The following is a 60,948-nucleotide window of genomic DNA, read 5'->3' as shown; positions in this document are numbered from 1 at the left end:
ACTTTCAACACGTGATTTACCGAATATTAATATGATTAAATATTGTATTATTAAGTTTTATTTGTCGCATGGACATTTAATATATGGATCGGGAAATGATAATTGACATATTGAAATGCAAAATAATATAAAATATAACTAGTGGACCCGAAAGACATTGTCCTGTACACACGTCTTAAATTTGAAAAATTGGTCCAGCCGTTAGGGGGAGTTCACTAACATACACATGAGCAGAAGAGTTATATTATATGGACGGAATTGAGAATCTAAACCAATCTCAAATTCACTGGAACACAAATAAAAATCAAAATCGGTCCAGCAGTTTAGGAGGTGTTTACTGTCAACACACATACAGAAGAAATATATATATTAAGAAATATATAATAAATAATATATATAAAGATGTATTCTAAGTATTTAATCTTAGATCAGACATCGTATTTTAAGAGACCTTTTAAGTGTGATGTCTATGATGTATTGGACACCAAGGTCGACCTTTTCCATATCCGTTCACTATATTTGTGAATTACTTTCATTCATACACTACCTATACATAGCCAATCTCATGCTTCAAGGATAGTTGCCATGTGTTCAGTGCAGTTGCTCTTTTTGAGCCTTGATTGAGAACTACTATCGCTATTCGAATTTCGAATGTTTTTAAATCTGTTTACATCTAGCTCAGTTTGCCGCGCGCAGACCAATGCGCTTGTCGCGTGTGCACAACACAGACAATTATTACACATCGTATTACACGGTCGGTGCGCGCTTTAAAAATAATATTAATCTATAGATATGCTGTGACTGGCGACTAAAAATATATATTATAAAAAATTACATTCAAATTTGGAAGGTCGTTAAATTATTGCTGAAAATTTCCTTTGAATGCAGTGACTTGATTTCCAGTCTCAGTTTCTCTTCTTTTGAGTAAGTATACCTACCATGGATTTTTTTTACATTAATGTAGTGTGTGCTTTGATGAACAAGGGAGATATGATTACAAGTTTGGCCATTCAGTCGTATGCGCACTTCAATAGAATTAATTGGAAATGTAACAGTAGATAAAAAGCAAATTAATTACTTCCAAAAACTGTAAAGTATCAATTTCTTGATTTATTTATTAACGTGCGCTTATTCTGTACTTTTAATATATAATATACTAGCTTTTACCCCCAACTTCGTCCACCTTGAATTACTTTGGGGCTTATTTTTTATTTTTTATGATACTTTTCAAATAAATCACAATATACAAACTTCTCTTTCCTTCTGATACAGCGCCCTTGTCATTGCGGACAGTTTTTAGTATTTCTATGCGAACTTTAATGTCCTATTTCATCACCATGTAGGTCAGAAGTACAAAAAATGCTCGAACCAATGTTTATAAATTATTTCTTATCAAGTGCCTAAATCCATACAAACTGCCATACTCTATTTCAACCCCTCCATTTTTTGCAATAAAAGGAAGCCTATGTCCTATTTCAAGCTCTAGTCTATCTCTGTACTAAATTTAATCAAAATCGGTTTGGTGGTTTAGGCGTGAAAGCGTAACAAACAAATTGACATTCACATTTATAATATTAGTAGTGATTTCAGAGAGTGGATGTTTGATTAGAATTATCTGTCCGGATCTGGAAGTAAATAGTATAAGGAATTTTGGTCATGATATTTTAAGATAAAACAAGACAATTAAAATTTTTATATTTAGCAACTCCTTTGCAGGAAATAATTCTTTCTAACAACAAAATTGTTTTTTTACTATAGGTACTTTAACGTAAATATAATAAAATTAAAATAATATAAATATTGTGATGTGGTAATACAAGTCTAGTACAAAAAGCTACTCTGTGTGCAGGCCCCACAAACTCATTGTACGCTGGAAGTCATCTCCAACTGACTTTGACTTGACTTCTGTATATTCAATGACATCGCTCAAGATCTAGAACTCAATCCGATATGAACAAACAAGAGAAGCAAACTAACTGTCACATCAAATTATAAATCAATAAATACAATTGTACGAGTATCACAAATGACTAAGAATTTTAAGGCACACTATTTAATATCGATTATACATTTATTATTATTAAGGTTATTATAATAATTATAAATAAAATGAAAAACAATTTAGAAATTCGACTTATTTGAATCCTGGTAATTATTTAAATATAAGTAAGGAAAACAGAAGATAAAAAGTAAGGATAAAGTAACATTTAAATAAGACGCGTGTAATTGTAACTGTGTGTTTACATTAGTTTTTATGCGTAAAAGTTTTTTTTTAGTTTACCCGCAAGACGTTTCGACGAGTTTTACGCAAAAATTTAATGTGAATACACAGTTACACGCGTTTTAATCCTTTCAAAGTGTTTTATTTAAATGTGTAACAAAAAAAAATGTGTCGCGTTAATCAAAGAATATACAAATAAAATAACATTTTTAGCGAAAATAAAATCAACAACAATGATGAAAAAAGATAAGAAGATCTGGACGATTAATGAGTAATCATTATAAACATTGATACAATAATTCTTCGTGCGGATAATCATGAACCCACGGCCATACCACGATCACGTAAGGACGACGCAATAAGGTCGCATTTTCCTTGTTTTCTATAACCATGAATCAATTCCTGTTATACCTCGGAGCTCACGCGAAACACATGAAGGGAAACAATTAGATAACTGACGTAATATAACATTTATCGAACGTAACGGAATCTCTTACGAAAATATGTATCCGAAGTTGTTATTGTTTGGAAATTATAAGCCGGCTCTATGGCCTACTGATTCGGAAAATCTTTAAGCAAATGCGTATATCAATGACTTTGTTTGAACATACTAATTTTAAATTACTAATTAAAAGGTCGGGACACTGTAACAGAATATTTACAAATGCAACATTTCGAAAATCCAGAAATTTTTATACATTATTTTCAATTCTGGCTAATTGGGCTGGCACACACCCGGGGAACTCTCTCACTTTAAACTGGCAGAAAAGAACTGTTTAGGTTAGTACTATCCGGCAGAGTTTCATTTTGTACAATGCCTCCAGGTTCCTCAAAACAACAGTTATTTCTGAAGGGAATTCGAAGGCTATCGGGAGAATAGGCGAGAGATTTGTTTTGGCGGTGCATGCACTGATTAAAAACATATGAACGCTGGTGTCTCATGGCTATGTGCTATGCCATAAACAGGTTTTTCTGAATATCAAAGTTATGTTGCAAATCAATGGCATGCAGGCAACAGCACGGGATAGTGTGAACGAGAACCAGAACAAATTTGTTTCTGCAATCCAGACTATTCTATTCGAAATCTCGCATGGGTCGGCTTAACTTCATCATGCCTATCCCTAGAAGACACTGATGTATGCGTTCTTTGTTTAAAACGTAGGTACAATATTATTTAAAACTTTACACCCTTTGCCGTATCTCCACAATTTGAGAGTACGTACCTCACGGCTCGTATAAGAATCGATATTGATATACCTATCGAGTGACGATCAGTTCAGTGAAAATGAACAACATGAACAGATGACCTGATGACACATCATTTAGCCACGACAAGGAGTGCCTGTTCAAGAGCATGACGCGTCGACCAGTCATCACCTCCCTAGACCATATCTCAGGGAAGGAAACCCCCCCTTTTTTAATTTGAAGTGGCAAGGATCTGTTTTGATAGGTCCCATCTTCGTGGCAAGAACTTCTTTCCCTATCTTTGGGCAGTAATACGTCGTTTGGGGACTGTATAGATCACAGACATAGATCCAATTAGTTAACCCAAATCCCTTCGTCTGTATGAAAACCAAGTGTGCCCTTTTTGTGTACCTAATGAACTAACGAACCTACGTCGTTAAAAATGCCAGTGCGTCGAGCCTAACTTTTAGCCACTCACCTCATCATTAGTTGACGTTTTCAGTACATCAATAGTCGGTATTGCTTAATACTAAAGTCGGCAATGTTTAAATCATAATCTATACATATAAATAAAATTGGAGTGTCTGTTTGTAATATTGAAATAACCGTTTTTTACGACATGTATATGAATAAATATACGGTACCACCTTGGTATACAAAATAACATTTTTTTAAAAATTTTGTCTGTCTGTTTGTTCCGGCTAATCTCTGAAGTGGCTGGACCGATTTTGATGGGACTTTTATTGGCAGGTAGCTGATGTAATAAGGAGTAACTTAGCCTACGTTTATTTTAGAAACATTCTTTTATTTTAGAAAAATAAAGTAATGTTGCAATGTCCAGGAAACGATCTAAGTCTAAAAATCATTTATATGGCAAAACACCGTTTGCCGGGTCAGCTCGTAAAAAATAAAATTTGAGCGTCAAAGGAAGAGCATTGCTCCTCTTTTAGACACGCGAAGACATACACTCGCGCCATCTATTCGGATCCATGTCTGTGGTATACCACATATAGATCAGAAATAAGACCATTGATCCAAATTTCCACCAGACCTGCGTCGCATAAAGTGCCATAATGACGTTGGACATCAATGCTATTATAAGCTATATTCTTAATAAGTAGAAAACTCATTTCGCTTGAGCATCGCCTCGTCAACATCATTTCCGTTTACCTAAGCGTTTTCCTCCCAAGCCTTCCCAGATTTTCCTCGACACAATATTTCTTTTAAATATTGATAAGAATGGGAGTCTTACACAAATCAGAAATGATACTGAATATCATTTTCATTTTAAATAATAAGTATAGGTAATATCAAACTGATCTGAATACCAAAACACTAAATATATCTTCTATCACCTGTTCCACAGTTGACAACTGCAATCTAGTTCACACAACTGCATCTATTTTTGGTTTCACTAGATTTTAAACCGACAGTTAAAAGAAGGGGACAAGTGTTAGTCGCTTACTGGTCGTATGAATCTGGTTCACGCAGCAAGGGTCTGTAAATTAAACTAGGTATACGAAAAAAAATTAAGAAAAAAACAACTGACTTCGGAAACACCATTCTAAAACATAGAATACAATATGCACTAAAAAGTGTAAAATATTATTGCGTATTTTTATACAATCTATCAATTCAAGTTACGATTATGTTTATTTTTGGAATCGGTGTCCTCCCGCCGCGGCCTCGCTCTTGCCTCTCGCCTCCTCACGTCGCGCGTGCGATTCAAGCACATCTCACCTATAACTATGTATGTAGTTACAAACTTAACTTGGCTGACCCCGACTCCATAACTTTACCATAACGACGTTACGGTAGGTGACTCAAATATCCGGATAGCATAAAAAATATTTGGCTGAGTATCGTTAATTTGCTCCTAAGAATTGAACAGTTTATGCAATGGAGCCACACGCGAAGCACCAGCTTTCAAATAAAAAAAGAATTATCAAAATCGGTTCACCCAGTCGAAACTTCTGAGGTAACAAATATAAAAAATACCGAAGAATTGAGAAACCCTCCTTTTGTAAAGTTGGTTAAAAATAGCATGTGATGCGGCTAGCAATTTTTTCCATATTATTTGGTGGCAATAAGAGTACGTTTTGTTTATATATAGTTTAAACACGTGATAGGATTTGTTACGGCCGAACCATCGGACTCGGTCTGGTAGAGGACCATATTCGATGGTATGTCGCATTGTCGATCGCACAAACTTATAATTATTACCTTCCGGACCGTCCGATGGTCCGGCCGTACCAACTCCGACCATTTGTTTAGACCCGCGCACGACTATAGCTCCCGCCCGCCACTAATTCATATAAATTGACAGGCATTATCAATAAATCGGGTGAGTATGGGCAGAACCCGCAGAAGGCTGTGTGCCGAAAATTGTTGCTTTTTGACGGACAGTAAGGGATTTGAGACGCGCTTGCAGTACCATCCGTACCATTTGGTACAAATCTACTGCTATCTTAATATATATAAATTACGTGACACGTTGTTTGTCCTCGATGGACTCCTAAACTAATGAACGGGATTTAATGGGGATTACTTCATGGAGTGCAGTTTGGTCCAACTTGAGAGATAGGATAGTTTTTATTTCGATTTGGGAGCCATAATTATTATTTATCATTTAGAAGTCTTTTAAATCAATTACTGAACGTCAATACTTCCACCCATTCGAAGATATACACCTTACACCTGAGTAGAACGCACGCGAGAAACTCAAACTTCTTTTTTTTAATTAAATTTCGTTGCAAATAAATGTATTAATAAGACAGCCTGACTTTGGTCGCTCAATTCCCAAGGTGTTATGTTACAACCTTTACGACATAAACTTTTAAAAACAATTCTTATGATTTTAATAATACATTTGATTGTTATATTAATTTCCATAATCGTCTTGGCTTTCTAGATTTATTCTAACGTCGATGATAACAATCACAGAACGGCTGCGTTCACTCACCTTAAAGTCTCTTTCGATATATAACTCCAAATTTCAATTCAATCATTGTTAATTCGTAAACCACCAGTTAATTTAAACGAATGGGTTCAGATTTCTGCAAATTCTTAACAAGTTAGGCTTCAAAAGCTATATTCTTAATACCAATGTAGTAGAATGTAGTAGATAATAATAGTTCATGTTGTTTTAAACTTAATGTACTTGATATATTTTGTTACTTGATTTGCATGTTGTGGCACCTATATTCAGTGCACTTACAATTTTATTTAGACATTTACTTATTTTAAGATTACTTTTAGTGTAACTGTAACTGGATGTCCTTAAATAAATAAATAGATAAATAAATAAAATAAAAAATATCAACTTGGTAATTAGAGACATTTATAATATAATTTCAAATGTTTATAGAATGTAAGATCTAACTGCCGAGTATAAACCAATAATATGAATAATTGAGTACAAATAGACATTTTGCTTATGATTGGTTTATTTGGGCGTATATCGTTTCTAGGTATAATAAAATAAAACTCAAATAATTTATTAAAATTAATTGATTACAAATACAAGTATAAATCGTGAAGCTCGTGGACGGCAGGTAAGGTGCCCATGAAATTGTTGAGTTAATTAAGTTTTATTAATTATTGAGTCATGTGTTAGTAATCTAAAAATATATAAGTTAAATAATAATAAAAAAATACATCAATATGTATCAATATGAACTTGTAACCTCACGAATTTCTTTTTTTTTCGACGAAGACGCGTACGTTAAAATTACTAAAAATTGTAGTAATAATATCATTCAGCCTAACGAAACTCTCTTAGAAAAAAATAAACTTAATATTATAAACAGCTTACTTTCTGTAGGTAGGTCTGGCCTTAGGTGTCTGTCCGCTTGGGTTGTTTTTTTCTAGACGAAGCTATACCGCTCAAAGTCACGCGTGGCGAGTGTATGTACTTACCTTTATTACATTTGGCTTGACACCGACTTCAAAGCTATCAAAATGTAGCACATACAAATAATAGTATTTTATTAATATTAAAGGTAAAGGTTTGATTAAGAGGTGTATTAAATTTAATTTTTAGTTATTTGATACTTTTCAGTTTTTGAAGTCGGTTTTTTTAAACGTAGTTTATTTTTTATTTTTTACGTTTTAGTGTCAGTTAATAATAATATATAATCAACTTGAATGAAAACTCCAAAAAAAGCTGTACACAGAAAACAATTATGTCATCCAGGTAGACGAAAATTTTCATATAAATGTTCATAAAATGAAAACTACTGGGCCAAACTATGTAAGAATCATATCATAAATATCAGAGTAATCGGTGTACACACATAAAAAGTACCGATCTAATTAATAACCTCCACCTTTTGGAAGTCGGTTAAAAATAGCGATTCACTCGATTGTATGAAACGTGCAGTCATTGATAGATTGACAGATGACTTTAATCTTGTAACAAACGGAGATAGCCGAAATCCACTACGTTTTAAGCAACTGTTCGCTTTTACTATTTCAAACTTATGTCTCATCACTGTACGTTTCATACTAAACTAAATTTTGAATTTTTACTTAGGCAATCCCGGCTCTTATTCCGTAGTATTTACATCCTCTTTGTAATCATTATTCATAAACATTAATGACATGCGATTGTCGCGGCATGTTTTATTAGATCTAATTACTTGTAATAAAAGTTCAGTCATGCGAGGTAAACGCGAGCGCACTCTCCTTACCGGAATTAAAAATATTTGTATGTACCGACATTTATAAATGAATTTATTATTTTACTTTATATGACAAAAATAACAAACTTAGTTTATAGAGCATATACATTTATTATTGGGATTAATTACACAAATTAAATTTAAAAACAAAATTTTTGAACGATGCGGGACTTGAACCCGCGACCTCTCGGGTTTCGTGCGAGCGCTCTTTTCACTGAGCCAACCATTCAAGTCACGTATCGTTGCTAAATCTTGTATGTCTTGTTCAACTCTCAGGTGGTGGCTTCATCTACAGGATCTACTTTACAGTTAATGACCTGCTCAACCATCATTCTTCAAATTAGACAATTGACTTGAGATGTCGCTCTTACAAATTTAAATAATTTGTTATTTTTTAAAGAGATAACTCTCACTTCTGGGATTAATGCATTGGTATGTACGATAGTGACTAGGGTGCTCATGGCGCTCTGAGAGAGAAGAAGCGGCGCAAGATACTTTCCCAGCATTCTTTTTTTGCGCTGTACTGTCATTTCTGAACTGTACTGAAATTACATCAAAAAGAATTCTACAATTTTGAGAAAATAAAGGCCTTTATGTCTTTTAAATATGTATAATTTTCAAACTCTATCCGTTTATTAATAACGCATAGAGCGTTCTAAATTCAAATCCAAATATTTTTATTCAAAATGGGATATTATGAATTCACTTATTGAACTTCAAAACCAAGTTAAGTATATTCGACATCAATAAATATTCAATTATAAATCATCATCAAGACAAATTCAAATATTTTTAATAAAAATATGATTCAAAATCACTTATTGAACGTCAGTAGCTACTACCACCCATTCAAAACAGACTGCCTCATACCTGAAAAGAACGGACGCAAGAAACTCAGCGGGCTTTTTTTATAAAAATATTGATTACAATGTATAAGCGGAGTTCACAAGTATTACTATAGTGAAGAGGGAATGTTTTTCCTGTGGGTCAGCTTCTGTGCAAATATTTTTGAAGTTATACTTGTTATGGTATGAGAAAATGATGAGAGTGAAATTTTAAGTTGAGCGCGCATCACTTTAACACAAAAGTAACAGGTTGAAGTTGGTTCCTAAAACATTCTGACGTTTGCGTCATTCGTTTTTTTTTGCTTTCTATGTTCATTATAAGACAGGCAAAAGGTTCAAGCATATACAGCCGTATTCATTATTGAAGTTATACTTCTTTAGGCGCTTTATGAAAAAATGATGAGAGTGAAATTTTAATGCGCGCGCATCACCTTAACACAAAATTAACAGGTTGAAGTTGGTTCCTAAAACATTCTGACGTTTGCGTCATTCGTTTTTTTTTTGCTTTCTATGTCCATTATAAGACAGGCAAAGGGTTCAAGCCCATACAGCCGTATTCATTATTGAAGTCATACTTCTTTAGGCGCTTTATGAAAAAATGATGAGAGTGAAATTTTAAGATGCGAGCGCATCACCTTAACACAAAAGTAAGAGGTTGAAGTTGGTTCCTAAAATATTTTGACGTTTGCGACATTCGTTATGTTGTTTTGGTTTCTTTTTTTGTTTTGGAATTTATGGCCTGGTATCTAGACCTTTAGGCCATGTCTTGAGTATTTTTATTTGGTTTATTATAATAATGTTTTGGTTTCTTCATCCATTTTTACGACAGGCAAAGGGTTCAAGCCTATACAGCCGCGTTCTTTATTTAATAATTAATTGTCAAAGCCATTTTTGCAAGATTTTTACAAAACTGTTCTTTCTGAAAACGTAGAATAGAATGAGGAATAAATAATTTTAATGATTTTTGTTTCATTAGGCAAAGAAGTATAACTTCTTGCGTGCATACATAAATACACACACACTTTCTTTTTCTCTTTAAACTTAAAAACTCCATATTTCCACTTTATGGCTGCCCACGTGCCCAGTACTCGAAGTTAAAATAAAAACTTGATAGAATATAGAACCAGCTTTAAGCCAACAAAAAGATATTCCTTGTTACTGACAAAAAAGAAGATATTTGTTTTATTTTAAGCATTTATAATGTCAAACTTCAAGTATTTCTGGCTGTTGTTTGTAGTTTTTATGATTCCTTAGCTATTTAATAAAAGATTACCAGTCGAGCCACGTTTTTTCAGGATCCCGTGAAGGCATCAATTAGCATGAAATAGTGGTGTCTTGATGCTTTAATGTAACTTCTAAATAAACACAAATTAATAACCCCCAATCAAATACTTCCATTTAAGTTAAATATTTTTTAACACGCTGGTAAATCAAGATCTTACTTGAGCCAGTCATGAAAATTTGCTAATTATAGTGTGCCTCAAAAGTAAATTGTATTTAATTTATTTGGATTATTAAATCTATGTAAAATACGAGAACCACAGTTTTAATTTTTTTTGTATGGTATGACCCATATAGCCCAGTGGTTAGTGACCCTGCCTACTGAGCTAGAAATCCCGGTTTCGAATCCCGGTAGGTGCTATCATTTTAAATATGAGGAATATTAATGTTTGTTTCCGAGTCATGGATGTTTATTTGTATTTATGTATGTTTAAGTAAGTATATTGTATTAAATATATCGTTGCCTTGCACCCATACTACAGGCTATGCCTAGTTTGGGGCAAGATAATTTGTGTAAGAGTGTGTCAATATTATGTATCTTTATTTTATATATATATAATTCTTCAGTTCGTGTTTTGACAGTGAACTCCTCCTAAGCGGCTGGACCGATTTGAATGAATTTTCCTGTGTTTTTTCAAGTGGATTCGAGGATGGTTTAGATTCTCAATTTAGTCCATACATAATTATCCTGCACATGTGTATGTTAGTGAACTTCTCTCAGGAGAGCCGTTAGCGGGTGGACTGACTTTACAAATTAAAGACGCGCGTACACGACATGGTCTGTCGGATCCGCTAATTATATTACACTAGCTGACCCGACAGATGTTGTTCTGTTCATATTAAGAAAAAAACTCTTGCGGATGGAATTTCGTAAAACCCGTTCTTAGCTGACCTCTACTCGGCGAAAGGAATATTCCTACCAAGTCAAGTCTCTACGCCAAATGGTCCCAGAGATATCGTGATTAGTGACTATATACGTGGAAATCGCTTATATATATAGAAGATAGATATGTTTTAATTTATCATTTAAAGTCCTCGGTTTCTTTAAAATAAAATATTAGTATCTACAGAACCCTGAGCGTGTTAGCAAGTCTCACAAACGTTCGCTATGCCTATTTATAAGTTGAGTTATTTTATCGATTTGTAAAAATAAAGTAAATCACCAATCTAAAATATAAATAACATGTTTTACATTATTGTAATGGCATGCATACGATATAACTTAGTTACACAAGTTATTCATTGTTTATTTTCTACAACAAATAATAAGTGTGGTTTAATTTGTTAAAATTAATATATTTTCATGAAAAATTGTTATAATAAATGCAAGTGTGTGTGGGCAAGTCGGTCGCGGGAGACCTCGTAGAACATTCGTCGACCAAATTGGGGACGTTTTGAGAAAAGGAGAGGTCCGAAGCACCCGCAACCGGCGAGCATGAATGAAAAGAGTAATGAATGTAGAGGAAGCGTGTGAGGTTTGTAAGGATAGAAGCAGATGGCATGCCTACCCCGACGGGAACAAGGCGTGAGTGTGTGTATGTATGTATGTAAAAATTGTTATATTTTATATAATACATTATAACCGAAATAAGACAACACACTTACATTAAGAATTGGTCTCTGCTGCGCACCAACTAGATACCGCAGGCGTAGTTGCAAAGTGCGGCAACTAATACTACGCCCAAGCGTACTTGAGCCAGTCTCGAACAGTGCTTTGACGTGCCACATGTTCTGTTAAACTTTGCTAATAATTGAAACTAAAATTCCGGGTTGCGTTGTAAATGTAACACTACAAGAAATAAGAAAGCCACTGGGATCACATATCGTCAGTAAGTAAAATGGTACGAAGCGTTTGTCACAAAATTTGAAAGATGCCATTGAGTGCCAAGATGTCACGCGCTCAGGCATCTAAAAGTTGCCGTAATAAAAAGCTATTGTTCTTAGATAGTGCGGTATCTAGTTGGAGCGCAGTGAAGACCAATCCTTAATCTAAGACAACACTCATTTTCACTAACTATCATGTGCCTGGGCAAGGAACTTGAGCTGTCATTGGATGCAAAGATGTCCAAAAAAATTGACTTAATATATACCAGCGTTAATACAGCTTGGCAGAGATACTATGAGCCGATTTTGCGTGAAAATACCCTGAGTTCAATCCCACATACAACATTTGAGTCTTCTGCAGGGCACATAGGTCGGGTATATGGCCGTACCGAAAGACGAAGTGTTATCCTCCATTGGTCCCCTAAAATATGTACTTTACCAATAGGAGGCTCCTTTGCACAGGATGCGGGCTAGATTATGGGTACCACAACGACGCCGATTTCTGCCGTGAAGCAGTGTGTTTCGGTCTGAAGGGTGCCGTAGCTATTGAAATTACTGTGCAAATGAGACTTAACATCTTATGTCTGAAGGTGACGAGCGCAATTGTAGTACCGCTCAGAATTTTTGGGCTTTTAAGAATCCTGAGCGGCATTGCATTGCAATAGGCAGGGCGTATCAATTACCATCATCTTAACGTCTCGTGCTTGTCTCGTCCCATATTTTAATAAATAAAAAATCTTTCAAATCAACATTACTTTAAATTTACTAGTTTCAACGGCATTGATCCGGATTATTTCTTTACACAATAAGTTGTGTTAATTAAAGTAACCTTTATCGTTATAGTTATCGTTTTACAGCGAGTTGTCTGTTGTCAACAAGTTGTTAAATTTATAAAATACTAGCTTTTACCCGCGACATTGTCCGCGTTGAATAGTTACTTTGAGCCACATGTAGGTCAAAGTTTCAAAAATGCTTGAATATTGATTTATAAATTATTTCTTATCAAGTGGCTAAATACAAAGTTTCATGGTTTTATCTTCGTTAATGACGAACCCCTCCATTTATTTTTTTGTAATAAAAGCCAAAAAAAGTAGCCTATGTCCTTTTTCAAACTCTAGTCCATCTCTGTACTAAATTTTATCAAAATCAGTTCGGTGTTTTAGGCGTGAAAGCGTAACAAACAAACTTACATTCACATACATTATATTAGTAAGGATTATTATCCTATACATTATATAGTTACAAGCTGACCCAGAAAACGTGGTATTGCCGATATTAAAATCACGATACAAAAGTAACTGTTGATCGTAGATGGGTGAAAATTTGAAGTTGTATGTATTTTTTAATGCTGACTCATAATCATACAAATTTAAAAAAAAAATGTCAAAAAAAATGAAAAAAACAATCGTGTGGACCACCCTTAACATTTAGGGGGATGAAAAATCGATGTTGTCCGATTCTCAGACCTACCCAATAGACTCAAAATTTCATGAGAATCGGTAAAGCCGTTTCGGAAAAGCTGAAAGTTTAACACCATGACACGAGAATTTTATATATTAGATAAAGATATGCATTTATGCGATGAAACTATTGTAAATATAGTCTAACTGTATACAATTCTGAAACAGAAGATCCCCAATTTTAAGCAAAGAGGATGTAAATACTACGTAATAAGAGGCGGGATTGCCTAAGTAAAAATTGAAGTATAGTTTAGTATGAAACGTGCAGTGATTTGACAAAGTTTGAAATAGTAGTAATTACAGTGTGGCGAATGGCGTCGAAGTATAATCCGGCTAAGTTTGAAAGCTAGTTACAGATACATTGCTGTCACCGTTTAGTGACAAGATCTTATCTATCCATAGTTATGTCTAATATAGTTATAGTCCAATGCTTTATGTCGATAGGTTATTGAAATGTAATTCTACCTCTAGTAACTTAAACTAAAGACAGATAGGTTATTGAAAACGGCCTTTAGTGGATCTCCGTTTTTAACAAGATTATAGCCGTAATCTGTCAATCTAACAATGAATGCACGTTTCATACAATCGAGTGAATCACTTTTACCTAAAGAGTTTCGCTAAGCTGGTCAAAATAATAACGATAATAATTCAACAAACCTGAATATATTTATTGTACCTAATATGGATTCCCTCAAACTGAAACGATAATAAACAATAATTATGTGTTTACATTAAAAAAAAGATCAAGTTACGCAAACAAAGAGTTTATATTGAGGAAGAATCAGGTTACGCAAAGAAACACAATTATTATGCTTAGTTATTCCGTTTCTTATTATCTTTATAGGTTAAACGAATTTATTCGTGCAATAGAAATTTAACCAGTGGGAGGCTCCTTTGCACAGGATGCATTCTGATATTTCTGCCGTGAAGCAGTAATGTGTAAACATCACTGTGTTTCGGTCTTCGGTCTGAAGGGCGCCGTACCTAATGAAATTACTGGGCAAATGAGACTCAACATCTTATGTCTCAAGGTGACGAGATAATTTTTGGGTTTTTCAAGAATCCTGAGCGGCAATGTATTGTAATGGGCAGGGCGTATCAATTACCATCAGCTGAACGTCCTGCTCGTCTCGTCCTTTATTTTCATTAAAAAAATGATATGATATGCTTACATATTTAAAGAATTGCTAAGTTAGTTCTCAAGATAGTTCTTTTTTTTAATTTTAATAAGCTGTTAGCTTAAAATCGTTACTAAGCATTTACATGTGGGTTAGAGACTTGTAAGTTGGGCCCCAAAAGGACATCTCTGATTGAACACATTTTGAAATTGGCGTAAAGGATTGCCCTAACTAGAGTTGGAAACCCTACTATGTAATATAGTATCCTACTGTATTAGGGCCCGACTACTATATTTCTGAAGAAAGTATATAGTCGGTAGGTGAAACTACTATATTTCAAAGGCATCAAAGCTATTTGGTATTCCTTAAAAATTAATAATTATAAAAAAGTCTATAAAAAACAAAAATATTGTTGTAAGACAAAAGAAGAAGAAGAAGAGAAAAAAATAAAAAATGATGAGAGTGAAATTTTATGATGCGCGCGCATCACTGTAACACAAAAGAAACAGGTTGAAGTAACACAAAAGAAACAGGTTGAAGTTGGTTATTAAAATATGTCTTTTAAACATTGACAATTATTGACATTTGATAGATTTCTGATAAATTACATTGATTGTTTGTTTTATTTATTTAGAGCATTGTTAACAAGACCAAACCAAACTAAACCAAAATACAATAAAATAATATTAAAATAGATTTATAACTGCAAAATTACATTGACATAAAAGCAAAACATAATGACGTTTGTACCTTTTTGATGTTATTGAAGATAAACTTCTTTGACTATTACGTTGCGCGCGCAACGACATCTAAAAATAAAAGTAACATGACATTAATTTTTTTTTTTTGGTTTCTTCGTCCATTATTAGGACAGGCAAAGGGTTCAAGCCAATACAGCCGTATTCATTAATATTCAATAATTTATTTCACGGTTTTTAGAATATTGTTCTTTCTACAGTAGAATAGCACGACGAATAAATAATTTAAGGGAAAGTATACACACTTTTTTTATATTTTCGTTATCTACTTATTCTATATTTATGTGGGTCATAATTTTTGAACTACTATTTTTGACTGACAAAGAGTTGGTTACCCTAGCCTTAACAAAAAAAAATGTTGGTTGTCCAGGATATTTAGTAATACCGACCAACGGGCAATATTCCTAGAAAATACGAGATCCATACGATAACTCTGCGAACATTCTAGAAAGGATTCAAATATCAGGAAGGAGTTGAGCGGGTAGGAGTAGGAGTAGATAACCTTAGTTTATTTGACCCATTTCCAAATATTGGTTATTTTGTATGATGTATTTTATTTATAATTTGGATGTATAAATCATAATCTAGTCCCAGGCTGTCCGATCACTTAGGTATTCAGCTGTGGAGTAATAGGATTTACGACAGAGCCATTTTTTTATAAAACACTAGCTGACCCAGCAAACGTTGTATTGCCGATATTGAAATCGCGATACAAAAGTAACTGTTGATCGTAGATGGGTGAAAATTTGAAGTTGGATGTATTTTTAATGCTGACTCATAATCAAACAAATAAAAAAAAAAATTGGCGTGGACCAAAATTTCATGAGAATCGGTCAAACCGTTTCGAAGGAGTTTAACTTTAAAACACAGCGACATGAAAATTTTATATATTAGATTTAAATTTATTTATAGATAGTGTCTGAACAGTGGCGGGGACTTTTTTATAAAAGTGTATACATTTACCCTTAAAGCTATTATGTATCTTATGAAGCCTACCAGCATTAGTTACAATCAGTCCCTTATTTCTAGTGTTATTATAATAAAAATCACTATTATGCGAAAATTTAATAAATAATGTAGTTTCAACGTAGACAATCTAATCGCTTGCATGATAAGTAAAATTCGAATGCAATCGTGAGCGAAAATCAAATCAAATTATGAATTAATTCACACGCAATTAACATGTCCGTTCACCCTGACTTTTACAAAAGTATACGAATTTACGCAATCTCTAAACTTATGTATCTGATCGAAGCAGTGTTGCCAAACAAAACCTCCGATAGCCTCGCTATACGCAGGGTCAAGTTGGATCTTATCTGACCCGACAGACGCTGTTCTGTTAATATAAAATAATTAGGATTAACGTCGTATTTGTGAAAACGGCTTTTACATTACCGCCTTATAATTGCCAATTTTGAAATATTAAAATGGAAACAGTATGTTATCTTTAAGAGATAGACATATGCCATCCAGGACTTTTCTGTAGATCTATATAAGATAGACAATTTAACCATGCATTATTTTGTTATGTCTCAAAGGATTTAGACAGCGTTTTCGTTCAAAGCTCGCAAATGGCTTGTTTTTTCCGACATCTCCAACAAATTTCGTTAATATATACAGAAATATAAACAAAAACTTAAGAAATTATATACTAAAATCTTCCTCGAGAACCACGCTACCTATTGGTAAAAACAGGGTGAAGATAGGTAGGATAGGATAGCAGTAGTTTTTGAGTTTATCGGGAACAGACACACAGACGCGGCACATGACTTTGTTTATAATATGTAGTTTCGTTCTTATGCAAACAGTGCCTTATATTTCATTATTTGTTCACAGCAAGGCGACACGGACATTTCCAGCGACAACTAACATATTTGGACAGAACTCAGAATGACTAGTATGGCGAACTGGAAGGAAAAAGCGCCGGATAATTTTTATGCATGCTGTACGGCTGCTCTGAGGGTAGGAAACGAAAAGCCGGAAGAGTTCGCGAGGTCATGGCTGCCACTAAGCCCGTTGTGGTGGCGCGTGATGATATTTACGTGGACAGCCGCTATCACTACGTGGTCACTGATTTCCTTCTGGGGACCTCGAGAAATGTTTCTGCTGTATATGACGCATTGGGGCCTAGTAATGATCCTCTTAGAGTCACTATTTGGTATCATTGTCTGCTTGAAGTCACAAAAGGAATTGGAACCAGGTAATTTATCAATATATTAATCAGGGTTTGCAACCGTACTCTATTATTGTACTCTATTTACGTAGGTGTGGTTTTTTATGACAATAATGGAAGAGACAAACAGGACATTCAGCTGATACTTATTGATACGCCCTACCCATTACATTACTTTATAATATATGACACTATTAGAGTACGTTAAAAAATTATTTTTACATAAACTCACTTTTTGGTCATTCCCATTTATATCAAATTAAAAAAAAATACTATATATTTACTGAACTTAATATGCTTATACCAATCAGCCAAAAAACTCAAAAACCTGAAAATATACTGTCAATGGGACAAACTGTTGCAGGTAAAGACATTTCACTAAAAATGAAAAAATAATTTACGTCTTTCAGAAATACTTGGCAACCCAAGTAAAGCGTGTCTTCCCCAATACCGCATTTATCGTAATAAAATCTCTTTTTTCTGTTCTTTTAAATGTGAAAACTTCTGAAGCGGCGTTGAGCACTTTTCTTGGGGTGGGTATAAAATTTTAAATCGCGTCAGGACACGTGGCCCGATTGAAACTTCGTAAGACAATCGTTGAAATTATTGATGAAAGATCTGTACTTCTAACTAATTATAGTTCGGCTATTTAAACTTAATAATCATACATTTGGTCATTGGACCAGTGGTTGAACCGTTATCATCGCGAAGCCGAAACACCGCGAGGTTGAAGGATCGAATCTCAACCCTAAAATATTTTTACAGTTTAATTTTGTATCTGGTTGGTTTTGAAGACATTAAAAGGATACATTTTAAAACAGGAAACAAAGTATTAATATATTGATTCCAGTTACTTTTCATTTGATTTGATTTTTTTTTCTGTCAATATGAGTGAATTTTAAAAAGAAATTCGAAGATTTTTTTAACTATTTATTACAAAAAAAGAAAAGATGCAACGCAAAAAAAAATTGTGACGTTTATAATTCGTAATAATGTATTGCGCATTATAAACGTCATAATTTTCATTAGAATTTTTTTATTGTATTTTAGTATTATAATAATCACACAAACAAAAATAATTATGTTAATTGAAGAAATGTGCCAATCTCCAAGCAGGCATTGCCTGTTAAAAATAAATTTTATACAGAGCTGTGCCATACATATATGGTATAATTTGTGGTATGTTCCATATTTCGACTTTGTTTTTAAACTATGTGATTTGTCTATATGCATAAAACGTCATGGGGTACCAATATAATCGACGCACATAATCGTTTAATACAATCATAATGTAGTCCCAGGCGGTCTCTTCGCTAACGGCCGTTCCCAATATACTATCTACAGATAGAGATACAAACTTTCCATACAAACTTCTATCCCTGGTAAGCTATACGTCGTCCTATTGACAGATAGCGTGTACGGATAAGGTGAGTTACCATCTATAAGTTTATTGGGACAGAAAAGTCAACGATAGTTACGATTTTTATCTCAAGTAAGTGATAAGACTGAATATTGGGAACGGCCGTTATACAATCATAATCTAGTCACAGGCGGTCTCTTCGCTAAGATAGTCTGCAGTTGAGTTGTAACTAAAGCTACTTTTGATTGGTCTGACTACTGAATGACTTCATTAAGATGGAAGTCTCTCCCCATTTCAACGCGCGGCTATTACACTAAGAGCGCTTTCGCACTACGTCCGATCCCAATCCGAACCGTCCCTGTGAAAATACGGTCCGGTGTAGTCGAGAAGTATTTCTAACGGTTGACGGAAAGAAATCGGATGACGGAAGCCGGATCTAGTGCGTAAACTGCCATAGAAATAGTTCTAAGACTACTTCGGACCGTGTTTTTACACGGATACGGATCGGATTCGAATCGGACGTAGTGCGGAAGCGCACTAAGTATCTGTGACACAATGACGTTTGTCTTATGCAATCTATTTTTGAGTGCGATTCTGTCGCTGTGCAACATTGTATGTATTGAGTTCAATATATTCTAATAATACATGTAAATAGAACGACGGCCACGGATTATATTCTACGTTTGTCGTGCTTCTTTTGGAAATGACGGGTATTGTGCCTCATTATAACCGGGAAATTTAATGGAGCGACTTAATAACTTTATAGCACCATTTTCATCATTTGGAGCCGTCCTTTGCATAGATGCCGGCTAGATTATGGCATATATACCACAAAGGCGCCTATTTCTGCCGTGAAGCAGTTTTGTGGATGGAACAGAATAATATAAAAGTCGCGATACAAAATAGGTGTTCATCGTAGACCTGTGAAAATATGTTGTATGTATTTTTTAATGCTGAATCATAATAAATATAAAATATTTAGAGGTCGCCTTTATCATTTAGGGGTATGAAAAATAGATGTTGGCTGCTTCTCAGACCTACCCGATATGCACACAAAAATTCATACATATCGATTCAGCCATTTCGGAGGTGTTTGGTAACAAACATCGCGACGCAAGAATTTTATATTTTAGAAGATATAGGTACATTAAGAGCACCGCTTTGTTGTAGTTTACTGACTTCATTGAAACGACATCAAGGTCGAGAAGCTCTTCAAAACAAAATCACAATACAAATGGAAAGAATTTGTTACTATGTCCTCGTCCCGGTTAGATGAAAGAACAAGGTCTCTCCAGTCATAATTTATCTTCAACACAAGTTATGGTGACGCAACAGAGGTTCTTCGCCTTTGGCCATGAATTATTTGTGATAAAAAGTTACATTAAATTATTATAGTAAGTACTCAAAACAGTTATGGAAATTTATCTTACATAAGTTTATTTAAATGTTAAAATGAATTATTTAAGAATGTTTCTGTCGACATCTACCTACATTAAAATGCATTTTTGGTTTGTATGCAAATGCACTGCGGCAATCGTGAAGATTTGACTAAAAATAATAAAATATGCACCCATGAAGCAGAACGTGAAGCGAAGCAGAAGCAATAGAAGTAGTAGTAGATGCGAAACATTGAAACTATTGTCTATGGATAAAGTCACGGACTAGTAAAAAATAAGGACTCCGTGTCACCTTACATAACACTGTAGCACCCACTTACACTACTACAGGTCGATAGGCGGCCATTATGAGAATTATTGTCATCGTCTGTGACAGATCAGTTTGCGTCTCAATAAAATATTTTAAAAATGCCGTCGTGCGTTGTGAAAAAGTGTAAAAACGATACTATATAAGTATTTCTGGCCATTGGGAGAATAAATTGTGTAACTTGTATCCCCCGTAACCGCACATACACTAGCATAACGGTGCTTCATTTGCTAATATCACGGCGCGGAGTCCTTCTTTTTTTACTCGTCCGTGGGATAAAGTATTCTTCTTCTTTGCGTGCCTCCCTGACTAGCGATGGCTGCCAGTCAGCTGTGTAATTTTTATTTTTTTGTCCTTCGCGAGGCGAAATATTTCTGCCGCACTCGCGATTCCTGTCCACTCTCGGATGTTGCGAGCCAAGACTTCCGGCAACTTTTCCCATCATGATGAGTTGCAGGAGTTGGTACCTCTCGTGCCTCAGCACGTGCCCCAAATATGCGACTTTCCTCATCTTGATGGTTTGCATGAGTTCGCGTTTTCGATTGACGCGGCGCAGAACTTCCACATTCGTGACCATGTGCGTCCAACTAATAGCCAACATACGTCTATATGCCCACATTTCAAAAGCTTCTATACGTTTCCTGATGTCTTCTTTAAAAGTACACGCCTCACATCGTATTGAAGTATGGGCCACGTGTAACAGTGCAGTAAACGAGTGCGCAAGGAAATCTTAAGACCGCGGTTGCAAAGTACTTTTTTGCTTTTACTATAGATGCTTCGAGCCACTTCAATTCTGGTCTTGACGTCTTGGTTGCTATTCTAGTTCTCATTTAACCACGTAGTAACCTAGTATTTTCATTAGATACGACGCCCTTCAAACCAAAACACAGTAATGTTTACACATTACTGCTTCACTGCAGAAATAATCCCTCCCACTGGTTTTTCATTGTTTTCACTGTGTCATTTTTATTCTGTTTTTTGCAGAAACAGATATAATAGGGGTTAAATAATGAAATTGCCATTTTATTGCAATAGGTACTCCAAATTGACATAGAACCTTCAGTAACCTTAACGGACTACCATTTTTTTTGCGTGATATAATGTGGTGTGGCAACCGCCCAAAGACATCTGCAACATCAGCAGTCAAAAAATGCGATGCCGGCTATTGAGGTGGAAGTATGCTCTCTTCTTGCTACTATTGAAGGTCCCTAAGTCGTTTTACTTTGACTGCTGCCTTCGCGCAAACTTGCAAGCAAAAAGTTGGTAATTATCTGTCGCAATTACATGCATGATACTTATTAAATACGAAAAAATAAACATGAATTAATACATGTGAAACAATTTTGACAAACACATACTACGTACCATTTTTATAAATACAACTATTTTTAAAATACTTAATTATATCTATACAGCCAATACTGAAAATAATTTATTAGTAGATAATAAAGTATTCAAATTTTTATTTTTTAGTATATCATCTGACATCTCAACTCAAAAAATCAATAATATTTGAAAATTTAGGTAAAATTAAAAGGTTTCATTTTAAAGATGGATTATAACTGCGTAGAAAATGTACCAAAAAATATCCCAGGTTGGTTCGTCAATCACAAATTACTGTAAGAGAATAAAATAATACCTATGTTGATAAGAACATAAATTTTAGTTTTTTTTATTTACGAGTCAAACCCTTTCATTATTTAACACTTACCTACTATTTGACGACCTGTATAGCCGAGTGGTTAGCGATCCTACCTACTAAGCTCGAGGTCCCGGGTTCGAATCCCGGTAGATGCTGATGATTTTATAAAGACCACCATGTTCACAAAGCATCCATACACAAACGATGAATTAATCTCTAAAAGCTCTAAAGGTTCATGCATCTAATATACTTATTGAAGTAGGCGTTACTTTGCGGAAATCCATAATTATCCAAATGTTTGCTCCATTTTGAATCTCGTGCCAGATTTTGGCGACTCAACATGTCCAGAGGATGCCTCGCGTAGAGGCGAAACACTTGTCGAATTGTTTAAAAGACAAATATTGACGGAATTAACACTAAAGAAAACTCAAAACATTTGCATCCAATATACTATAATTTATATTAATACACTTAATTATTTATTACTTTTTATGAAATAATTTATATTATTTAAACGCGACTCATATATTGGATGCAGCACCTTATAAACTAATTTGTTTATGTATATTACAGCCATTGTAAAATTGTTGTTGTTGAGTTTCTTGTATTTTTACGAAAATATTGTGGTAAATTCAGTAATTTAAAATAAATATTTATTGAGACGATTCAAAAGAGCTTCGTTTAAGCCTAATTGAATAAAGTTCATTTAATTTTGACTTTGACTTTAATATGACTCAATGGTTTCAGATAAAACCGACGGCTTGCCCTGGTACGTGAAGACGTATTGGGTTCTGTACAACATCACTGTCCCTCTTGCGTTCCTCATATCACTCTTCTACTGGTCTATTCTACAAACTTGTAAGTATTTTTTATTATTTATACTTGATCATGGAAAAGGTTTGCAGTCGAAATTGTGGCTCTTGAATTGAAAATGTTTGAAGCTGTAATGTATAGCACTGCTGTTGTAACATTAGTCATTAGTGAAGTATTCGTTGACGTTCAATAAACAACGAGAATATCAATTGTTTATGGATACATTAACTTTCACAGATAACATTAACACGTTCATTCAAATTAGCACCTTATTTCGTGGCAGTAATGTTCAAAGTCATTAGAATTTGATTAAGAGTTTGATTATAGTGCGAAAGAATCGGACGCGAACACTAGACACTAAGAACATTTTGGTTTTGCAATTTAAATGTAATTATTTGGCAAAAATTATTTATTTATTTATTTATTTATTTATTAAAGTAATCAAAAGCGTACACAACAATTATTTTTACAAAATTAACCTAGGTTTTACATAAAGCCACTAAATGTAATCCTTACATAAATTTTAAATTATAAAAAGAAATCATATATTAACAGAATAGACTTAAAAATGTACTATATATACTAACAAATAAAAGATTACAATAGCGCGCGCGTGTCTGTGTGTGTGTGTGTGCGTGTGTGGTGTGTGTGTGCGTGTATGGTGTGTGTATGCGTGTGTGGTGTGTGTGTGTGCGTGTGTGTTTGTGTGTGTAGCGTTACCTATTATTATTATTTTTTACGATGATGTTTTATTATTTCTGTTTTTAACTTAATTTTTGCTTAGTGAAATACGTCAAACTCAGCGTACTGTTTATTATAAATTCGTGACAGACGCGGAATTATGGAATTTTGGGCATAATTTGTATTAGGTTTGGGAACATGTAAAAGGCGCGTGTGACGCGATCTTAAAGATTGAGCGTTTAATGAAAAGGCTGACAGTAGACTAGGACAGTCGATGGAGCCACTCAAAATTGCTTGCAGAAGTAACATGTCACTTTGATTCCTTCTTTGTTCCAGTGTGTCGATACCATAGTGAGAACACGCTTCCTCATAACTGTTGAATTCCTTAAAATCTTTAAAAGTTAAGTATTTAATAAACTGTTTCTGTATGGTTTCAAGCCTTTCGATATGTATAATATATTGGGGTGTCCAGACATTACATGCGTATTGAAGAATACTCCGGACGTACGCAAAGTAAAGTGCCTTTATACATTCCAGATTACTGAAGGAACGGGTCACTCGTTTTATGAAACCTAGTTGTTTGAAAGCTCTATTTGCTACATTATCAACGTGCTCATTCATTGAAAACTTAGCATCGATTTGGATACCCAGGTCTCTAACCGCAGTCACTCTGGGTATACATGTGCCATTAATTTTGAAGTTAAATTCAATTATATTTTTTTTACGAGTCAGAGTAATATGATGGCACTTTTTAACATTAACTATAATTCTGTTCCTTGCGTAGTATTCTGTCAATGCATTTAGGTCATGTTGTAGTTTATGACAATCGTCAAGTGAACGTATTTTGACAAATATTTTTGTGTCGTCAGCGAACATTAAATACTGTGCAAGGTGGAAGCAACTTCCAATATCAAATAGGTAAGCGTTATATAAAAGCGGACCTAGGATGGACCCCTGTGGTACTCCTGAGGGTATTATTACAAAGTTACTTCTAGCACTACCCGTCACAACTGCTTGCATACGGTTCTTAATGTATGAAGTAAACCACCGAAGTAAGCTCCCATTTACGCCTAGCACGCTTAGTTTTTGCAGTAGAATTACGTGATCTACTCGGTCAAATGCTTTTTCGAAATCCGTGTAGATCACATCCACTTGATATTTCTCGTCCATGCTCTGTACTACGTAATCCGTAAAAACAGCTAAATTTGTAACGGTAGAACCGTTCTTCATAAATCCGTGCTGCTCGTAAGGAATAGATCTAGTTATAATGGGGCATATGTATCTATAGACAACTGTTTTGAATAACTTACTCATTGCGTTCAGAATCGATATGGGCCGGTGATTCTCTATTTGGGCTCTTGATCCGGTTTTATGTAACGGTACTATAAGTGCTTCTTTCCACACATCAGGGAAACTACTGAAGACGTTAATGGAGAGATTAAATATTATGGATAGCGGTAAGGCTAAATTGTTAGCACACTTATTTAAAAAAATCGGTGGGATTCCATCACTGCCAGCTCCCTTATTAGTTTTTAAAGCTTTAAGCAATTTACGAACCTCATATACACTTATAGTAATTTTGCAAATGGTTTCATTATGATTCAAGTTTAGAGAACTTGGTTCATCGTACGAGTTTGCTGGTTTTACAAAGATGCTCTCAAAGTATAGACTGAATCCATTACAAACTGAAGTTTCACCTGTGTAAGTACTATTACCAAGTGTAAGCTTAGTGGGGTATCCTTGTTCACTGTTTCTAAGGGATTTAGTATAAGAGAAGAGAAGTTTAGGATCTTTACGAATGAAGCATTGCATACGCTCAGTGTAGTTTGTGTAACACCTGCTCTGTACGAGTTTTTGGCGAGCCCTGAGCATAACAAACTCGTCGTAATCACGAGGACTTTTTTCCATTGTCTATGCTTTTGAAGCTTCTCTTGCACTATATGAATTAGAGACTTAGAATACCACACAGGGAAATTAGTTTTATGTTTAACTTTAACTGGTATAAATTTATTTATTGTTTCGTTTAGAATGGAATAAAAAAGTTTAATTGTTTCATTAATTGAATCAGCTACTAGTAATTCGTGCCAATTGATTTGTGATAAGTATTCATTAATTTGGATATAGTCCCCATTATAGAAATTGGGCCTATTGACGGGTTTCTGACGAATATTACGAATTAGTGAGTTCGAGAGATTAAATTTTAGACATGGATGATATACATCTTCTGTAACGAGGGGAGTAAGGCAGTGGTGAACTTCAAAGTCAATGTTGCTAAATAATAGATCTAAGGTGTTTCGCTTACTGTTCGAGATAGTGTTTTGTTGTTTCAAACCAGAGAGGTTACAAATATCTAAAATATTTACAAAAGCATTTTGCAATTCCACTGGGCCACGTTTTTGCAGTGTAGGTCCGGAGTCAGTCCACGTGACATTTGGTAAGTTAAAATCGCCACATAAAATGAAATAGTCATTGGGATGGGTTGCCAAAACTTCTGCGAGTCGAGAATAGATTGATTCGAGTCTTATAGGTAACTGTGAGTCAGGTGGTGCATGTACTAATCCGATATGGATGTTGCGGTTCCCCGAAATTTTGAGAGTTTCAGCTGGTATAGTTGCCCACAAGGATTCGACGCCAGGACAGGCCCACTCGCGTTGATGTTGGACATGCATCTTCTTAGAAGCACATAGTAGGACTCCCCCTCCCATTTTTTTAGTAGATGTTCCCTGGTTTCGGTCACAACGTAAAATGTCATATCTATTGTCACAGATCTCACTATCATAGATACCGTTAGTCAGCCATGATTCTGTTATTAAAATTATGTCATAATCGTGGTTAAGTATGTTTTGTCTAAATTCATTTGTTTTAGTGCGTAAGCCACGCACATTTTGGTATAGTATTTCTATTGTATTAGCGCCCTTGCGTGTGCAATAAGTACCAAAATATAGAAAAATTATATATGTATAATATGGACAGTAATGTAAGTAAGTTAAGATATGCTAAATTATACGGATACTTAAGGTAACATTTACTTAATTTTCGAAACGGAATAATTTTGATGTTTCTTTTAAAAGTAGAATGGGTGTGGTAACAATATTGTTTAATGTCTGATTTGTGAAGTTGGGTGCGAGTTAAAAAAGAAATATATTTTGTGTAAGAGATAATAAAGTATGTATGTGTTAATTTATAAATGTAAGTGTTAGTGTATTGAGTGTGATTAAGTAGGAGTTTATTATGTTGTGGAATTTTACAAAAAACGCTAGTAATCTTGAGCAACAAGAAAATACAAATAACCAAATTAACTGTAAAAAGATAACTCAAAAATAGTTTAACGCACATAGTCACTTTATCTTGGCTAAATCCTTTTCGAGACGAATGTAAAGGGCCGGCGATTCTTCGTTTTTTCTTAAAAAAATGTGACAATTCCTAACCCAAACAAACTTGTACGCTTTCTCCTTTGCTAAATTTTTAGTTGTTTTTAATAACTGTTTGTTTTCAGGGGTTAGGTGCTCGTTTACGAAAATTTTTTTCTCAGTTCCACCGATGCCTATATCTCTGGTGCAGATGCCCTTTTTGTTTTTCAGGCCAGAGAGTATTTTATCTTTGTAAAGACGGTCCGCTAGCTTGGCTACAATGGGTTTAGGTCTACCAGCTATGGCTTTCTGAGGCTGGACGCGATGTGCAAAGTCAATATCCCCACGGTTAAGCACCACGCCAGCGTATTCAGCAATTTTCAGTACTAAGTCGACAGGCGATTCACTACTAGTTTGTGGCAACCCTACAATTTCCAGGTTATTCATTCTCGCCTGTTGCTGCTGTCTACAAAACTGTGAACGCAGTTCCAATAGTTGATCCTCCGACACGCTGATACGTTCATGCAGTGTAAGTGTGTACGTACGTCACTCTTAAGATGGTCGTTTTCGTCCTGAAGTTGACTATAGGAAGTCTGCAACTGAGACATTTGGGAAGATAACGAAGCTATTTCATTTTTTAATTCGGTGAAGATAGTAGCTTTTAATTCTTCAACAATTTCATATTTAATCGACTGCAGCTTGGCGTCTAGAATGTTTTCCAAACGATTAATTATTAGCTTTGCATCCTTATCTATCGAGGCTGCAGGGACATCGCATACAGACACTGAGATGTCGGAATTGGCGGCTACAGTTCGCGCAGTTTTGTTTATTTTTTCTACTCGTACTGGTGTGTTACTGTTATCTCCACCTTTTCGCTCATTTGCCACGCATTTAGGGCACTTGATTAAAAACGTCTAGTTAGTTTTGTTAATATATCCTCCCCTATATACTTACCTACCTGAAAACGGACACTTCATCCTTTCTAAGTTTGAATATGCTGTTGTTATTTGGACAGTTTTTCATTGAACACTTTGTCATAGCGTGGCGTTGTATTCAAAGAGCGGTCGAAACACAACGGAACGAAAACTCTGCCGTTAAGACGCGTAGGTAGAGTTTTGCTTCAGACATTGAGCCTGATTGTGTATCTAGTTGTGTATCGTCAATACCAGTAATGGAAAAGCTAAATTTTATACAGTAGGCATGATATATCAAGAATAAAAAAATAGGTAGTAAGTATTTATATATAGCAAGGTGAACTATAAACAAGTTTTTTTTTAAATATTGAGAGTTCATCCTTCAATAATATGAAACTTAATAAGATTGAGGCTCTCAATTTGAGAGCCTTTAAATTTGATCATTTTATTCATAATGTTTTAAATAGTCAAGACTTGTACTATTTCGTAACATGCTACATAGTCATTTAGAGATAAACTAGTTCATGGCTCCTCCATTAATATCAACAACGTTTAATTAAGAGTATTTAAATATAAATGTCTCCAATGACGTACGAGTGTGACATACCAGAGTACCAAGTGTGAGATTTTTTTTTCGCATGAAAGTTAACTACGTTTTGTATGGCGTCGTAAGAGCGCTATGATGTTTTCCTCTACTGTCACTAGATGTCGCTCCTATAATTAATATAATTCCAAGGGTGGCTAGCTGTTTACGACTTGTCAATCAAAAAAGATTACAATACATTTGCTTTCTTTATGCTTGCTTCTATCTTGCTGTTTCTCTATGTATATATATTGTCTCTCTCTCTCTCTCTATGTATGTATAATGCTATGTGTACGCTATGATGAACGTTATAATATTTACAAAATAACGGGTTATGAAGTTTCGATATATTACGACTAAGAAAGAATTATGCTTTTAAAATTTTTTATTTTATTTCATTTTGGCAACAAACAGTTAAGAACAAAAAAAACTTATAGTTATAGTACTTAATAACTAGGGAGCTTGAGTGCCCAAAGAATCATCATCATCAGCCGGACGACATGCACTGCTTGACAAAGGCCTCCAGAAAGCCCAAAGATCACCACAACGATCGGTCCTGCGCTGCCTTCATCCAACGTATTCGGGTTATCTTGACCAAATCGTCGGTCTATCTATCTAGTGTGGGGCCTACACTACGTCTTCCGGTTCGTGGTCGCCATTCGAGGACTTTTCTGCCTCACCGGGGATCTGTCCATCGAACTATGTGCCCTGCCCACTGCCACTTAAGTTGCAGTTGTTGCAGCCCACAGAAAAATAATAATTAAATTGATTTAAGTCAATTTGCTAAAACGGCCACCATAACGTGCCACTATACCTAAGTACCTAATATAGTGAAAAGCCGCCTTTAATAGTGTATTTACATCTAACAGAGACTGCAATGTGGGACGTTAACGTTTCACCTCGGTACAAAGTACGTTTAATACAGAACCACGTAAAGTACACAATTTATTATAATAGTACATTAAAATCTGAATAGTTCAAATGTGCAATAATGGTTTATTTGTTAGCATTTTCATGCGGGCGACGAAAATATAAAAAACGGAATACGTGATTTCTGCGCATGCGCTAAACTGTTTTTACATATTTAAAGATATTATTAGATTCATGAAAACAATCAACCTTACCTTTACTTAACAGTGGCTATCACAGCTAATATGACATAGATCACATTCTGGTCGCAGTGAAACAGGCCTGCACTGGACTGTAGTACCGAAGCCGCTTTACAAACCTTATCCATAAACTGTTCTCACGGGTCTCAATGAACTATGGTCGAATAATGTACCTGTAGGTACTTAAGATTCTTCTACCGAAGCACCACCTAGGTAAACAAATATTGAAAGGATTAAAACACGTGTTAATTTTTTTTTTTCACCATTGAGTAAATTAACATAATCTATTTATCTTAACGTTTGGCTGATTCCTACCACGATTGTGAGGAACAATTATTATTGTTAAAATTAAATATTAGTCAGTTCTTATCATTTAAATGTTTATAAACCTATTTAATATATTCTTAGTTGCTGGAAAGAAGATGAACTACGCTCCAAACCCGGTTCTGGACATCATGCTTCACGGAGTCAACTCTGGCATGATGCTGATTGAACTGGTGCTGTCCTCGCATCCCAGCAGAGTTCTTCACGTCATGCAGCCCTTATACTTCAGCGGGGTGTATCTTCTCTTCACTGTAGCACACTTTCTGCTTGGAGGAGAGGACCCGTTAGTAAAATTATTACAATAACTAATCCTGCTAATAATATTATTAGTCTTTTACGGCCTTACAAATAAACTTGGTACAAAGTTTACCTGTAGGAGGCTCCATTGCACAAGATGCTAGCTAGATTATGGGAACCACAATGGCGCCTATTTCTGCCGTGAAGCGTTAATATGTAAGCATTACTGTGTTTCGGTCTGAAGGGTGCCGTAGCTAGTGAAATTACTCGGCAAATGAGACTAATAAACATCTTATGTCTAAACATGACGAGCGCAACTGTAGTGTCGCTCAGAATTTTTGAGAGTCAACCAAGACTATGCAAAATTTTTACAAATATAAATTTTGCTTATGATTGTTTTGATCGAACGTATAAAATTTCCCGCGTTTATTGCTTTGCATGACTGCTTGACATTCGGAAAACTTCAGAATTATCATTATATTGACAGTGTTGTCAGCGATATAGTCAACATTTTGCATTTCTTGCTTTATTCAAGTATAGCTTTATGCCAAGTTTATTTGTAAGGCCGTTCGAGTTTTAAAAACAATATAACCGCACTATTAAACACGCATAGTGTTTGAAGCCGTCTAAGAGTCGATGGCGTGATTGACTCCGCATTATAAAAAACTGCTAGTTGGATTTGGTTGATATTTGAGTTACAATGTAAGGACACTTAAAACTGTGATTCCATTTATGCCATATGAAACGGGTGAAATGTCTTCATTACTGACACATATTTTATATTTCCTTTTGGACCCAATTCTAAAGCTATGACGGTGAAATCTAGGGCAGCTGGGATTTAATTAACGTTTTTATTTTCTTATGCCATTGGATTTCGAGCGTGGTGAGAAATTTATAATATAAAGTTAAAGTTTATAATAAAAATTACTAAAATTTAAATACGAATGGAACATTTATTTTAACCTTTTGTAATTACTTTTAATACCTTTTGTAATAAATTTTAGTACAACGCATACTCACCCTGAAACCTTCGTACATTTGCTTCTAGAAATATTATAAATTTCTTAGTATATTTGTATATTGCGTCCAAAACTGCCACTTTTTTGTTTATAATCCGCCATAAATTTCTCACCACGCTCGAAATTCAATGGCTTACGAAAATACATAAATCGGCACGACATACAATACTATATTGTGACACAGATATCGGAGTTACGAAAATTTTTCACATTGATATTTTTTGCTCGCTGCGAACCATAGTAATATTGTGTTTTCTTAGAAACAATGTTATTCTATAATCCCTTCTCTTCAAGACGGTATAATTTATAGTCTATCTCTCAGACGGGGTTGAAAGATATTTCATAACTACATATGTACGGTCATGCCATACATTTCAAACGTTTTGTTTTCTTAAAATCACTCATCTAAACAAATATTATAAAAAGGAAACATTTATGTTTTTGTATGTTTGTTTATAATCTATTCACACAAAAAATACTGGACCGACTTCAATTCTTTCACCATTAGAAAGATGCATCTTAACTGAGTGACATATGCTATATTCAGTATTCAAAAAAATCCTCAATATAAAGGAATCTCTACTAAATATGCAATAATATAACCCAAGGTGTGACAAAATTTGTCATAAAAAAACTATCATCGCATGCGCTGCGGAAACTATTGATGATAGAACAAAAAAATGTTCTACAGTATTATAGAACGTATCAAATATCAATATCTACAAAAAAATCCACGATGCCATATGTCCAACTGAAGTTATGCCACTATACTACATTTTTACATCTTAAAAGTTGATAAAAGTGCAGACAATAATCAAACCATATCAGTCATATTATTAATACTGTATTATTCCTTATCCCATTAAAATTTATTGAAGACCGTTTCAATACCTTAATAATTAATAATCTTTTAATAATTTAGACGTCGTCTGTTTAAGACAACGTAATACAATTGAAAACTTGGTCAAGGGGAACAAAACGAAATACTTAAATTACTTTTACTTACTACACGCCCACATTATCACTAGACCTCGCTGGAATGTGTTCCTGTTCTAAAAATATTTAAATTTGAATTTCATTAAGAGGAAACTTTATTCCAAGGGTAATAAATAGAAGAACAGAAATCGTAATATAACTAAAAGATCACGCATAGGTCAAAATGGAAGAGGGCGCGAGAGATGCGCAGATTACAATAAGCGTAAGTTATGTGTTAGTTGCGATGTATAATAATTGCTATTATAGGCATCGTTTCACTGACCACTCAATGTCCGGTGTGAATGTTTATCAAATACATTACTCTGCAGGCGATACAATTTAGAATTATTAATTCCGAAACGCATGGCTACCGCCCGGACGCACGTCACACACTAATCAATCAATCACAGACTGTGTTATTAATAAACGCGAAATAAAGTTACTCAAAATTTAAAACATTTGTTTTTATCTCACCTTTGTCACTACAAAATTACATGACAGGGAGAAGTAATTTTAAACTTGGAGTAACTTTACGTCGCGTTTATTAGTATGACAGAGAGCGATTAGGAGAGAGAAGGCGAACAAACGAACCTGGTGGCGCTTGCGATTAACTAACGTAAAATTGGGGTGATGTATCAACAAGTACCTAATTGTATTAAATAATTAGAATAAGAATCGAGTACCTATTACTCACCCTTACTAATGCACCAGTTATACTTTATAATACAGTCTGGGACCATATAAGTTATATAATTATACCATTAAAAGCATAAAAAAAGCTATGAATACTGAACTAAAAATCAGGAAATCATCAGGACTAAGCAATTATTTAATATCACACGGAATTTAAAGATATTAATTAAACAGAGCACAGAGGTTGAGTACACAAGAACCGGTAATTCCAAGACAAGCACAAGTAAATATTAAATAAGAACTACGTCAAAAACGTTACTCATCACCAGAAAACAACATCTGAATTATCCACGCTACTGCAACCTTCAAAATACGCCAGTAACAAACCCAAGAATCTGTCAATAAGCAAATGCGCAAAGTCTTTGCAAATATTGAAGCATTTGATTGTTTGATTTATCATCCAACGAATATTAAGTATACAAACTGCACAAGGTTTTGTTTAGGATGTTAATGTTGCGTTTAATACCCTGACACAGGGGTCAAATTGCTTTTATTTATCGCAAACATTAACGCACTGCCACAACTGCATTCAGCACGTATTGCCCGTAGAGCGAATAAATTGACTGCCTTTGGATTCAGTGCATTCTGTGTCAAATATATTTGCATTCGAGATATTGGTGTCAATTACCGAATCATCGTAACCTTTTTGCTCACTGCTTTTGATGGGAAAGAGAATTCCTCTCTTATGTATGCTTATATGAAACCGACTCATTTGGGTGCGATTATGACCCACTTTAAACGGCCAGATTTCGTTCAAACTTCGTAGATTATTATCGAGTACCGTTGACAATACATAAATTTGATAAGATTATTCAATTTTTAAATTTTCTAAATAATATTTTTGTTAATTTATATAATATTCATCTATCGTCTATAAGACAGAAATTGATGTTAACTTGAAATTTCAAAATAAATAATATATTTTTTAGTTTGGTTTCTATAAATATCGTGTTTTTAGTTTTTTTAACTACTATTTAGTGGTAGGCTAGACGTTTATTTAAGTCGGATAACAGTTAATACTCAATACTCAATATATTTATTGCATTCTACAATGGTATTATAATAATTATGATGGTATATCTTAAGGTGCACTGACATTGTAGACCCTGTAGGGCAAAACAAATTTTTAAGATTGAAATATATATTCGTTAGTTCACATTAATTGTTTAACTTATAGTATAGAAAATTCTTATTTGCTTACATATTACCATTACTTTATTACTTATCGTATAAATCTATACATATTTAAATCCAGTGTCCCGATGTTTGTAACCAGTAAACTCCTAAACTAATGAACGAATTTTAATTGGGGTTACTTCATGGAGTGCAGTTTAGTCCAACTTGAGAGATAGGACGGTTTTTATTTCGATTTCAGACCTTTATTTTATTTCCAATATTTTTTTTGGAATATTTTCGATGGAAAATTTATTGACGCACTGTTTGACAGTCCTGCTGTGAACCAATTTCATTATAGCAACAGGGAGCATATTTTACGAAATAATTCTTGATGTTATGAAATATTATTGATAAATTCATAAATAACAGTATTTTATTTATTATGTTCAGAACAAAGTCTATCGGGTCAACTAGTATCGATATATATTTAAATATATTTGGTCATACAAGTTATAGTACAGGTCCGGTGCTAAGCCAGTTTAAGTATATTTTGTGTGGTAAGATTGTGTTTAAATATATTGTCTCAATTATTTTAAGCTATTGCATAGTTTCTATCGCGGGCCTTGAGCGTGGAGACCGAATCCAGAAATTTCGTAACGAAAATAACCTAACACCCCATTTACTAGATTTATATAGATATTTCGCCACGGTCATTACAGTTGCCTTGTAACAGCGGTTATCAAGTATGCTTTTTGTGCATAAGGTCCCACGTTCGAGCCTGGGGTACGTCTTGATTTTTTTTAATTTCTTTAATTACTTTTTTTAATTTTAATTTTTATTTACATTTCTCCGAATCCAAAATTGGACGAGGTAGAGCATTTTATTCATCGCACTTTACTGGATTACACTGAAGAAGGGTCGAAAATACTTGGTACAACTGGTAATAAATTTCCACATATTTTGGCTGGCGATTTCAACATCAACTTCGCTGATAAAAAATCAGAGCGGTTGACAACTTTTCTTTCGAAAATATTGCATTTTAAAATGAAAATCCACAAGAATCCAACAAAATATGGGACCACCATTGAAGCGGTATTTTCCAGATATTTAGAAGATATCAAGCCTGAAACTTATGTTTCTTATTTCAGTTACCATAAACCTATAGTTTCAATGACAAATATTCCTGAATAACCTACATGTATTGTAAGATAATAAAAATATTTTGAACAATATTAACTTCTCATTTATTTAATAAAAGAAAAAAATTGTTTTCTTATCGGTCACCACGCTCAAAAAGTGTAACTAGAATTAATATCAAAGTAAAAAATAAATATAAATAATTTTAAAATAATAAATAAAATAAATAAATAATTATAATTGCATAAGTTGATAAAAATGCTATGGAATAGCTTTACCGCGGCAGTCCCCGAGTGCCACATGTATTTTTTACATGAAATAATTGTGTACTATAAAATAAATTCGATTTGGTCAATACGTAATTTTACAAGGGAACAATTTGTTTGCCATAGAATTTGTCCCGTGTGAGTCCCGGATTTGTCTCTGAAGATTTGGACTTAGTTCACCACAGGGGGTTTCAAGGGGTGATATACGTAACATTTTTGTTAGGTATATCACCTTCAACCAAAGTACCTAGATCCCTTATCTTTGATGATTCTGAGCAGCGGTGGAATCGTCAACCTTCGAAATTTGAAGACCCAGCTCGACTCCAAGCGAAGTTTTGTCGAAGAGCGATGATACAACAAATGATTTCATTGTGGGTCACACCACAAGAGAGGTATCGATGAAAGAAACAAGTTTCATCAAGTGAAATATCATCTGGCCGAATCGTCTTAGTCACCGAAAATTTTTCTGTCTTGAATGTACTTCCGGCAATGTCTTTGCACTATCGTATTTTTACATTATGATATTTTAGTCGATACAAATAGAGAGCCCAGAAGATCGGTCTTCTCTTTTTCCACATGGCCCAGGGTTGGGGCCATATTGCTCAGACAACTGACTAAAGTTGCCAATTAGAAATTCTCACAGATCTTTGCGTCTCCCGAACGGGTAAATTGAAAGGTGCTCGCCGATTATGACTTTGCTCGGGCCATTTACCACTTAGAGTAACTTAATCCTTGTGGATAAATACAAAAAGAATGTATTTACATGAAATCCAGTTAAAGAAATGAAACCCCTAACCTAAGCTAGAAAAGGTCGGTTTTATTATTATCCTGTTTTATTATTATTATTAGTAAAAAAAGACTCCATATTATATTTGATAGGACTCCTCGTGATTCGCTTAAAATTATCATTACTAACAGACAATGTAAGTATTCGTTCTCTAATAGGATTGGCTTGACATACATATCTAGTTAATTACTAACCAAATTAAGACCAATGGCTCACTTATAGGTATGTATGTACAAGGACTGCGTTCAATATCTTATCATATTATGTACGGTCATTAAACTAAAGCAGACATGTAAGCTTATAACAAACTCACTTCGTTCGTTATTTGTACAAAGAAACTTTTCATTGAATTGGAGCTTGAGTGAAGCGTTTGTATGGAGTAGCTGGCAAAGCTAATAGCAATAACAATGTCCACACATGTGTTGTCATTCAGCCTTTATACGATAATATGTTTGTCACGAGGACGATATACTTTAAAAAAATAGGAGAACGGTTGACCCTAAAGGTCATCCCTGCAACTTCCCGGTAATTCCATACCTAAACGATTTCAAATTGTACTTATTGTTCCAGCTCAAACTTATAATTTGTGTTATTTTGAGCTCTTCGAGCTCAAAGAGTTAGCTGTTCTATGTTTAAGAAAATTTATTGAATTAGGCATTACTTTGCGGAAATCTATAATTATACAAATGATTTCTTTCGAGACTGTATCGTGCCAGATTTTGACGCGACAACACGTCCTGAGGATGCCTCGTATAGAGGCGAAACACGTATCGAATTGTTTTAAAAACAAATATTGGCGGAATTAACACTAAAGAAAACTTCAATCATTTGTATGTTGTATATTGTATTCTATGTTTTTCAAAAGTCTGATAAAAGTTAAATAAAACCCTATTTTATAATTTTTTTAAACCGCAATTACTTTTTAATGAATACATCGATTCTCACGCAGTTTGCAATCGATTGGTAAATCCGTTTAAGAACTATTCCAAAAAAATCACATTAAGATTTTTTTTATTTTCAGTCCAATTTTATTCAAAATTTAAGTTTGGTCAAGCCCTTACGAATGGCGCCAACCTCGATGAAATCGGTCGAGTCGTTCAAAAGTTATAAGTTTTCATACATCCATACACACAAAAACACACACACACACGCATACATGCATACAGACGTACAGATACCATCGCGGGAATAGTCGGGGAAGCTTCCAAGTACCTTAAAATGTCGAGATCTGATGAAAACTCGATTTTCGAAAAACGGGATCAAACCAATAACTTCCCTTTTTTTGAAAATTTTCAAGCGGTAAGTTAAAAAGTTAAAACTTTTTATTGGTGCACACTATCAAAATGGATATTTAAAAAATAGCAAAAGTAGTTAACGAATTCATCGGCGCTGCGTCTGTCAAATAACAATTCACAACACAGTGTTTTTTATTGCATCACTTTACTTAAATTAAAATGATTTATAAAACGATTAAGCTGTACACTTTTAATTAATAGAGTGACAATGAGTTTCTCACCACTTTATCTAATTCAAGATCAACCTTTTCCGAAGTGGTGGTAAATGTTTTTTAAAAAAGAAGTGAGCTGTGTGCTAATAATCTTAGTAGCGATAACTAGTACTTAATAGCTTCTTTTGAAGTAGACCTATTCTCAAGTATAATGTGTTGTTGGCATGCCGCTTGGCACGTATCTACCAGCTCACATAATATGACAATTATACAATGTTTTTAAATTTTATTCGATATTTTAATATCGCTATATAATTATAAAAAAATATTAAAAGTCGAACTAGTATGGAGCTGAAAGAATGTTATTTTTTTTTTAAATTTTGACATGCTTTGTGGACGTGACATCATAGTTCATCACAACAAACATACAAGCGGAGAGAATCGCTTGAAAGGAGACGGGGATTTCTGGGCCAAAATGAGATAATTGAGATATGGTTCATACAACGTCATACAACAAAAACACAATCGAATTTCAAAAATCAGTTGTTCTAATATAGATTGTTGCCCATATATTGCATAACCTCAATTTTACCAAACCTCCCATAACTCTGCTTTCAGATTGCCAAAAATACTGAAATTCTCAGTGATACTTTTTAAATTTATAAGCTATTTATTAAAATCAATTTCATCTATGTTGTTTTTTTCAAATTCGCTCTGACCGATGGCATCGCTTTTCCGATATTTGTATTTCTCAGAAATTATTGCACTAAGTAACAATTAACTTCTTGCTTAAAACAAAATAATCGTCAAAAAAAGGTGCATAACTCTGAAGTGATAGTTTTTATTTAAAAATTGTATTTGACTCTTACCAGTAGGAGGCTCCTTTGCACAGGATGCCGGCTAGATTATGGGTACCACAACGGCGCCTATTTCTGTCGAAGCATTAATGTGTAAGCATTACTGTGTTTCGGTCTAAAGGGCGCCGTAGCTAGTGAAATTACTGGGCAAATGAGACTTAACATCTTATGCCTCAAGGTGACGAGCGCAGTTGTAGTGCCGCTCAGAATTTTTGGGGTGTTTCTAGAATCCTGATAGCTCAGGATTGCCATTACAATACTGCTGCATTGTAATGGGCAGGGCGTATCAATTACCATCAGCTGAACGCCCTGCTCGTCTCGTCCCTTATTTGCATAAAAAAACCTCTTAGATCATTTAAATACGTCGAGATAGACTATGACAGCTGTTATGACACTTTACAATTAATATCTATTTTGAGCAATTCACGCACCATAACACAAAGTGTCATACCAATAGCGAGTGTAAGACGTAGCTTGCCACGCACACTAAACTAATATTCCTGGCTTGTTATTATCGGTTATCAAGAGACTCTATCTAGACGTATAAATTGTCTACAATTTGACTATTATTTAAATTGTAAGTATACTCTATCTAGTAATCTATTGGTCGTTGGTCTCTATTTGGCATTTAACTTCATACTTCGTCGCTTCATTGTGTGTCTTCTACCGCATTTATCACGGGGAGTGTTCCGAGGAGCTGTTTAACCTGATTCCCGCCGCCACCTTCGCACGACTCGTCACAAGTTAAGATATCATCCCCACCATCTGGATGTGTGGCGCTCCTCCACAGTGCGGTTCAGTGCTTTCTTCCGCGTACTACAACGCTGTGGAATGAGCTTCCTTGTGCGGTGTTTCCGGGACGATGCGACATGGGTACCTTGTGATTCCTCTGGTGTTGTGTGCAAGAGAATGTGGGCGGCGGTGATCACTTAACACCAGGTGACCCGTACGCTCGTTTGTCCTCCTATTCCATAAAAAAAAAATACTGTGGTGAAGCCTTAATGATGCATCGTAAATAGTCAATAGGTTGACTAGCAGTTGTTTAATTAGTGTACTCCGCTTCCTTACTTTACTCCTGTCGTGAAAATAAAAGCAATTACAGAACAATAAGATGTTGTTTTGAGTTAGCGAATTTAAATAATTTATACGTCTAGATAGAGCCTCTTGCTGTCAGGCAACACATGACAACAGGCCAGGTTTTATTACTTTAGTGTGCATAACAGCTACGTCTTTCACTCGCGATACGTAAGTATGTCCCTTTGTTTTAGTTTTTAGTTTGCGTGCGTTGCTGAAGTGTAGTTTCGACGTGTTCGCAGCTGTTAATTACACGTTCACAAAACACATTCACACAGTGTGTGTCAATGTGTTTTTTTTAGTTTTTTCTGAGGGGAAAAATACTTTTACGTATCATAAGATCGTGGTCGTATTGATCTCGTATGTAGAGCTCGGCTTGAAACCCAATACCGACTAAAAAACCGCCTTTTCTTCTATCTCCCTAGTCCCCATGGAATCGCCGCAAGACATTTCTTCACGGATGGAGAATCTAGCTTTTGCTATCTCTTCAACTTACAATAAATTTACTGCTGTGGCTTTTCTTGCTCCACTAACCTGCACAAATCTTTTAATATTTCTGCAGCAATTGCACTGGTAGCATCCCAGTTCACTTCAGAATGTGTGTGTATGTGTGTGCGTGTGCGTATTTGTGAACACGCGTGTGTGTATGTGTGTTTATTGTTTTCGATATATTTTTCAAAATTTCAGATTTCATTCAACTTAAATATAAATTTCAACTAATGGATATAAGTTAAAATAATTATCGTTAAATGTTTGAGCAAGAATTTTTTGTTTTTAGAACTTAGTTTCGAATATATCGATAATTCGTAAAAATCAATCATTGTTTGAAACAATTTTGTACAGGTGGTCTTCAACTTTGGTTTGTTTTTTTTTTTATGAAAATAAGGGACGAGACGAGCAGGACGTTTAATTGATGGTAATTAATACGCCCTGCTCATTTCTTGAAATACAACCAAAAATTCTGAGCGGCACTATAACTGCTCATATATCTATATATCTCTCATATTAGACATAAGATGTTAAGTCTCATTTGCCCAGTAATTTCACTATTTAATTGTAATTGTAATAGTATATTACAAATAGGAAAGATTTCTATTTTCGTCTCTATGTATTTTAGTTTGTAGTGAATAAACATAAAAAAATATTGACTGATTTTAAAATTATTTCACTTGTAGAATGGAATATTATCACTGAGTGAAATGGGTTGTATTTAATAAAAATATAGAAATCAAACAAAATATCGTTAAAAATAGCAGCCACTGCTGGTTATAAAAACAATCCTGATGAAAAGGACGAAGTTTGTGATGTGTAAACATTTTTTATCTACACCCATGCTTTAAATCCTCTATTAAAGATTCTGAAACAGTTAGCTTATTGCCAACATTAAAACACCCAATGTTCTAATAACCATTACATCACCCAAAAGAGTGTTGTAATGTTGTACTGAATTTCATAACAACACTCCTATGTTTTTTTTTATCCCTTCATGCGCAAAGAGTTTCAACATACAGCCACATTCTTATTGCTGGATGCGTGGTATCTGTATGAATTTCAAAAAAAGATCATTTTCGTTTACGCGCACTCCACACTCCCAGAACGTCGCGCGCCGTAAAAAAAAGTAGGTTATTCGAATCCCCGCCATTTTTCTTCGATATTTTTATTGTTTTGTTTACAATAAATGAGCGATTCATTTTAAACGCTGCAAAAGAACATTATATTCGAGTGAATTTTAATTATTGCACTATACAAAATGTAAATTACTACTAAAATAAATAATTGTTCCATTAATACTTATTTTATTTGTGTATAATCAGTAACGAATGATATTAGGTTACTACTAGGACAGGTGTTTTAATGTTAGCAGTAAGCTAACTGTTCCAGAATCTTTTAGAGGATTCATATTCTGAGTGTAGATAAAGTCTTGTATGCAACTGTTGATAATTAGGTATTAAAACACTTATGTGATAGTATTATCACACTCGGCTTCGCCTCGTGAGATAAATCCACATTCGTGTTTTAATACCCCTTATTTCACAACAGTTGCATAAATAACTATGAAGTTATACTTCTTTAGGCACGTTATGAAAAAATTGTGAGAGTAAAATTTAAAGATGAGCGCGCGTCAATGTAACACAAAAGTAGTAGGTTGAAGTTGGTTCTTAAAATTTTCTGACGTCATTCGATATTTTTTTTGGTTTCTTCGTCCATTATTAGGACACGCAAAGGGTTCAAGCCCATACAGCCGTATTCATTATATAATAATTAATTGTCAAAGCCATCTTTGCAAGATTTTTACAAAATTTTTCTTTCTAAAACCGTAGAATAGCATGAGAAATAAATGTTTTTGATGATTTTTACTTCGTAAGGCCAAAGAAGTATAACTTCTTGCGTGCATGCATAACACACACACTTTTTTTTTTATACAGAATGTTATCTTGTTACAGATGGGGCAACGCCTTCATATACCCGGTTATTAACTGGGCGAAGCCATTGGAGACTTTAGCAATGTTGACAATAACAGCCTTGTTCTTCGCTTTGATGCATCTCATCACCGTTGGCATAGCAACAGCTCGAGATGCCATCGTGGATAAATATAACTCCAGGAATAACGTAAAATACAACGACGCCTTCGAACCGTAATTTTGTAAGGCAATTTGTGTTATTTGAAATTTATATTGTCCATTTTAAGTATTAACTGTTGTGAATCGAGGTTTGAAGGTTGTCTAAGGGTTTTTTTTTCATAATTTGACTGACTGACATAGTTTCTACTATATTTAAACAACTCAAGTCTGACTTGAGCAGTCTTGATGAAAATTTGTTGGATAGAACATGTAATCTGACAAATAATAGGCTATAGCAATAAAGTAAGACAAAAGATAATGGTAACGCAAACCGTTCAAGCTCACGTCAAATATTTTTATTTCAAATTGGATTTTGGAAATCACTTGTCATTCGTATTTATTTTGTACATTTGTATTTATTATCAGTAATATTAATTGCCTTTTTTATATTACTCAAAATTGTGTGTTATAGAAGTTATTATTATGAAATAAATTTGTGTAATGTGTTATTTTAGGTTAAATACTTAATTTAAGATTGCTCTTGTATAAATGTTACAAACACAAATTAGATAATCTGTGATTTTAAAATTAAAACCGTTATGTTGGATTCAAAGGGTTTAGATTTAAAAATAGCGTTATTTTAGGTTTTAAGTGTGAGATTGATGTATTATAATTGCCATGATATAAATGAATAACGATGAAGTATTTTATTTTATTTCGAGACAAAAAAGTACCTATAGGTTCTCAATTTTTGCAACCTTTGCACAGGATGCCGGTAAGATTATGGGTGCCACAACAGCGCCTATTTCTGCCGTGAGGCAGTAATGTGTAAGCATTACTGTGATTCGGTCTGAAGGGCGCCGTAGGTAGTGAAGAGCACAATAATTGTAGTGCCGCTCAGAATTATTGGGTTTTTCAAGATTCTCGAGCTGCACTGCATTGTAATAGGCACGGCGTATCAATAACCATGAGAAAAAGTAAGAGATCATCAAAATACTATCTTGTCATGAGGCAGGCACTATGGCAGTCTGTATGATGTGTGGATGTACCTGTTTGTCTGTTGGTCAAGTTCCAGGGTCATATTTAATGTTTGTTTTTTTTTTCCTTACTTTCTTTTTATACTCCTCTTTGGGGAAAAAATTGCTGGTTTTTTATGTCTCAACTCATTTTGAGTATTTTAAATTTTTGTCTGCCAGTTGTATTTGATTTCTTTTATAAAAATAAAGGAGCAGAGAACATTTCTTTGATCATTTGTGAAATCCAAGAGGGCTGCCGCAAACAATAATGTTTTCAGCAATATGGATATCGTGTCTTATTATGAGGTTCTCGAGGGTGCAGAGAACTATTTGGTAATCATTTTTCAAATCCAAGATGGCCGCCGCACAAAATTATGATTTTAGCAATATGGATATCGTGTCCGAGATTCTCGAGGGTGCAGAGAACGATTTGGTGATCATTTTTCAAATCCAAGATAACCGCCGCACAAAATTATGATTTCAGCAATATGGATATCGTGTCCGAGATTCTCGAGGGTGCAGACAACGACTTGGTGATCATTTTTCAAATCCAAGATGGCCGCCGCACAAAATTATGATTTCAGCAATATGGATATCGTGTCCGAGATTCTCGAGGATGCAGAGAACGATTTGGTGATCATTTTTCAAATCCAAGATAACCGCCGCACAAAATTATGATTTCAGCAATATGGATATCGTGTCCGAGATTCTCGAGGGTGCAGAGAACGACTTGGTGATCATTTTTCAAATCCAAGATGGCCGCCGCACAAAATTATGATTTTAGCAATATGGATATCGTGTCCGAGGTTCTCGAGGGTGCAGAGAACAATTCTGTGATCATTTTTGAAATCCAAGAAGGCTGCCGCAAACAATAATGTTTTCAGCAAAATGGATATCGTGTCTGAGGTTCTTGAGGGTGCAGAAAATAATTTTGGGATCATTTTTGAATCCGAGATGGCCGCCGTGCAAGATTATGATCACAAAAATATGGGTATCGTATCCGAGGTTCTCGAGAGTGCACAGAACGATTTTGAGATCATTTTTGAAACCCAAGATGGCCGCCGCTCAAAATTATGATAACTACATTATGGGTATCGTATCAGAGGTTCTCGAGGGTGCTGAGAAAGATAATGTGATCATTTTTCAAATCCAAGATGGCCGCCAAACAAAATTATGATTTTAGCAATATGGATATGGTGTCCGAGGTTCTCGAGGGTGCAGCGAACAATTCTGTGATAATTTTTGAAATCCAAGATGGCCGCCGCACAAAATTATGATTTTAGCAATATGGATATCGTGTCCGAGGTTCTCGAGGGTGCAGAGAACAATTCTGTGATCATTTTTTAAATCCAAGAGGGCTGCCGTAAACAATAATGATTTCAGCAATATGGATATCGTATCCGAGGTTCTCAAGGGTGCAGAAAACAATTCTGTGATCATTTTTGAAATCCAAGAGGGCTGCCATAAACAATAATGTTTTCAGCAATATGGATATCGTGTCTGAGGTTCTCGAGGGAGTAGAAAATAATTTCGGGATCATTTTAAAATCCGAGATAGCCGCCGTGCAAGATTATGATCACAAAAATATGGGTATCGTATCCGAGGTTCTCGAGAGAGCACAGAACAATATTTTGATCATTTTTGAAATCCAAGATGGCCGCAGCTCAAAATTATGATAACCACATTATGGGTATCGTATCAGAAGTTCTCGAGGGTGCTGAGAACGATTTTGTGATCATTTTTCAAATCGAAGATGGCCGCCGCTCAAAAGTATGATAACATCATTATGGATATCGTATCAGAGGTTCTCGAGGGTGCTGAGAACGATTTTGTGATCATTTTTCAAATCCAAGATGCCCGCCGCACAAAATTATGATTTTAGGAATGTGGATATTGTGTCCGAGATTCTCGAGGGTGCAGAGAACGATTTGGTGATCATATTTCAAATCCAAGATGGCCGCCACACAAAATAATGATTTCAGCAATATGGACATCGTGTCCGAGATTCTCGAGGGTGCAGAGAACGACTTGGTGATCATTTTTCAAATCCAAGGTGGCCGCCGCACAAAATTATGATTTTAGCAATATGAATATCATGTCCGAGGTTCTCGAGGGTGCAGAGAACAATTCTGTGATCATTTTTGAAATCCAAGAAGGCTGCCGCAAACAAATATGTTTTCAGCAATATGGATATCATGTCTGAGGTTCTCGAGGGTGCAGAAAATAATTTTGGGTGATTTTTTAAATCCGAGATGGACGCCGTGCAAGATTATGATCACAAAAATATGGGTATCGTATCCGAGGTTCTCGAGAGTGTACAGAACGATTTTGTGATCATTTTTGAAATCTAAGATGGCCGCCACTCAAAATTATGATAATTTCATTATGGGTATCGTATCAGAAGTTCTCGAGGGTGCTGAGAATGATTTTGTGATCATTTTTCAAATCGAAGATCACCGCCGCTCAAAAGTATGATAACTTCATTATGGATATCGCATCAGAGGTTCTCGAGGGTGCTGAGAACGATTTTGTGAGCATTTTTCAAAGCCAAGATGGCCGCCGCACAAAATTATGATTTCAGCAATATGGATATCGTGTCCGAGATTCTCGAGGGTGCAGAAAACGACTTGGTGATCACTTTTCAAATCCAAGATAGCCGCCGCACAAAATTATGATTTTAGCAATATGGATATCGTGTCCGAGGTTCTCGAGGGTGCAGAGATCAATTCTGTGATCATTTTTGAAATCCAAGAAGGCTGCCGCAAACAATAATGTTTTCAGCAATATGGATATCGAGTCTGAGGTTCTCGAGGGTGCGGAAAATAATTTTGGGATCATTTTTAAATCCGAGATGGCCGCCGCACAAAATTATGATTTCAGCAATATGGATATCGTACCCAAGGTTCTCGAGGGTGCAGAGACGATTTGGTGATCATTTTTACAAATTCAAGATGGCCGCCGCACAAAATAATGATTTTAGCAATATGGATATCGTGTCCCAGGTTCTCGAGGGTGCAGAGATCAATTCTGTGATCATTTTTGAAATCCATGAGGGCTGCCGCAAACAATTATGTTTTCAGCAATATGGATATCGTGTCCGAGATTCTCGAGGGTGCGCAGAACAATTCTGTGATCATTTTTCAAATCCAAGATGGCCGCCGCACAAAATTATGATTTCAGCAATATGGATATCGTGTCCGAGATTCTCGAGGGTGCAGAAAACGACTTGGTGATCATTTTTCAAATCCAAGATAGCCGCCGCACAAAATTATGATTTTAGCAATATGGATATCGTGTCCGAGGTTCTCGAGGGTGCAGAGAACAATTCTGTGATCATTTTTTAAATCCAAGAGGGCTGCCGTAAACAATAATGATTTCAGCAATATGGATATCGTATCCGAGGTTCTCAAGGGTGCAGAGAACAATTCTGTGATCATTTTTGAAATCGAAGAGGGCTGCCGTAAACAATAATGTTTTCAGCAATATGGATATCGTGTCTGAGGTTCTCGAGGGAGTAGAAAATAATTTTGGTATCATTTTTAAATCCGAGATGGCCGCCGTGCAAGATTATGATCACAAAAATATGGGTATCGTATCCGAGGTTCTCGAGAGAGCACAGAACGATATTTTGATCATTTTTGAAATCCAAGATGGCCGCCGCTCAAAATTATGATTACCACATTATGGGTATCGTATCAGAAGTTCTCGAGGGTGCTGAGAACGATTTTGTGATCATTTTTCAAATCGAAGATGGCCGCCGCTTAAAAGTATGATAACATCATTATGGATATCGTATCAGAGGTTCTCGAGGGTGCTGAGAACGATTTTGTGATCATTTTTCAAATCCAAGATAGCTGCCGCACAAAATTATGATTTCAGCAATATGGATATCGTGTCCGAGATTCTCGAGGGTGCAGAGAACGATTTGGTGATCATTTTTCAAATCCAAGATGCCCGCCGCACAAAATTATGATTTTAGCAATATGGATATTGTGTCCGAGATTCTCGAGGGTGCAGAGAACGATTTGGTGATCATATTTCAAATCCAAGATGGCCGCCGCAAAAATATGGGTATCGTATCCGAGGTTCTCGAGAGAGCGCAGAACGATATTTTGATTATTTTTGAAATCTAAGATGGCCGCCGCTCAAAATTATGATTTCCACATTATGGGTATCGTATCAGAAGTTCTCGAGGGTGCTGAGAACGATTTTGTGATCATTTTTCAAATCGAAGATGGCCGCCGCTCAAAAGTATGATAACATCATTATGGATATCGTATCAGAAGTTCTCGAGGGTGCTGAGAACGATTTTGTGATCATTTTTCAAATCCAAGATAGCCGCCGCACAAAATTATGATTTCAGCAATATGGATACCGTTTCCGAGATTCTCGAGGGTGCAGATAACGATTTGGTGATCATTTTTCAAATACAAGATGCCCGCCGCACAAAATTATGATTTTAGCAATATGGATATTGTGTCCGAGATTCTCGAGGGTGTAGAGAACGATTTGGTGATCATATATCAAATCCAAGATGGCCGCCGCACAAAATTATGATTTCAGCAATATAGATATCGTGTCCGAGATTCTCGAGGGTGCAGAGAACGACTTGGTGATCATTTTTCAAATCCAAGGTGGCCGCCGCACAAAATTATGATTTTAGCAATATAAATGTCATGTCCGAGGTTCTCGAGGGTGCAGAAAACAATTCTGTGATCATTTTTGAAATCCAAGAAGGCTGCCGCAAACAAATATGTTTTCAGCAATATGGATATCGTGTCTGAGGTTCTCGAGGGTGCAGAAAATAACTTTGGGTGATTTTTTAAATCCGAGATGGCCGCCGTGCAAGATTATGATCACAAAAATATGGGTATCGTATCCGAGGTTCTCGAGAGTGTACAGAACGATTTTGTGATCATTTTTGAAATCCAAGATGGCCGCCACTCAAAATTATGATTACTTCATTATGGGTATCGTATCAGAAGTTCTCGAGGGTGCTGAGAATGATTTTGTGATCATTTTTCAAATCGAAGATGGCCGCCGCTCAAAAGTATGATAACTTCATTATGGATATCGTATCAGAGGTTCTCGAGGGTGCTGAGAACGATTTTGTGAGCATTTTTCAAATCCAAGATGGCCACCGCACAAAATTATGATTTCAGCAATATGGATATCGTGTCCGAGATTCTCGAGGATGCAGAGAACGATTTGGTGATCATTATTCAAATCCAAGATAGCCGCCGCACAAAATTATGATTTCAGCAATATGAATATCGTGTCCGAGATTCTCGAGGGTGCAGATAACGACTTGGTGATCATTTTTCAAATCCAAGATGGCCGCCGCACAAAATTATTATTTTAGCAATATGGATATCGTGTCCGAGGTTCTCGAGGGTGCAGAGAACAATTCTGTGATCATTTTTGAAATCCAAAAGGGCTGCCGCAAATAATAATGTTTTCAGCAATATGGAAATCGTGACTGAGGTTCTCGAGGGTGCAGAAAATAATTATGGGATCATTTATAAATCCGAGATGGCCGCCGTGCAAGATAATGATTACAAAAATATGTGTATCGCATCCGAGGTTCTCGAGAGTGCACAGAACGATTTTGTGATCATTTTTGAAATCCAAGATGGCCGCCGCTCATAATTATGATAACTACATTATGGGTATCGTATCCGAGGTTCTCGAGGGTGCAGAGAACAATTCTGTGATCATTTTTCAAATCCAAGATGGACGCCGCACAAAATTATGATTTCAGCAATAGGGATATCGTGTCCGAGATACTCGAGGGTGCAGAGAACGATTTGGTGATCATTTTTCAAATCCAAGATGGCCGCCGCACAAAATTATGATTTCAGCAATATGGATATCGTGTCCGAGATTCTCGAGGATGCAGAGAACGATTTGGTGATCATTTTTCAAATCCAATATGCCCGCCGCACAAAATTATGATTTTAGCAATATGGATATCGTGTCCAACGTTCTCGAGGGTGCAGAGAACAATTCAGTGATCATTTTTGAAATCCAAAAGGGCTGCCGCAAATAATAATGTTTTCAGCAATATGGAAATCGTGACTGAGCTTCTCGAGGGTGCAGAAAATAATAATGGGATCATTTATAAATCCGAGATGGCCGCCGTGCAAGATTATGATCACAAAAATATGGGTATCGTATCCGAGGTTCTCGAGAGTGCACAGAACGATTTTGTGATCATTTTTGAAATCCAAGATGGCCGCCGCTCAAAATTATGATAACTACATTATGGGTATCCGAGGTTCTCGAGGGTGCAGAGAACGATTTTTTGATCATTTTTCAAATCGAAGATGGCCGCCGCTCAAAAGTATGATAACTATAATATGGGTATCGTATCCGAGGTTCTCGAATGTGCTGTGAACGATTTTGTATCATTTTTTAAATCGTAGATGGCCGCCGCACAAAATTATGATTTCAGCTATATGGATATCGTGTCCGAGATTCTCGAGGATGCAGAGAACGATTTGGTGATCATTATTCAAATCCAAGATAGCCGCCGCACAAAATTATGATTTCAGCAATATGGATATCGTGTCCGAGATTCTCAAGGGTGCAGAAAACGACTTGGTGATCATTTTTCAAATCCAAGATGGCCGCCGCACAAAATTATTATTTTAGCAATATGGATATCGTGTCCGAGGTTCTCGAGGGTGCAGAGAACAATTCTGTGATCATTTTTGAAATCCAAGAAGGCTGCCGCAAACAATAATGTTTTCAGAAATACGGATATCGTGTCTGAGGTTCTTGAGGGTGCAGAAAATAATTTTGAAATCATTTTTGAATCCGAGATGGCCGCCGTGCAATATTATGATCACAATAATATGGGTATCGTATCCGAGGTTCTCGAGAGTACACAGAACGATTTTGTGATCATTTTTGAACCCATGATGGCCGCCGCTCAAAATTTTGATAACTACATTATGGGTATCGTATCAGAGGTTCTCGAGGGTGCTGAGTACGATAATGTGATCATTTTCCAAATCGAAGATAGCCGACGCTCAAAAGTATGATAACTACATTATGGATATCGTATCAGAGGTTCTCGAAGGTGCTAAGAACCATTTTGTGATCATTTTTCAAAACCAAGATGGCCGCCGCACAAAATTATGATTTCAGCTATATGGATATCGTGTCCGAGATTCTCGAGGGTGCGGAGAACAATTCTGTGATCATTTTTGAAATTCATGAGGGCTGCCGCAGACAATTATGTTTTCAGCAATATGGATATCGTGTCCGAGATTCTCGAGGGTGCAGAGAACAATTCTGTGATCATTTTTAAATCCGAGAATGCCGCCGTGCAATTTTATGATCACAAAAATATGGGTATCGTATCCGAGGTTCTCGAGAGTACACAGAACGATTTTGTGATCATTTTTGAAACCCAAGATGGCCGCCGCTCAAAATTATGATAACTACATTATGGGTATCGTATCAGTGGTTCTCGAGGGTGCTGAGTACGATAATGTGATCATTTTCCAAATCAAAGATGGCCGCCGCTCAAAAGTATGATAACTACATTATGGATATCGTATCAGAGGTTCTTAAAGGTGCTAAGAACGATTTTGTGATCATTTTTCAAATCAAAGATGACCGCCGCACAAAATTATGATTTCAGCAATATGGATATCTTGTACAAGATTCTCGAGGGTGCGGAGAACAATTCTGTGATCATTTTTGAAATCCATGAGGGCTGCCGCAGACAATTATGTTTTCAGCAATATGGATATCGTGTCCGAGGTTCTCGAGGGTGCAGAGAACAATTCTGTGATCATTTTTAAATTCGAGAATGCCGCCGTGCAAGATTATGATCACAAAAATATGGGTATCGTATCCGAGGTTCTCGAGAGTGCACAGAACGATTTTGTGATCATTTTTGAAATCCAAGATGGCCGCCGCTCAAAATTATGATAACTACATTATGGGTATCCGAGGTTCTCGAGGGTGCAGAGAACGATTTTTTGATCATTTTTCAAATCGAAGATGGCCGCCGCTCAAAAGTATGATAACTATAATATGGGTATCGTATCCGAGGTTCTCGAATGTGCTGTGAACGATTTTGTATCATTTTTTAAATCGTAGATGGCCGCCGCACAAAATTATGATTTCAGCTATATGGATATCGTGTCCGAGATTCTCGAGGGTGCGGAGAACAATTCTGTCATCATTTTTGAAATCCATGAGGGCTGCCGCAGACAATTATGTTTTCATCAATATGGATATCGTGTCCGAGATTCTCGAGGGTGCAGAGAACAATTCTGTGATCATTTTTAAATCCGAGAATGCCACCGTGCAATATTATGATCACAAAAATATGGGTATCGTATCCGAGGTTCTCGAGAGTACACAGAACGATTTTGTGATCATTTTTGAAACCCAAGATGGCCGCCGCTCAAAATTATGATAACTACATTATGGGTATCGTATCAGTGGTTCTCGAGGGTGCTGAGTACGATAATGTGATCATTTTCCAAATCAAAGATGGCCGCCGCTCAAAATTATGATTACCACATTATGGGTATCGTATCAGAAGTTCTCGAGGGTGCTGAGAACGACTTGGTGATCATTTTTCAAATCCAAGGTGGCCGCCGCACAAAATTATGATTTTAGCAATATGAATGTCATGTCCGAGGTTCTCGAGGGTGCAGAGAACAATTCTGTGATCATTTTTGAAATCCAAGAAGGCTGCCGCAAACAAATATGTTTTCAGCAATATGGATATCGTGTCTGAGGTTCTCGAGTGTGCAGAAAATAATTTTGGGTGATTTTTTAAATCCGAGATGGCCGCCGTGCAAGATTATGATCACAAAAATATGGGTATCGTATCCGAGGTTCTCGAGAGTGTAAAGAACGATTTTGTGATCATTTTTGAAATCCAAGATGGCCGCCACTCAAAATTATGATTACTTCATTATGGGTATCGTATTAGAAGTTCTCGAGGGTGCTGAGAATGATTTTGTGATCATTTTTCAAATCGAAGATGGCCGCCGCTCAAAAGTATGATAACTTCATTATGGATATCGTATCAGAGGTTCTCGAGGGTGCAGAGAACAATTCTGTGATCATTTTTAAATTCGAGAATGCCGCCGTGCAAGATTATGATCACAAAAATATGGGTATCGTATCCGAGGTTCTCGAGAGTGCACAGAACGATTTTGTGATCATTTTTGAAATCCAAGATGGCCGCCGCTCAAAATTATGATAACTACATTATGGGTATCCGAGGTCCTCGAGGGTGCAGAGAACGATTTTTTGATCATTTTTCAAATCGAAGATGGCCGCCGCTCAAAAGTATGATAACTATAATATGGGTATCGTATCCGAGGTTCTCGAGGGTGCAGAGAACGATTTTGTGATCATTTTTCAAATCGAAGATGGCCGCCGCTCAAAAGTATGATAACTACAATATGGGTATCGTATCCTAGGTTCTCGAATGTGCTGTGAACGATTTTGTATCATTTTTTAAATCGTAGATGGCCGCCGCACAAAATTATGATTTCTGCAATATGGATATCGTGTCGTAGATTCTAGAGGGTGCGGAGAACAATTCTGTGATCATTTTTGAAATCCATGAGGGCTGCCGCAGACAATTATGTTTTCAGCAATATGGATATCGTGTCCGAAATTCTCGAGGGTGCAGAGAACAATTCTGTGATCATTTTTAAATCCGAGAATGCCGCCGTGCAAGATTATGATCATAAAAATATGGGTATCGTATCCGAGGTTCTCGAGAGTACACAGAACGATTTTGTGAGCATTTTTCAAATCCAAGATGGCCGCCGCACAAAATTATGATTTCAGCAATATGGATATCATGTTCGAGATTCTCGAGGGTGCAGAGAACAATTCTGTGATCATTTTTGAAATCCAAAAGTGCTGCCGCAAACAACAATGTTTTCAGCAATATGGAAATCGTGTCTGAGGTTCTCGAGGGTGCAGAAAATTATTTTGGGATCATTTTTAAATCCGAGATGGCCGCCGTGCAAGATTATGATTACAAAAATATGGGTATCGTATCCGAGGTTCTCGAGGGTGCAGAGAACAATTCTGTGATCATTTTTCAAATCCAAGATGGACGCCGCACAAAATTATGATTTCAGCAATAGGGATATCGTGTCCGAGATTCTCGAGGGTGCAGACTACGATTTGGTGATCATTTTTCATATCCAAGATTGCCGCCGCACAAAATTATGAACTCAGCAATATGGATATCGTGTCCGAGATTCTCGAGGATGCAGAGAACGATTTGGTGATCATTTTTAAATCCGAGAATGCCGCCGTGCAAGATTATGATCATAAAAATATGGGTATCGTATCCGAGGTTCTCGAGAGTACACAGAACGATTTTGTGAGCATTTTTCAAATCCAAGATGGCCGCCGCACAAAATTATGGTTTTAGCAATATGGATATCGTGTCCGAGGTTCTTGAGGGTGCAGAGAACAATTCTGTGATCATTTTTGAAATCCAAGAAGGCTGCCGCAAACAATAATGTTTTCAGAAATATGGATATCGTGTCTGAGGTTCTTGAGGTTGCAGAAAATAATTTTGAAGTAATTTTTGAATCCGAGATGGCCGCCGTGCAAGATTATGATCACAAAAATATGGGTATCGTATCCGAGGTTCTCGAGAGTACACAGAACGATTTTGTGATCATTTTTGAAACCCGTGATGGCCACCGCTCAAAATTTTGATAACTACAGTATGGGTATCGTATCAGAGGTTCTCGAGGGTGCTGAGTACGATAATGTGATCATTTTCCAAATCAAAGATGGCCGACGCTCAAAAGTATGATATCTACATTATGGATATCGTATCAGAGGTTCTCGAAGGTGCTAAGAACGATTTTGTGATCATTTTTCAAATCCAAGATGGCCGCCGCACAAAATTATGATTTCAGCTATATGGATATCGTGTCCGAGATTCTCGAGGGTGCGGAGAACAATTCTGTGATCATTTTTGAAATCCATGAGGGCTGCCGCAGACAATTATGTTTTCAGCAATATGGATATCGTGTCCGAGATTCTCGAGGGTGCAGAGAACAATTCTGTGATCATTTTTAAATCTGAGAATGCCACCGTGCAAGATTATGATCATAAAAATATGGATATCGTGTCCGAGGTTCTCGAGAGTACACAGAACGATTTTGTGATCATTTTTGAAACCCAAGATGGCCGCCGCTCAAAATTATGATAACTACATTATGGGTATCGTATCAGTGGTTCTCGAGGGCGCTGAGTACGATAATGTGATCATTTTCCAAATCGAAGATGGCCGCCGCACAAAATTATGATTTCTACAATATGGATATCGTGTCCGAGGTTCTCGAGGGTGCAGAGAATAATTCTATGATCATTTTTTAAATCCTAGAGGGCTGCCGTAAACAATAATGTTTTCAGCAATATGGATATCGTATCCGAGGTTCTCAGGGGTGCAGAGAACAATTCTGTGATCATTTTTGAAATCCAAGAGGGCTGCCGTAAACAATATTGTTTTCAGCAAAATGGATATCGTGTCTGAGGTTCTCGAGGGTGCAGAAAATAATTTTGGGATCATGTTTAAATCCAAGATGGCCGCCGTGCAAGATTATGATCACAAAAATATGGATATCGTGTCCGAGATTCTCGAGAGTGCAGAGAACGATTTGGTGATCATTTTTCAAATCGTAGATGGCCGCCGCTCAAAATTATGATTTCAACAATATGGATATCGTGTCCGAGATTCTCGAGGGTGCAGAGAACGATTTGGTGATCATTTCTCAAATCCAAGATGCCCGCCGCACAAAATTATGATTTTAGCAATACGGATATCGTGTCAGATTCTCAAGGGTGCAGAGAACGATTTGGTGATCATATTTCAAATCCAAGATGGCCGCCGCATAAAATTATGATTTCAGCAATATGGATATCGTGTCCGAGATTCTCGAGGGTGCAGAGAACGACTTGGTGATCATTTTTCAAATCCAAGGTGGCTGCCGCACAAAATTATGATTTTAGCAATATGGATTACATGTCCGAGGTTCTCGAGGGTGCAGAGAACAATTCTGTGATCATTTTTGAAATCCAAGAGGTCTGCCGTAAACAACAATGTTTTCAGCAATATGGAAATCGTGTCTGAGGTTCTCGAGGGTGCAGAAAATAATTTTGGGATCATTTATGAAATCCAAGAGGGCTGCCGCAGACAATTAAGTTTTCAGCAATATGGATATCGTGTCCGAGATTCTCGAGGGTGCAGAGAACAATTCTGTGATCATTTTTAAATCCGAGAAGGCCGCCGTGCAAGATTATGATCACAAAAATATGGGTATCGTATCCGAGGTTCTCGAGGGTGCAGAGAACGATTTTGTGATCATTTTTCAACTCGAAGATGGCCGCCGCTCAAAAGTATGATAACTACAATATGGGTATCGTATCCGAGGTTCTCGAAGGTGCTGTGAACGATTTTGTTATCATTTTTCAAATCCAATATGGCCGCCGCACAAAATTATGATTTCTGCAATATGGATATCGTGTCCGAGATTCTCGAGGGTGCAGAGAACGATTTGGTGATCATATTTCAAATCCAACATGGCCGCCGCACAAAATTATGATTTCAACAATATGGATATCGTGTCCGAGATTCTCGAGGGTGCAGAGAACGACTTGGTGATCATTTTTCAAATCCAAGGTGGCCGCCGCACATAATTATGATTTTAGCAATATGGATATCATGTCCGAGGTTCTCGAGGGTGCAGAGAACAATTTGGTGATCATTTTTGAAATCCAAAAGGGCTGCCGCAAACAATAATGTTTTCAGCAATATGGAAATTGTGTCTGAGGTTCTCGAGGGTGCAGAAAATTATTTTGGGATCATTTTTAAATCCGAGATGGCCGCCGTGCAAGATTATGATTACAAAAATATGGGTATCGTATCATAGGTTCTCGAGAGTACACAGAACGATTTTGTGATCATTTATGAAATCCAAGATTGCCGCCGCTCAAAATTATGATAAATACATTATGGGTATCGTATTGGAGGTTCTCGAGGATGCTGAAAACGATTTTGTGATCATTTTTCAAATCCAACATGGCCGCCGCACAAAATTATGATTTCAGCAATATGGAAATCGAGTCCGAGACTCTCGAGGGTGCGGAGAACAATTCTGTGATCATTTTTGAAATCCAAGAGTGCTGCCGCAGACAATTATGTTTTCAGCAATATGGATATCGTGCCCGAGATTCTCAAGGGTGCTGAGAACAAGAGTGTGCTGCCTCGGGGCGTAAAAAGAATAGGGTAGTCCCAGGTCCAAGGGTGTCGTAAGAGGCGACTACGGGCTTTTTGAAAGTGGGAGAGTCACGCTGCTGCCTTATGACGTCAGCACAATCGGGCCAGACTCGTCTGGGTTACTTACCACACTCGCACAGAATACCGGCGTGAAGTAGCGGCCTAGTGCCGCTATGTTTCGCATAGGTTAGTGTCGAGGACCGGAGGCCATACCCCCCCCCCCCCAACAAAATATGAGAGAGGTATCTAAAGAGAAATTACCCCCGGAGACTCCCTCCCCGAGCATTCGCGCTCGGGCTGCCCCTCGTATTCTGGGGAGGGCACAGTTCCGCGTATGTCACAGGACAAACAGGGCAGCAACACCACGGCACCCCGCTCCACGCTTAATGTGGACTTTTGTAACATACGGGGAATTCACTCCAACTTAAACGCCGTCCACCACCACCTTGAGACGGCGCAGCCGGCCTTGTGTTTCCTTACGGAGACGCAGATATCTCGACCTAGCGACACGTCATATTTAACGTACCCCGGGTACAAAATTGAGCATAATTTCATGCCTCATGCCGGGGTATGTGTGTACGTTAGGGAGGATATCTGCTGTCGCCGTCTCGGCAATTTTGAGGGTAGGGGCCTGTCTACTCTCTGGCTCCGCGTAGATTAAGAGGACCGCGTCCGCATCTATGCGTGTGTCTACAGGTCCCATAGTGGTAACGCAGAAACGGATCACCTCATGGGCTGCGTTCAAGCGGCATTTGATGACGTGCTTGCTCAGATCCCCTCCGCTGAAATCGTAGTCTTGGGTGATTTCAACGGGCACAATGCCGAATGGCTTGGATCACGTACCACAGACTACGCAGGGCGATCTGTGCATAATTTTGCATTGGCGTATGGTCTGTCCCAATTGGTTGAGTCGCCGACGCGGCTCCCGGATGTGGATAGCCACATGCCGTCCTTATTAGATCTTCTGCTGACTACACATCCCGATGGTTACCAGGTCTCTGTCGACGCCCCTCTCGGAACGTCCGACCATTGCCTGGTCAGGAGTGTAGTGCCTATCCGACGCCAACGTCGCAGACCACCAGCGACCCGCCGCGTTTGGCACTACAAGTCAGCAGATTGGGATAGGATGCGTTCCTTTTTTGCATCCTACCCTTGGGGCAGGGTTTGTTTCCTTTCAGATGATCCTAGTGCCTGCGCCGTTGCAGTAGCCGATGTGATACTGCAGGGCATGGTTATTTTTATACCAAGCTCTGTTGTACCGATCGGTGGCAGATCACAGCCCTGGTTCGATGCGTCAGTTAAAGCAGCATCTGACTGCAAAAAACAGGCGTATCGAACTTGGGTTGCGGCGCTGGGCTCAAAGGATCCGAACTGCAAAGTTCTGAAGAGGAAATATAACCGTGCCTCCAGATTTTTTAAGCGGCAAATCGCCCGTGCGAAATCAAAGCACGTCGTCAAAATTGGCGAGCAGCTTTCCAGTTACCCGACCGGAACACGCAAGTTCTGGTCGTTGTCGAAAGCTGCTCTTGGTAACTTCAACCAGCCGTCCATGCCGCCGTTGCACATGAGGAATGACACCCTGGCCCATACGGCAAAAGAGAAAGCCGATCTCCTGTGCACTCTTTTTTCCTCCAACTCGACTCTTGACGACAATGGAAAAACACCGCCGACCATCCCGCGGTGTCAGAGCTCCATGCCTGAAGTACAGTTCCGACAGAAAACTGTTAGGCGAGCTCTGTTTTCGTTGGACGTCAGGAAGTCGAGCGGGCCGGATGGCATTTCTCCAATCGTGCTTAGAACGTGTGCCCCTGAGTTGACGCCGGTACTAACGCGTTTATTCCGGCACTCTTATTCAAAAGGCGTAGTCCCTGATTCATGGAAGTCAGCCCTTGTCCATCCGATCCCAAAAAAAGGAGACAGTTCGGATCCGGCAAACTACAGGCCTATTGCTATTACCTCCCTACTCTCCAAAATTATGGAGAGCATAATTAACCGCCAGCTCTTGGTATACCTTGAGGGTCACCAGTTGATCAACGACCGGCAGTACGGCTTTCGCCATGGTCGGTCGACTGGCGATCTTCTGGAATACCTAACACATAGATGGGCGGCGACTATTGAAAGCAAGGGGGAAGGCCTGGCAGTTGGCCTGGATATAGCGAAGGCCTTTGATCGTGTATGGCACAAGGCGCTCCTCGCAAAACTTCCATCATTTGGGCTTCCCGAGAGCTTATGCAAGTGGACCTCCATCTTCCTCACTGGGCGCAGCATACAGGTCGTTATCGACGGTTATTGCTCGAATCCCAAGCCCGTGAACGCTGGAGTCTCCCACGCTGTTTCTTCTGCATATCAATGATATGTTGGACACCGCCAACATGCATTGCTATGCAGACGACAGCACTGGTGATGCCGTATACACGGGCCATGCAGGTCTCTATCGGAATACTGGGTCTCGAAATCTCGAGCAATTGCCAATTCCGTGACCATCTGGAGGGCAAAGCAAAAACTGGGCGTCATAAATAGAGCACGGCAATACTTCAAGCCGGCCCACATTCTAGCGCTCTACAAAGCGCAGGTCCGGCCTCACATGGAGTATTGCTGTCATCTCTGGTCTGGCGCACCCCAACATCAGCTCGATCCATTTGACCGCGTGCAACGCAGAGCAGCTCGAATTGTCGGGGACCCAGTACTCTGTGAACGGCTGGATCACTTGGCGTTGCGTAGAGACGTCGCTTCATTGTGTGTCTTCTACCGCATTTATCACGGGGAGTGTTCCGAAGAGCTGTTCAACCTGATTCCTGCCGCCGAATTTCACCTTCGCACGACACGCCACAAGTTACGATATCATCCCCACCATCTGGATGTGTGGCGGTCCTCCACAGTGCGGTTTTCAAGGAGCTTTCTTCCACGTACCACGAAGCTGTGGAATGAGCTTCCTTGTGCGGTGTTTCCGGGACGATACGACATGGGTACCTTCAAGAAAAGCGCGAACACCTTCCTTAACGGCCGGCAACGCTCTTGTGATTCCTCTGGTGTTGCAGGAGAGTATGGGCGGCGGTGATCACTTAACACCAGGTGACCCGTACGCTCGTTTGTCCTCGTATTCCATAAAAAAAAAAAAAATACTGTGATCATTTTTAAATCCGAGATGGCCGCCGTGCAAGATTATGATCACAAAAATATGGGTATCGTATCCGAGGTTCTCGAGAGAGCACAGAACGATATTTTGATCATTTTTGAAATCCAAGATGGCCGCCGCTCAAAATTATGATAACTACATTATGGGTATCGTATCAGAAGTTCTCGAGGGTGCTGAGAACGATTTTGTGATCATTTTTCAAATCGAAGATGGCCGCCTTTCAAAAGTATGATAACTTCATTATGGAAATAGTATCAGAGGTTCTCGAGGGTGCTGAGAACGATTTTGTGATCATTTTTCAAATCCAAGATGACCGCCGCACAAAATTATGATTTCAGCATTATGGATATCGTGTCCGAGATTCTCGAGGGTGCTGAGAACGATTTTGTAATCATTTTTCAAATCCAAGAAGGCCGCCGCAAAAAATTATGATTTCAGCAATATGGATATCGTGTCCGAGATTCTCGAGGGTGCAGAGAACGATTTTGTTATCATTTTTCAAATCCAAGATGGCCGCCGCACAAAATTATGATTTCAGCAATATCGTTATCGTGTCCGAGGTTCTCGAGGGTGCAAAGAACGATTTGGTGATCATTTTTCAAATCCAAGATAGCCGCCGCACAAAATTATGATTTCAGCCATATGGATATCGTGTCTGAGGTTCTCGAAGGTGCAGAGAACAATTCTGTGATCATTTTTCAAATCCAAGATGGACGCCGCACAAAATTATGATTTCAGCAATAGGGATATCATGTCCGAGATTCTCGAGGGTGCAGAGAACGATTTGGTGATCATTTTTCAAATCCAAGATGGACGCCACAGAAAATTATGATTTCAGCAATAGGGATATCGTACCCGAGGTTCTCGAGGGTGCAGAAAACGATTTGGTGATCATTTTTCAAATCCAAGATGGCCGCCGCACAAAATTGTGATTTTAGCAACACGGATATCGTGTCCGAGGTTCTCGAGGGTGCAGAGAACGATTTTGTGATCATTTTTCAAATCGAAGATGGCCGCTGCTCAAAATTATGATTTCAGCAATATGGATATCGTGTCCAAAATTCTCGCGGATGCAGAGAACGATTTGGTGATCATTTTTCAAATCCAATATGGCCTCCGCACAAAATTATGATAACTACATTATGGGTATCGTATCCGAGGTTCTCGAGGGTGCAGAGAACAATTCTGTGATCATTTTTGAAATCCAAGAGGGCTGTCGCAAACAATAATGTTTTAAGCAATATGGATATCGTGTCTGAGTTTCTCGAGGATGCAGAAAATAATTTTGGGATCATTTTTAAATCCT

General features: G+C 36.9%; 1 protein-coding gene across 1 annotated transcript; it reads left to right on the top strand.

Annotated features, from left to right (window-relative positions):
- The first annotated feature begins 698 nt into the window (after positions 1–698).
- LOC126966419 (protein rolling stone-like) lies at positions 699–42,898 on the top strand. Its single transcript, XM_050810450.1, has 5 exons — positions 699–924; positions 17,211–17,574; positions 23,001–23,111; positions 30,112–30,310; positions 42,080–42,898. Exons 2-5 carry the CDS (start codon positions 17,265–17,267, stop codon positions 42,273–42,275), a joined length of 816 nt encoding a protein of 271 aa, XP_050666407.1. The 5' UTR covers positions 699–924; positions 17,211–17,264; the 3' UTR covers positions 42,276–42,898.
- Positions 42,899–60,948: the final 18,050 nt, after the last annotated feature.

Source organism: Leptidea sinapis, chromosome 10, assembly GCF_905404315.1.
Source record: "Leptidea sinapis chromosome 10, ilLepSina1.1, whole genome shotgun sequence".
NCBI lineage: Eukaryota > Metazoa > Arthropoda > Insecta > Lepidoptera > Pieridae > Leptidea > Leptidea sinapis.
This window is presented reverse-complemented; position numbering and strand designations above follow the sequence as displayed.

What these genes read in the sequence shown, in the direction of transcription:
- LOC126966419 (XM_050810450.1), top strand. Translation starts at nt 17,265, where the DNA reads ATGACTAGTATGGCGAACTGGAAGGAAAAAGCGCCGGATAATTTTTAT. An exon ending in CTGGTCTATTCTACAAACTT is followed by an intron (nt 23,112 to 30,111) that starts GTAAGTATTTTT and finishes ATATATTCTTAG; the next exon opens with TTGCTGGAAAGAAGATGAAC. An exon ending in CTGCTTGGAGGAGAGGACCC is followed by an intron (nt 30,311 to 42,079) that starts GTTAGTAAAATT and finishes ATCTTGTTACAG; the next exon opens with ATGGGGCAACGCCTTCATAT.